This window comes from Peromyscus maniculatus, chromosome 20 (assembly GCF_049852395.1).
Source record: "Peromyscus maniculatus bairdii isolate BWxNUB_F1_BW_parent chromosome 20, HU_Pman_BW_mat_3.1, whole genome shotgun sequence".
Taxonomy (NCBI): Eukaryota; Metazoa; Chordata; class Mammalia; order Rodentia; family Cricetidae; genus Peromyscus; species Peromyscus maniculatus.
In genome coordinates this window covers 64,057,375-64,128,788 of record NC_134871.1, presented here as the reverse complement: position 1 = coordinate 64,128,788, position 71,414 = coordinate 64,057,375, and the positions used below count along the sequence as shown (strand labels likewise).

The 71,414-nt window shown below is 43.2% G+C and overlaps 2 protein-coding genes across 7 annotated transcripts; one reads left to right on the top strand and one right to left on the bottom strand.

Annotated features, from left to right (window-relative positions):
* Positions 1–22,712: 22,712 nt before the first annotated feature.
* On the bottom strand, positions 22,713–49,999 carry Irak4 (interleukin 1 receptor associated kinase 4). 3 transcript variants are annotated; one of them, XM_006974323.4, is made up of 12 exons: positions 49,862–49,999; positions 44,262–44,429; positions 41,333–41,478; positions 39,581–39,769; positions 38,137–38,297; positions 35,251–35,315; positions 32,880–32,994; positions 32,360–32,469; positions 28,143–28,326; positions 27,165–27,227; positions 23,648–23,806; positions 22,713–23,537 (listed from the first exon to the last, which is right to left on the bottom strand). In XM_006974323.4, the coding sequence occupies exons 2-12, from the start codon at positions 44,420–44,422 to the stop codon at positions 23,496–23,498; spliced, it is 1,395 nt and encodes a 464-aa protein (XP_006974385.1). In that variant the 5' UTR covers positions 44,423–44,429; positions 49,862–49,999; the 3' UTR covers positions 22,713–23,495. The 3 variants fall into 3 exon arrangements, with proteins under 3 accessions (XP_006974385.1, XP_042120523.1, XP_076412776.1); XM_042264589.2 differs by lacking the exon at positions 49,862–49,999 and adding an exon at positions 49,604–49,637; XM_076556661.1 differs by lacking the exon at positions 49,862–49,999 and adding an exon at positions 46,619–46,694.
* Pus7l (pseudouridine synthase 7 like) lies at positions 49,886–69,070 on the top strand. 4 transcript variants are annotated; one of them, XM_015993194.3, is made up of 9 exons: positions 49,886–49,983; positions 53,422–54,349; positions 55,373–55,532; positions 57,710–57,902; positions 61,529–61,627; positions 62,854–62,935; positions 64,044–64,321; positions 66,058–66,111; positions 68,601–69,070. In XM_015993194.3, exons 2-9 carry the CDS (start codon positions 53,434–53,436, stop codon positions 68,922–68,924), a joined length of 2,106 nt encoding a protein of 701 aa, XP_015848680.1. In that variant the 5' UTR covers positions 49,886–49,983; positions 53,422–53,433; the 3' UTR covers positions 68,925–69,070. The 4 variants fall into 4 exon arrangements, with proteins under 4 accessions (XP_015848680.1, XP_006974384.2, XP_042120522.1 ...); XM_006974322.4 differs by lacking the exon at positions 49,886–49,983 and adding an exon at positions 50,118–50,270; XM_042264588.2 differs by lacking the exon at positions 49,886–49,983 and adding an exon at positions 50,284–50,439.
* The last annotated feature ends 2,344 nt before the right edge of the window (positions 69,071–71,414 follow it).

The following is a 71,414-nucleotide window of genomic DNA, read 5'->3' as shown; positions in this document are numbered from 1 at the left end:
GAATGGCAACTTAGCAGTGGCTACATCACGAAAGATGTTTCTTCCCCTCCTAGAAATCATTAACTTGCTTGTAGATAGGAAGGGTGGGGCCTTGTCGCCCCTGATTGTAAGTTCTCAGGAGAGGTAGGACCCTGTGAGTCCATGTGTCTTCCATGACGATGTGGACAGGCCTGATCTTGTGGCAGGTCTTCTGTAGGTTAAGTACAGCTGCTGTGAGTTCAAGAGACTTCCTGGGCTAGGGGGGTGGGGGTGGGGGGTGGGGGAATGGGGGGGTGGGGTGGGGGGGAGATGGCTCAGCAGGCAAGGGCGCTCCAGCCACACAAGCCTGACATCTGAGTTCGATTGCCGGAACCCACTCAAAAAGGCAGATGGGGTAGCACCCATGATTCTGACTCTCCTGTGGCAAGGTGGGAGAAAGAGACAGGAGAATCACCCAGAAGCTCAAGGGCCAGTGCAGCATGAGAGGGAGAAGGAGGGGGAGGGGGAACAACTGAAGAGAGCTTGCCTCAATAAGGCTGAAGGCAAGAACAATTCCTGACATACCCTCTGACTTCCACACACACCATGGCATCCTCACACCTGCACACACACACACACACACACACACACACACACACACACACACACACACACACTGATTATTTTAAGTGCACACAAAGTAAGTGCAAGAGCTGTGTCCCTCTCTCATTCCTTCCATTCCTTGTGTGTTGTGTTCCCTGATCCGAGAAGGGGTGCCAGAGGTGTGCCATCTATGGTTGGCTGTGCATTCGACAGTCACTCTCGTCAGTTGGATGGGTTGTGGATCTCTGTAGTGACTGCTGACCCTTGAAAGGGAATCATCTCTGGCCAAGGCTGACGGCAGCAATAAATCATGGACATCAACATGATGCTTGGAAAGCAATTTAATGGGCACGTTGTGCCTATCAAACAAGTAACATCGGTAGCTTCCACAGGAGGGCCCTCCCAGCCACAGGCTTTTGTCTGCATTTATAGTGCCATCTATAAATCCCCTTCTGTTCAGCTGGCCTCAACTCCAATCAAAGTGGTTGATTGCTTGCATAGCATTCTCCTCCATGACTGAAACATTTCATCTCGCAGCAGAGTTCCTTAAGACAGAAGGCAACAACTCAAAATAACTTCAGGAAGTCCCTGAAACTGACCAGATTCACTAGGCCCCTCCCTCCCAAGAGTGAACACTAAAGACTGGTGACCAACTTAGCCACTTGAGGCAGTGCCTGTCAAGGCCTGAAGAGTGTCAGGTCCCTTGGAGCTAGAGCTACAGGCTGTTGTGAGCTGGCCAACATAGGTGCTGGCAATCGAACTCAGGTCTTCTGCAAGAGCATACTGCCCTCCCCTCCCCAACCTGAAATCCACATTCCTTGTTCTCTTGTGAATGGACCCCTGTCTAGCTTCCTGGGCTCTCTCCACATTCCCAAATAAACGAAAATATAGGAAAATTAGAAACTAGGACCCACCTAGGAGAGAAAATGTTGAATCTTTCTGAGCCAAAACTATCTCAATATACTTTCCACTCGGCCATTCTCCTACAGATTTCATTTTTCTTTATGTCTGAACCAAATGCCATGTTTTCATGATCCATTTATCTGTGGATGACGTCTAGTCTCATTACATTTCTTTGCTATTGTGAAGGAAGCTATGATAAGCACAAATATACAAGTATTTTTAAACCATTTAGGTATACACCCAGGATTGGCAAACCTGGATCACATGGTCACTCTATTTTTATTTCTGGTGACATCATCGTATTGATTTCCATGGTGACTGCACTAGTTTACTCTCCTACCAGCAACGAATGAGGGCCCCCTTTTCTCTGCTTCATTGCCAGCATCCTAACTGGCAAGAGACAGAATCTCAAGGAGTTTTACTTTGCATTTCACCGATGACTAAGAATATTGAATATGTTTTAAAAAATTATTAGCCATCTGTTTTCCTTTTGGGAGTACCTATTTAGTTACTTATCAGTTATTTTTTAGTGTGTGTGTGTGTGTGTGTGTGTGTGTGTGTGTGTGTGTGTGTGTGTGTGTGTGCACATGTGCCTTGGCATGTGTGTGGAGGTCAGAGGGCAACCTGAGGGAGTTGGTTCTCTCTTTCCACCATGTGGGGCCCAGGGTTCAAACCTAGACTCTTAGCCTCAGTTGTAAACACATTTTTTCAGCTGAGCCATCTCATTGACCCAGAGGATGGTGCATAATGTTGGTCAAGGAGATTCAACCTCAGCTGTAGCTTTTTGTTGTTGTTCCTTTATCTGATTTTGATATCAGAGCATTAGTGGCTCTATCACAAGATTTTAGAAGCACTCCATGCTTTGCTATTTCATGAAATAATTTTGGAAGGATTGATGCTGGTCTTTAAAGTCTGCAGTGAGTATGACTTGACTCTAGCTGCTTCAACATCATTGCCCGTTACAGATGTATTTTAACTATTTATCTCATTTTTCTTTAATTTTGATAGAGTATATGTGTGATGGTTTGAAAGAAAATGGGGCCCCCAAAAGGATTGGCACTATTAGGAGGTATGGCTTTGTTGGAGTAGGTGTGGTCTTGTATGACAGTGTATCACTGTGAAGGTGGACTTTGAGGTCTTGTATATGCTCAAGCCACACCCAGTAAGATAATTAAATTCATGTTGCCTTTGGATCAAGATATAGAATTCTCCAGCATCATGTCTGCCTGCATGCTGCCACACTCCCAGCCACCATGCTCCCCACCATGATGTTAATAGACTAAACCTCTGAAACTGAAAGCCACCACCTCAATGTTTTACTTTATAAATGTTGCCATGATTGGGGCTGGAGAAATGGCTTAGAGGTTAAGAGCACTGACTGCTCTTCCAGAGGTCCTGAGTTCAATTCCCAGCAACCACATGGTGGCTCACAACCATCTGTAATAAGGTCTGGTGCCCTCTTCTGGTCATATGTGCTATATACATTATAAATAAATTAATTAATTAAAAAAAAAAGTTGCCATGATCATGGTGTCTCTTCACAGCAATAGAAACCCTAACTGAGACAGAAGGTGGTACCAGGGACTGGGATATTGCTGTGATAGGCCTGACTATGTTTTTATTTGGAGAAATTTGGGCTTTGGGAGTTTGGGTTAGGAAAGCAGTGGAATGCCTGGATCTCCTTGGAGACCCGAAGATGTTGGAGATGCCAGAGTCATGGGATATCTGCCGAGGACAGCTGCTAACAGGGAGTAGAACCAGCCCAAGAAGAAGTGTGTTCCAGTCAACAAAGCTGAAAGGAGCTGGAGATCTGAACAGCGGTTTGACAATAGGCATGGATGATGCTGAGTTTGGAGTTTGCCCAGCTGGTTATCGGTCTTGTTTTGGTCATTTCCTCATTATACTCCCTTCCCTGTATTTTGGAATTGTAATGTATGTCCCGTGCCATTATATGTTGCAGGATATTTGATCACACTGTGAAAACGAGACTGTGTTAATAAAATATGCTCAAGCTACACCCAGTGAGACAGACCACTTCCTGTTGCTTTTGAGTTGAGATGTAGGACTCTCACTTATTTTTCCAGCACCATGTCTGCCTATATGCCACCATGTTGCTGGAAGATGATAGACTAAACCTCAGAAAATGTAACTCACCCCAATTAAATGTTTTACTTTTTAAGAGTTGCCATGATCATTGTGTCTCTTCACAGCAATGGAAACCCTAACTAATACAGCCACGATGGCAGACTTCTCTCTGAAGATCAAACAGATCTGGTCAGATCTGGGTGCCAGACACCTCCAGAGGATGATTTCTGTCTCCCTGTTACCTGCCTGTGTTTTGCCATGCCCAGGAATAGAAGATAATTGTTACAGAACATTTGTTTAACTATGCAAAGATGTGTTGCTGTTTTACCTTGCCTGTCTAAGGCACCTGATTGGTCTAATAAAAAGCTGAATGGCCAGTAGCTGGGCAGAAGAGGAATAGGCAGGGCTGGTGGGCAGAGAGAATAAGTAGGAGGAGGAATTTAGGCTCAGAGGAAGAAAGAAAAGAGATGCCAGGGAGATGTCAGGGGTCAACCAAACAGACACAGAGGAAGCAGGAGAGTAGGACATACAGAATGAAAGAAAGGTAAAAAGGCCCAAGGCAAAATGTAGATGAATAGAAACAGGCTAAATTGGGACTGGAGAGATGGTTCAGAGGTTAAGAGCATTGGCTGTTCTTCTAGAGGTCCTGAGTTCAATTCCCAGCAACCACCTGGTGGCTCACAACTCTCTATAATGAGATTGGGTACCCTCTTTGAAAGAATAATAAGTGGTGCAGGTTACCAGCGCTGGTTACCGCATGGAAAGGTCATGGTCATAACACAACCCAGTATCAGTATCAGAGCTTTATTAGGAGGAAGAGAACCAGGCCTGGGGAAGGAGCACATGCAGAGAGAGAAAGACAGTGGGGGAGAGAGAGAACAGAACAGAGAGAGGGTGGTGTCTGTGTCTGGCTTTTTAAGGGTTCCCGGTGAACATGTACAGGTGGGCTTACAGAGCTACACCACGCATGCGCTGATTGCGTGACCACACCACGAGTACATAGTCACCAGTGCACACTGATTATATAAGACGCAAGACCCTTTGCTTAACTCCTGAACTGCACGTGTTCCAGCTACTATCTACCTCTTTGGAAAGGACTTTTCCATGGCTTAAGAAGTCTTGGTAACATTTTAGCTTTTATATATATATATATGCCAGTTCCTGCAATGATTTTCTTGTATGCTTCCAAGAACTCCTAACAGTGCATTTACCTGAAATTCTTCTCTAGCATCCTAGGCAGCTTTGTTTCATGTGCAAATGAAGCTCAGACCCTCCTTTCTCTCACAGCCCTAATGGAATTCCAGAGCAACTGACTCAGAACAAAAGGGCTTTTTGCATACCAGGTGCAGCGTAGCTGTGAGGCAGACTTCCTAGCTCTGAACAGGGTTACCCTTCCTTGCCAGTGTATGGCGGCATAGGAAAACAGAGGCTGTTTTATTTTAGTGACCTATAGACTTGTTTACCTAACCACCTGTAAGACTGTAGTTTGAACACGTTTATGATAGACTCATAACATTTCACCTAACCACTTATAAGAATATATTTTGAGCACATAAATTCCCTTTCTGACTTATTCCAGGCCTTATCTGACCCCACCTCCTCTATTCACTCCCCTTTTGGGTTGCAGATGAAGCTGGCTATCTTGGCTTTGGTAGGGACCTTGGAAGCTTTGCTTTGTATTGTAAGAGAATAAAGACGAGGATGGGGAGGGAAGAGGGTTAGCATTATGAGAGGACAGGAGGAGAGGAGACAAAGAGGAGCTAAATATAAAAATAGAATTGAAACTGTGTAGATAGAATTTAATAGAATTTAATCTCAGAGGAACAAAGTAGACGGACACAAGAACCTGGTGTACTCGGATTATTTTCCTGCACAATACCCCCACCATTAGTAGTGTCTCTTCTGGGCTCCTGGGAAGGAAGCTAAGAGGTAGGCCCTCCAATGTTTCTGAAAGTGGGGCATCCACAGACAAATTAGCATGCCTCTGATAACAGTGTGCAGACTCCTAATCATCTTTAGTGCCTCTCTATGTCTTGTTAACTACTTGGCCATCTAGGAAATGATTTGTGGTCATTGGTGTTAGTTATTTAGCTGCATTGTGTTCTTACCCTGCAAGGAAGTGTCACGAAACACGACAGAATCCGCTTATAAGAGTTTATTAGAGATAAAGGGACAGAGAGTGCGCAGGCCTGTGGGAGAGACACGTGCGTGGAGAAGAGGAAGAGAAGAGAGAACCGGGAACATGGCGCTCTGCTTTAAAAAATGGCTGGGGGCGTGGCCAGGTCACGTCACTACTCCACGTGTGTGCGTAGATCGCATGGTCACGTTGCGCGCTTATGTGGCCATGTAATGTCACAGATCCTGGTTACACGAGACGCCTTGACCCGGAACTTGCTAGGTGGAGGTGTCCAGGTCCGCTGGGTATCCTGGTTACGAGAGACGCCCTGACCCGGAAATGCCTATCCTGACCTGGAATTGGCTAGGCGGAAGTGTCCGCCTGGTATATGCGACCGTGGGGGTGTGTTGTGAACTCTTCAATTGGTTTGTTACATTTTTTTCCATAGGTTTTTTTGTTTGATTGTTTTTTGTTTGTTTGTTTTTTTTTTTTTTTTTTTTTTGAGGAGTTTCAGAATAGAGAAGAAAGTAGAGTTCCCCCATATTCCCCTTAAGTGTCTTCTTTTAAAATCTTATTGTAGTTACAATAACAACAAAAAGATTAAAGCTGTGCCTTTAGCTCAGGTTCCCAGGTAAAGCTGATTACATGGGAAATCCAAGGCTGAATAAGGTTGGTTACATTGTTCCCTTAAAGGAAGGCTAAATTTAAACCGAGCACACAGTCTGACAACAGGCTAAGTGCTTGGTCTTAAATGATCTCAAGGCACTTTACAAACTTGATTGCAAGGTCTGGATTTTCAGAAAGAAAAAACTACACAAACACACACACACACACACACACACACACACACACACACACACACACACACACACACACACACGATCCATGCTCAGCTGGGTAGTTTTTTTTCTTAGTTTTCACTCCAAGGTTGAACTGTTGTGCCCAGATTGTGACCCCCAGAGAGACCACTGAGGACAAGCGTACCAGAATGCAAAAGCAAGGTTTATTTCTGTTAGGAAGTCGCAGCAACAGGGAACTCATCTCAAGCACTCACTGGCCACAGCTCAGTGAGGCAGGGAGGAATTACTCTTTCTTGGAAAAGTTAGTTTTTATAGGCAAAACCCACAAAATTTCTTAGAGGGGAGGGGGTTAGTACGGGTCCATCCTTGATTGGTCCAGTTTTTCCCGGGCCTGGACTTTGTCTTATTTCAGCTTATCTGTTTGCCCTGTCAGGAGTTTTACAACCCATCTCCTGGGTCTGGTCATGTTATCTCCAGAGAGGGCCATCTTGTGGTTAATTGGTCACCACCAGACATCCTGACCTTGTTCTTTTGAAAACACCTGACTTTACCCTCTCCAGGAAGGGGGAACTGACTCAGTTCTGTTTATTTTTAAGATATCTCTTCCCTCAGCTCGTTTGGGTTTCTGGGTCTTTTGGTGGGGGTCTTTCAGAACAGAGCTTTGAAGTCAGCCAGAAGTTAGAGCTTATGAGCCTTAGAGCTTATGAGCTGTTCATGTTTCTTCTGAGCACGCACATATCTTAGTAAATTCATGTGTGGATTTCCAAGTTGCTGGGAGTCTTGAGCTTTTCAAAACGCTAATAGCTCTATAGTTGCTAAAATTCTGCCCTCCCTCCAGCTGCATGACCGCACACGTGCAGTTCAGGAGTTAAGCAAAGGGTCTTGTGTCTTACGTCATCAGTGTGTGCTGGAGTGATTGCATGCACACTCCATGGTCATGCAATCAGCGCATCCATTAGTGTTGCTTTGTAAGCCCGCCGTCACAAGTTCACCGGGAACCCTTAAAAAGCCGGACACCAGATGCAGGGGGCTGGAGAGATGGCTGAGAGGTTAAGAGCACTGGCTGCTCTTCCTCAAGACCTGAGTTCAATTCCCAGCAAACACATGGTGGCTCACAGCCATCTATAATGAGATTTGGTGCCCTCTTCTGGCGAGTGTATACATAGTAAATAAATAAATAAATACATAAATAAATATTTTTTAAACAAGCGGGACGTAGACCCCTCTCTCTCTCTCTCTCTCTCTCTCTCTCTCTCTCTCTCTCTCTCTCTCTCTCTCTCTCTCTCTCTCCCTGTTCTGCTCCCTCTCTCCCCACCCCACCATCGTTCTGTTCTGTCCCCCCAGGCCTGGTTCTTCCCTCCCACTTCCACCTCTCTTCCTAATAAAGCTCTCTGTAACTAGGTAGTTGTGGCCGTGGCTCTTGACCTTTGCTTGCTGCAACCAGCACCATTTATCCATTTATCATTCATTTCAACAGGTCCTTATCTTGTCCTTTGACACTTTGGTTAGCCCATCACTGGCCCCAGCTGTCCTCCTCACTTCAGGCAGTTGTGATTTGACTCTCCCCAGCCCCAGGAGAGCTCTGGGCAGGTTCTGTAAAGATAAGCCTGGGCTGGGCCCTCAGGTAACCACCACACAAGTCAATGTGGTCCTTTCACGAGACTTTGAAAGGGCGCCGGCTATTTTGCTTCCTTTGGTACCAGGAGTGGAGACTGTAATTTTCAAACTTCTTGCTGAGCTGGGGACCCAGAGAAGGGATTAGGGACTGTTAAAAAACACCACAAAACTTGTCATTACTGAAATTCTGCCACCTTTCTTTTTTTTTTTTTAATTTTATTTATTTTATTTTACAATACTGTTCAGTTCTACATATCAGCCACGGGTTTCCCTATTCTCCCCCCTCCCACCCCCTCCCCTTACCCTCAGCCCACCCCCCATTCCCACCTCCTCCAGGGCAAACCCCCCCCTCCGTCCCCCCCTAGGACTGCTATCAACCTGGTAGACTCAGTCCAGGGAGGTTCAGTCCCTTCCTCCCAGCCTGAGCCAAGTGTCCCTGCATAAGCTCCAGGTTTCAAACAGCCAACTCATGCAGTTAGCACAGGACTTGGTCCCACTGCCTAGTTGCCTCCCAAACTGATCAAGCCAAAGAGCTGTCACACCTATTCAGAGGGCCTGATCCAGTTGGGGGCCCCTCAGCCTTTGGTTCATAGTTTATGTGTTTCCATTCATTTGGCTATTTTTTTTTCAATAATTGAGTAAAACTGAAATTTATTATAAGCCACAGTCATCCTAGGGACCTCCATGCTATATATATAGCCTTCATGGTTCTATAGGTTGTGGTCTGATTGTTCTTTATTTTATATCTAGAATCCACTTATGAGTAAGTACATACCATGACTGTCTTTCTGGGTTTGGGTTACCTCACTCAGGATGATTTTTTCTAGTTCCATCCATTTGCCTGCAAATTTCATGCTTTCATTGTTTTTCTCTGCTGAGTAGTACTCCATTGTGTATATGTACCACATTTTTTCCATCCATTCTTCCGTTGACGGGCATCTAGGTTGTTTCCAGGTTCTGGCTATTACAAATAGTGCTGCTATGAACATAGCTGAGCATGTATCTTTATGGTATGAATCAGCATTCCTTGGGTATATGCCCAAGAGTGGGATGGCTGGGTCTTGAGGTAGTTCGATTCCTAATTTTCTGAGAAACCGCCATACTGATTTCCACAGTGGTTGTACAAGTTTATATTCCCACCAACAGTGGAGGAGTTTTCCCTTTGCTCCACATCCTCTCCAACATTGGCTGTCATTGGTGTTTTTGATCATAGCCATTCTGACAGGTCATTTTGATTTGCATTTCTCTGATGATTAAGGATGTTGAGCATTTCTTTAAATGTCTTTCAGCCATTTGTATTTCTTGTTTTGTGAATTCTCTGTTTAGCTCTTTAGCCCATTTTTTAATTGGACTGTTCAGTATTTTGATGTCTAGTTTCTTGAGTTCTTTATATACTGTGGAGATCAATCCTCTGTCAGATGTGGGGTTGGTGAAGATCTTTTCCCATTCTGTTGGCTGTCTTTTTGTCTTATTGACTGTGTCTTTTGCTGTGCAAAAGCTTCTCAGTTTCGAGAGGTCCCATTTATTAATTGTTGTGCTCAGGGTCTGTGCTGTTGGTGTTTTATTTAGGAAATGGTCTCTGGTGCCAATGCGTTCAAGAGTGCTTCCTACTTTCTTTTCTATTAAGTTTAGTGTAACTGAATTTATGTTCAGGTCTTTGATCCACTTGGACTTGAGTTTTGTGCATGGTGACAGATATGGATCTATTTGTATTCTTTTACATATTGAGATCCAGTTATGCCAGCACCATTTGTTGAAGATACTTTCTTTTTTCCATTGTATAGTTTTGGCTCCTTTGTCAAAAACCAGGTGTTCATATGTGCATGGATTAATGTCAGGGTCTTCAATTCGATTCCATTGGTCTGTATGTTGGTTTTTATACCAGTACCAAGCTGTTTTTATTACTATAGCTCTATAGTAGATTTTGAGGTCAGGGATGGTGATTGTATAGGATTCTTTTAGCTATCCTGGGTCTTTTGTTTTTCCATATGAAGTTGAGTATTTTTCTTTCCAAGTCTTTGAAGAATTGTGTTGGGATTTTGATGGGGATTGCATTGAATCTGTAGATTGCTTTTGGTAAGATTGCCATTTTTACTATGTTAATCCTACCTATCCATAAGCATGGGAGATCCTTCCATTTTCTGATATCTTCTTCAATTTCTTTCTTTAGAGATTTAAGGTTCTTGTCAAAAAGGTCCTTCACTTGTTTAGTTAGTGTTATCCCAAGGTATTTTATATTATTTGTGGCTATTGTAAAGGGTGATGTTTCTCTGACTTCTTTCTCAGCCCTTTTATCATTTGTGTATAGGAGGGCTACTGATTTTTTTGAGTTGATCTTGTATCCTGCCACTTCACTGAAGGATTTTATCAACTGTAGGAGTTCCCTGGTAGAGTTTTTGGGGTCACTTATGTATACATCTGCAAATAGTGAAAGTTTGACTTCTTTCTTGCCAATTTGTATCCCCTTGATCTCCTTTTGTTGTCTTATTGCTCTAACTAGAACTTCTAGTACTATATTGAATAAATATGGGGAGAGTGGACAGCCTTGTCTTGTTCCTGAATTTAGTGGTATCGCTTTGAGTTTCTCTCCATTTAATTTAATATTTGCTGTTGGCTTGCTATAAATTGCTTTTATTATGTTTAGAAATGTTCCTTGTATTCCTGATCTTTCTAAGACCTTTATCATGAAGGGGTGTTGGATTTTGTTAAAGGCTTTTTCAGAATCTAATGAGATGATCAAGTGGTTTTTTTCTTTTAGTTTGTTTATATGGTGTATTACATTGACTGATTTTCATATGTTGAACCATCCTTGTATCCCTGGGATGAATCCTACTTGGTCATGATGGATAATTGTTTTGATGTATTCTTGGATTCGGTTTGCCAATATTTTGTTGAGTATTTTTGCATCAATGTTCATGAAGGAGATTGGTCTGTAGTTCTCTTTCTTTGTTGCATCTTTGTGTGGTTTGGGTATCAGGGTAATTGTAGCCTCATAAAAAGAGTTTGGTAGTGTTCCTTCTGTTTCTATTGTGTGGAACACTTTGAAGAGTATTGGTATTAGTTCTTCTTTGAAAGTCTGGTAGAATTCTGCACTGAAACCATCTGGTCCTGGGCTTTTTTTGGTTGGGAGACTTTTGATGACTGTTTCTATTTCTTTAGGGGTTATTGGTTTATTTAAATGGTTTATCTGGTCTTGATTTAATTTTGGTATGTGGTATTTATCCAGAAAATTGTCCATTTCTTCCTGGTTTTCCATTTTTGTGGAGTACAGGTTTTTGAAGTATGATCTGATGATTCTCTGGATTTCCTCGTTGTATGTTGTTATGTCTCCCTTTTCATTTCTGATTTTGGGAATTTGGTGCTCTCTCTTTGCCTTTTGGTTAATTTGGCTAGGGGTTTGTCTATCTTGTTGATTTTTTCAAAGAACCAACTCTTTGTTTCATTGATTTTTTTTGTATTGTTCTCTTGTTTTCTATTTCGTTGATTTCAGCCCTCAATTTGATTATTTCCTGGCGTCTATTTCTCCTGGGTGAGTTTGTTTCTTTTTGTTCTAGAGCTTTCAGTTGTGCTGTTAATTCATTGGTATGGGATTGCTCCATCTTCTTTATGTGTACATTTAGAGCTATGAATTTTCCTCTTAGCACTGCTTTCATAGTGTCCCATAAGTTTGGGTATGTTGTACTTTCATTTTCTTTGAATTCTAGGAAATCTTTGATTTCTTTCTTTATTTCTTCCTTGACCCATTGATGTTTCAGGTGGGCATTATTCAGTTTCCATGAGTTTGTGGGTTTTCTATAATTTTTGTTGTTGTTGAGGTCTAACTTTAAGGCATGGCGGTCTGACAAGATACAGGAGGTTATTCCAATTTTTTTCTGTGAGATTTGTTTTGTGGCCAAGCATGTGGTCAATTTTTGAGAAGGTTCCATGGGGTGCTGAGAAGAAGGTATATTCTTTTGTGTTAGGATGGAATGTTCTGTAGATATCTATTAGGTCCATTTGAGTCATAACATCTGTTAGGTCCTTTATTTCTTTATTTCTTTGTTAAGTTTCAGTCTGGTAGATCTATCTTTTGGTGAGAGTGGTGTGTTAAAATCTCCCACTACTAATGTGTGGGGTTTGATGTGCGTTTTAAACTTTAGTAGTTTCTTTTATGAATGTGGGTGCTTTTGTATTTGGAGCATAAATGTTTAGAATCGAGACTTCATCTTGGTGGATTTTTCCCGTGATAAATATGTAATGTCCATCCTGATCTCTTTTGATTGATTTTAGTTTGAAGTATATTTTATTAGATATTAGGATAGCTACACCAGCTTGTTTCTTAGGTCCATTTGCTTGGAAGGCCTTTTCCCAGCCCTTTACTCGGAGGTAGTGTCTGTCTTTGAAGTTAAGGTGTATTTCTTGTATGCAGCAGATGGATGGGTCCTGTTTTCTTATCCATTCTGTTAGCCTGTGTCTTTTTATAGGTGAGTTGAGACCATTGATATTGATGGATATTAATGACCAGTGATTGTTAATTCCTGTTATTTTTTTTGTGGTTATGTTGTGTTGTCCTTCTTTGGTGTATGTTGGTGTGGGATTATCTATTGCTTGATTTTTCATGGATGTGTTTAGCTTCTTTGGGTTGGATTTTCCCTTCTAGTGCTTTCTGTAGGGCTGGGTTTGTGGACAGGTATTGATTAAATCTGGTTTTATCCTGGAATATTTTGTTTACTCCACCTATGGTGATTGAGAGTTTTGCTGGGTATAATAGTCTGGGTTGGCATCCGTGGTCTCTTAGTGTCTGCATAAGATTTGTTCATGATCTTCTAGCTTCCATAGTCTCTATTGAGAAGTCTGGTGTTATTCTGATGGGTTTGCCTTTATATGTTACTTGGTCTTTTTCCTTTGCGGCTCTTAATATTTTTTCTTTGTTCTGTGTGTTTAGTGTTTTGATTATTATGTGGTGAGGGTTTTTTTTTTTTTTTTTTTTTTTGGATCCAGCCTATTCGGTGTTCTGTAAGCTTCTTGTATCTTCATAGGTATTTCTTTCTTTAGGTTAGGAAAGTTTTCTTCTATGATTTTGTTGAATATATTTTCTGTGCCTTTGAGTTGGTATTCTTCTCCTTCTTCTATCCCTATTATTCTTAGGTTTGTTCTTTTCATGGTGTCCCAAATTTCCTGGACATTTTGTGTTATGACTTTTTTGTCTTTAGTTTTTTCTATGACTGACGAATCTATTTTCTCTATTGTGTCTTCAGTGTCAGAGATTCTCTGTTCCATCTCTTGCAATCGGTTGGTTATGCTTGTTTCTGTAGTTCCTGTTCGTTTAGTCAGGATTTCTATTTCCAGCATTTGCTCAGTATGTGTTTTCTTTATTGTCTCAAATTCATTTTTCAGATCTTGGAATGTTTCTTTCATCTGTTTAATTGGTTTTTCTTGGCTTTCTTTGATTTCTTCCCATTTTTTGTTCGTTTTTTCTTCCATTTCTTTAAGGGAGTTTTTTATTTCCTCTTTAATGGAGTTTTTCATTACCTCTTTAAGGGGATTTTTTATTTCTTCTTTAAGGGAATGTTTTATTTCTTCTTTAAGGGCCTCTATCATCTTCTTAAAGTCGTTTTTTAGGGTTGATTTCTTCTGTTTCTTCTGTCTTGGTATGTTCAGGTCTTGCAAGTGTAGAATCACTAGGTTCTGATGTTGCCATATAGGTCTTTATGTTGTTGCCTGTATTTTTGCACTGGCGTCTACTCATCTCTTCCTCTGTGCAGTGCAGGTGGTGTCTGTGTCTGAGAGTGCCTCCCTTGTTCTAATTTTTAGTCTTGGTTCAGTAGGAGTTCTTGGTTAAATTGGTGCTATTGGGCTGTTTCTCCAGGGGCAGCTGATTTCAGTCGGTGAATTATATACTTATGATTCTGGTGATCTGGTTTGGTGGCTGGGCAGCGCCTTCTTCTGTGTTCCCAGGTCACGTTTTGTTCATTCATCAACTCCTCAGCTGATCTTGTTTCTTCAGACTTCAAACTGTAGGGATCTGAATCCTCTCCCGGATGGATAGTCTCACCAACACCTCCAAGTTGTTGGGTTTTGCAGGATCAGCAGCTGGGCCCTGGGTTGTCCTCAGACAGAGTGTTCAGATTCGTTCTGGTTCCGTCCCATGGAGATAGCTTCTTTCCTGGGTGTAGGGGTTAGAGGCATCCCTGCCTCTCCTTGTCGCTCCTGCCGGGTTTGTCTATGTCTGCAGGCCTCCGCCAGGCCTGTATGTTTCTGTTGGCTGCTGCTGCCGGGCCCGTCTACCTCTGCAGGCCGCCGCTGGGCCTGTATGTCTCTGCCAGCCGCCGCTGGGCCTGTATCTCTGCCACCTTTCTTAAGTAAAGTTCTCTTGGATTTGCCTTTAATTGACTTTTGGGTTTAGATCAATTTTGATTTTTAAATGTATTTATTTGTAAGTGCATGCACACACACACACACACTACACACACACACACACACCATGCCTGTGTGTGCATATGTACATGTGAATTCCACTGTTTGCTGAGCCAAGGGGTGGAGGATAATCCATGGGCTGGAGTGACAGGCAGTTGTGAATCTCCTGACATGGAAGCTGTGAAACAAAGAGAACAGTGAAATCTCTTAACCTCCTGAGCCAGCTCTCCAACCCTAAGCCTTTAATTTTAAAAGAGGGGGACACGCCATCTTGAGACACAGTTTTGTATGAGAATGATGGTAACAGGAGAAATGGTCATTCACAGCCTAGGGCAAATATTCTATATGCTATTTCCCCCAATTTTATCAAAGGAATGAAAACTTTCTTTTGGAAATCCATTGCTGTTGTCTCCACATTGACTGTTTTTGAGAACAGAATCTGAATGAGTAAAAGCCAACATTCTCATAGTTGAAGTGTTCAAACTTACCATGGATTATCGGGGCAGGCCACAGAAGTTTTGGGTCAGATGGATTTATTAAAGGATAAAATCGATAAGACACATTCACGAATACTTCTTCATCCACCAGGGAGAGATGGGGAAAACTGGACAAAGTCATCTAGTGGTGGCACCTTCCATTGTCCAAAAAGGGGCATATGATCCTCCTCCTCAGATTCTTAAGGGGTCACCGTATCTTCAGAGAAGACATGCCCATTGGACTAACCTGCTCCATTCCATTGGTCATTAGACCAAATGGTGGAATTCCCATAATAATGGACAGCTGAGATTGACTCCACTGCTGCAGGGCAGCCTAAGATGAGTCGCTGAAGAACTCCTACACCATGGACAGTGGTGTAAATCCAAATATGGTTTACTAGTCATAAAAGGGACTCTATAGTAGAAAAGTATTATATAACCCATTAGTCTCATCCTCTGTGTATTGTTTTCCAAAAGGCAAAAAACAGTAAGAAAAATAAAAGGCCCCAGCACTAGGGAGGCAGAGGCAGGCAGATCTCTGTGAGTTCAAGGTCAGCCTGGTACAAAGCCAGTTCCTGGAAAGGTACAAAGCTACACAGAGAAACCCTGTCTCAAAAAACAAAAACAAAACAAACAAACAAAAAAAAAAGAAAGAAAGAAAGAAAGAAAAAGAAAAGCCTATTGGATAAGGAGAGCTAGGACAAGGTGAGCAGGTGTTGTGTGATGCTGTTCTTGAGGGAGATATGAGCAGTCACTCATTCCAGATAGGGATCTGACAACAGACCCAAGCACAAATATCATCCAAGTCCAACTTGGTGAGCCAATGAGTCTTATTGGGGCTACAAACAGGAATATGGGTGAGGGTTTACTTATAGGAACAGAAATCACTCCACCCCAGGATGGGGAGAGTTGAGGAAAGCTGGAAACCTGGAACATACCTTCATGCAGCTCAGGAGGTTGAAGTAACTCCTTTGATCTGAGATTCCTCCAGCAGCTCTGCTGGTTTTTATTTCTTCTTGCCGCCTGGCTAGTCTGAGCCTCTCCTGGGTAGCTCAGTTTGTTCTCAGTTGGAGAGGCCCTAACGGGAATTAGGCCCCAGAATCAAATGAAGGCTGAAACTCTCTCCCAGCTTCTTTTGGCTGGCAGACTTCAGTTCTCCATGACTGTACAGCCGCATTCTCATCATCTACTTCCAGCTGAGTAACCGCTGGAGGGTAGCGTTCATCTTCTTGAGGCCACCCTTGGGTTTTTGACAATGTTGTCCCCTTACAACAGTGTACCCCTACACAGCCCACAGGAAAGCATCTCTGACTTATTGTCCTGGGTCTCCCGATTTGGCTAGGCTCCTTCCATAGTTTCCTGATTGATACTCAGAATCAGACAAGTAGGTCCCTTAACCACATCTGTAAAATCCCTTAAACTTTGCATGAAATGTAATCTAGTAGACTGACTTACTGTGGGAGTATAATCAAGGGACATTTTGTGTGTGGTGAATGATTGCTGAAATGAACACACTGTGAACAGACCTTACAAACGTTTCCCTGTAGATAGGGTTTTATAATTATATCCATAAACTTTAAACGATCTACCATTTTACTATTACAATGTCTTGGCATGTATTTTTAACTATTTGCTTTTCATGACCCCCTACACACACACACACACACACACACACACACACACACACACACACACACACACACACCTGGCAGAAGGAGGCACAGCAGATAGTCCAATGTTGGGGAAAGAAGTGTGTGAAGTCTTCGTGGGGGGATGACCAGACATCTCTTCAGTGAGACATGTCACAAATGACAGAACAAATAAGCATTTTCACTCATGTCTTACTTGGTGAATCAGTGAGTTTAATTAGGGATATTTTCAGGAGCAGAGTAAGGGGTTACAGAGTCATGGGCTTATAGCACCACTGAAGAAAATGTCTCTCCCCGCCACCTTAACTGCCTATATATCCTTCCAGGAAGTGAGGGACCTTGTGAACTCCCCCCTCCCTCCACAAATGGGCTCCATCTTGTGCATGGTTTGTGTAGATAATCACAGCTGCTGAGGGTCCAGGGGAGCAATGGCCGAGTCATGCCCAGAGGAAAGTGTTCCTCAAACTTGTATCCCTTCTTCTGGTTCTTATAATCTTTCCATCCTCTCTTCCGTGATGTTCCCTGTGGTAGTCTGAATGAGAATGTACCCCATAGGCTCTAAACACTTGCTTCCCAGTTGGCGGTGCCATTGAGGGTGTTTTGTGTGGTTGCAGCCTTGTGAGAGAAAGCACAATGTGGGTGGACTCTGAGGTCCGAGATCCTCACTCTGCCTCCTGTTCTCTTTCTCTGCTCTGTGTTTGAGCGTGAAGGTGTGAGCTCTCAACTGGCTGCTCCTGTTACCATGCCTGACCCTTGTTGCCATGCTCCCGTACCATCATGGACCCCTCATTTTCCTGGAACCATGAGTCCCAAACTCTTCATTCTATAAGTTGCTTTTGGACATGGTGTTTTTTTTTTTTTTTTTTTTTATCACAGCAACAAAAAGAGAAATAAACCATTCCCCGAGATTTAGAAGGAATAATAAAGATGTCCCATTTGGAGTTAAGCGTTCAACAGTCATTGTTCTCAGCACTTGGATCAGTTCTGAGTCCCTGTAGTAACTAACACTTATTGGCCAAGGCTGACAGCAGCAATCAATGAGACGTAAATATAAATGCTCAAAAGTCTATTGAATCTGGCAGGTCCATCATATCTATTCAGCCAAACAGTAACAGGAGATTTCCTAATAGGGCCTATGGCCTCATTATCCATGGGCTTTTGAACAGGCTTACAGTAGTTGATACGAATTTCTTCCCATGGAGTAGAGCTTACGCCCGCTCAGAAAGCAGTTGGTAGTACCCATAACGGTGGTGCCACTATTCCATTAGTGGTCACCTCTTGTCTGACAAGTCTGCAGTGTAACCTTCAGTGATCACAGCTGGGGAGGATACATCTGGTGATCTTTCCCCAGCAGCCTGCACAGCACCTTCCAGCACCGTGAAAGTTAGCTAGCAGGAAGCCTCTAGCCCAGTTCCAGCTTCATCTCTCCAAGTTCCCCAACCAAAGTGGGTGGTGTCTTCAGTATTAGGGTCTTATCATCTAGTTTTGGTGAGAAAACCAACAGCAGTGGAAGTTGCCTTATAGTTTGGAGAGCGTCCCTGGCCAACAACTCAGGAGGTGGCCTACCCCCACCACTGGAATTTCCACTAACCTTATGGCTTCTAGGAATATTTATTTCCAACCAAACAAGGTACTTTTGTTCAAACTCTGAGCTTTGACACTGACAGGCACAGGCTGTTGGACGATTTTCCCCCTTATCCTGTTGTCCGACCTCCATGCTTTATCCAACCACAAAGCTCCCAAGGATTTCAGAGTTGTGCGTGGCCCCTGAGCCTTGTGTGAACTGATTCCCCATGTGCTTGCATGTGTTTCAGGAACCAGCCTTTCTTTTCTTTTCTTTCAATCTGTTTTATTTTTAACTATGTGTGGGTGTGAGGGGTGGGTATGTGCAGGTGATGGCAGGTGCCCTCAGAGGCCAGAGGCATTGGAGTCCACTGGAGCTGGAGTTACAGGTGGTTGTTTGTCGACTCCATGACATGTGGGTGCTGGGAACTGAATTTGAGTCCTCTGCCAGGTGGCTGTAACCACTGAGCCATCTCTCCAGCTCTCAGATGCCTTTCTAAATCTCTTCAGACATCCAGAAGTTAGCATTACATCACTTGTGAGATGAAGGGGTTTTGCAAAGGGTGGCAGGGCCTCTGAAGGACCACCACCCACCATGCCAACCAATTGCCCGTCGATTTCAGAAGTCGGTAGCTTCAGGGACACTAAGGGAAAATGATAGTGTGGTCCAATGCAGCGTGAAAATTTTCCATTTCTTCTATCCGTTGTTTTCTCAAAAGTCTGACGTTGAGTGCAGCTGTGTGAATGGGAGCTACTTCCTCAGTTACCCGCCACTACCCACAACCATTTGCCATGTGTTGTTCCATTTCCTCATGCTGAAGCGCCACCACAGGGATGACAAGCCTTTTCCCACCTGTAACAGGCTCGGCGGGGCTTGGGCTGACTCTCGTTGCTTGGGCTGGCCCAGGGCCTAGAGGAAGCAGCCATGTCACACCGGCTATGGGGAACACTCTCCACAGATCTGACTGTCTCTGGGCTAAGCTTGTCTGGCTGCTGCCTCTCCATTGGCTACATCCGGCTACTGAGAGATCTCTAGGTTGGGCCAACACTTTCCAGTCCCAGTATACTTCCTCTCAGGAGAGGAGTCTGCATAGCGTATTCTGGTTGGGGGTGGGTGTTTAATTACCATCCTGGCGACAAACAGTCTTTTCCCCTTGTAGTGCTGACATTTATATATTAATTAAACTTTTGCTTCAGACCTACAAACCTTCCAGAGGTTCAATACCAGTGAATTTTGCTAACATTTTTTCCTTAGGAACTCTAGCTTGTCACTAATATTGCCTCAAATTTGCTTTCCAGTTCCCACACAGGTCCCTTTGTCTGATTTTTTTTTTTTTTAACATTCCCTCTTGATTGCTTTATTACTTTATGAAGTTGTTTACATATCAGTCCACACTGTTCAGACCTGCCAGGGTGCTTCCTCCTAATAAGGCCATGCATCACACATTAAAGCCTGTACTAGTCCCAAGGTAACTGTTGATTCAACCTCTCTTCAATCTCCCGGTCCTATCTGGTATAATGAACAGGGCATGAGACACTGCCTTTCTCATGCTTGATTACTTCCATGTTTATCCTTCCTCTATTGTACTCTAGTTCATAGTCGTCAGGGGACCCCCTTACTGGAGGACACTGAGCATCTGTGACAGTTCCTCTGAGTCACCCATCAGAAACTGATTTCCCTCATATTGTCTCAGATCATGTCTTAGTTAGGGTTTCTATTGCTGTGGAGAGACACCATGACCACGGCAACTCTTATAAAGGAAAACATTTAACTGGGGCTGGCTTACAGTTCAGAGGTTTAGTCCATTATCATCATGGCGAGAAGCATGATGACATGCAGGCAGACATGATGCTGTAGAAGGAGCTGAGAGTTTTACATCTAGGTCCTCAGGCAGCAGGAGATTATGTGCCACACTGGGCATAGCTTGAGCATATGAAACTTAAAGCCTGCCCCACAGTGACACATTTCCTCCAACAAGGCCACACCTACTTGAACAAGCCACACCTCCTAATAGTGCCACTCCTCATGAGCCAAGCATTCAAACACATGAGTCTATGGGGGCCATACCTATTCACATCACCACAGATCATATAGTTTTTGTCTTAAGCAGGGATGTGTGGTTCTGTTAGTTTTTCTGCTGCCACAGCACTAGGCTGATCCCATTTACTCCCTTGTCCTGCAGCTTTAAGAGCAAGGCTGTGACTAATTTCTCATGTAAAAGCCTCTCCCAATTCAAACAGCTCAATGGCACAGTACTCCATGGTTATCACACCAGGCCATTATTAAGACCCCTGTGCACCATGGGTGTTTTTCTTTCCTCTGTATTAAAGATCATGCATGAGGGATATCTTCCATTCCTTCCTCCTTCTCATTGCCAAATTCTCCCTATGGATCCCAGGATTGGGGATCACGGGGAGGACTATTTAGCATTCATATCATTTGTACTTTCTTCCTTTTAAGCCCTCCACCATGACATATGAAATGGCAAGCTAGCGGTCCATCATGCATCAGTTTGAGTGCACAAATAATACACTCAGTTACCAATAACGTGTCGGCGTTGCATTAAGGACAGAAATCAACACAGCATTTCCCTTTGGTGTCATTTAACCAACAGTGAGCCCAGATAGGAATTCCCCACTTTGTTCTCTGGTGTCTCCCATCATCCCTGCCCGTCTGCTGTATGAGTCTGAATCTGTGTCTGCCTGGATGCCATCTTTTGAATCTGTCTCTATTCTATGACTGTATATCCATGTGTGCTCACGTGGCTGTCCCTAACAAAGGGATGAAGAGCACAGAGTATCACACAGGGAAGGAATGAGGGACACTTAGCAGAATCCTTCAACATTTTATACTTCAAATGACCCCAACTGACCCAGATAACAAACAATATTATATTTATCATTGTTTATCAAACAATACCCCTACATGTTGTCTTCAATGATTATGGATACTCATTGTTATAAGATTGCTTTCAATATATGATTCCCACAACACAAACAAAGCATACATGCATTACTCCTGGGTCAGGGACATGGAAGAGTAGGTAACTCAAGATTACGGCTACTCATTAGCTTTGGTTGTAAAAGTTGACTATGTGGGAATCAAAGGCAAATAAGGTTGATTGTTAAGCACAGGTTAAACAAACAGGCTGACTACACAGTAGGCTATCAGTCTTAAGTGACTGCAAGGTGTATTATTAACTGACTGTGAGGTCCTACAAAGGTTCCAGTCTCTTGGAGTAAGAGATTTTTATCATGCTGCATTGCCATACCACTTTATTTTGAGAGAGAGAGAGAGAGAGAGAGAGAGAGAGAGAGAGAGAGAAGAGAAGAGAAGAGAAGAGAAGAGAAGAGAAGAGAAGAGAAGAGAAGAGAAGAGAAGAGAAGAGAAGAGAAGAGATACACAGAGACAGAGAGTGTCACACTATACCCCTTACCCCTTGTTGGCCTCTAACTGACAGCAACTGCCTGGCTCTACCTTCCAAGTTCTGAGATTAATGGGCATGTGCCCTGTTTTTTTTTTTTTTTCTTTCATTTCTGTCAATCCAGAGAATAATGCAGAGGACAGCATCTGCATCTTTTCCTCATAATTCCTTGCTTAAACAGGCAAATTCTTTCTGGACATCTCAGCTTCAGTGGCATGTCTTACTGATGCCGCACCATGTTTATGACGGCATCCCATATGTATGTGTCACTTTCAAGGATTGAGGTATCACATGGTCAATTCCATTCATCAAGGAGGCATGCCGTTGCATACCGATAGAGGAAGTTCCTTTCTGGAACTTTCCCCACAGACACTCCTCCTGCAGGTGGAGCACTGCGGTCTTGTTTATGTCTTTCCACTCAAGGCAGGAGCAAGGCAACCACCACTACAGCAAGTGTCTTAGTCAGGGTTTCTACTGCTGTGACGAAACACCATGACCAAAAATCAAGTTGGGGAGGAGAGGGTTTGTCTGGCTTACACTGCAGCATTGCTGTTCATCTCCGAAGGAAGTCAGGACAGGAGCTCAAACAGGGCAGGATCCCAGAGGCAGGAGCGGATGCAGAGGCCATGGAGGGGGGCTGCTTACTGGCTTGCTTCTCCTGGCTTGCTCAACTCACCTTTTTATAGAACCCAGGACCAGTAGGCCAGGGATGGCACCACCCACCCTGGGCTGGGCCCTTCCCCCCGTTGATCCACTAAATGAGAAAATGCCCTACAGCTGGATCTCATGGGTGGCATTTCCTCAGCTGAGGCTCTTCCTCTCCGACGACACTAGTTTGTGTCAAGTGGACACACAAAATCACCCAGTAGATTAGGAGAGCCTGCCATTCCTGCCGCGTGGGAAAGGATGACATCAAGATTGCTCCCTTTGCGTGCTCCACCTTCAGACAGCTTAGCCCCAGTCGCTCTCTTATTGCCCATAGCAGAGACAAGGCAGGTACCACCCCTAAGCCCATCACTGGGACCCCACACATAAAGTACCAAGTGTGTGAATTGTTCTTGCGGGAGACAAGCAAACATCGATTCACTCAGATTAGGACACCAATAACATGTCCACCCATGTCGACCCTGGGAACCCAGTGAGTTTAATGAGGGCTACAGGAGCAGTGGTGGGTGGTTACTTACAGGAGCATAGGAGGAGTATTTACAGGAGCATGGAGTTCATTAACAAAAAAGAAAAGCCAAAACCGAGGCTTAAGGTGGCTAAGAGCTGGACCAGAGCTTTACAGGGGATTAGTGGAATCTGCTGAACTTCACACTAGGGTCTCAGGCCGGATGGTGGTGATGCATGCTTTTAAACCCAGATCTCTGAGTTCGAGGCCAGCCTGGTCTACAAAGAGAGTGAGTTCCAGGACATCTAGGGCTACACTGTCTCAAAAAAAACTACCCCCTAAAAAAAAACCCAAACCCCAAACCCTAGGGTCTCTGCACCCTACAGTGCAGGGTTGTTTTCCTGAATCGCGAGGCTGCTGTAGTTTGGTGATGTTGTCATGGAAAATGATCAACACACAGAGTAGGTGGGGCCGAGTGCTGCCATGCTACTGTCAATTTTGTGGTGTGTCAACACATCCATTTATTCACCAGGACATTGCACTGCACCATGCCACCTTGTTAAAGAACATTTATGGAAACACACACACACACACACACACACAAAAAAAAAAGAAAGCAGGCTGGTGATGTAGCTCAGCGCCAAAGTGCTTCTTCAGTCTCCAGGACCACAAGAAGTTAGAAAAAAAAAAAAAGGTGTGTGTGTGTGTGTCTGTGTGTGTGTGTGTGTGTGTGTGTGTGTGAAGGGGTGAGTGCTCATAGAACTCGATATCCATATAAAAAATGAAGTCTGTTTCATTCGTTTTCAGCAGACATCTCTTGTAGCAGCTGTTGAACCTTTCAAGAAGAAAGAACAAAAGAACATGGCATGGAGGCCTTGGAATGGACACTCAGGAAAGGATCCCGGCCCCCAGAGCCCTCACTGTGTGTGGCTATAAAATGGATACCTTCGTAATGTCTGGCCTCTTGTTTTTCTTCTCGTGCAGACACTGGCTGGCCGCAGCGTACATGGCTTCGACGGAGGCAGGGTCAGCATCGTCCATCTTCTCATCCGTGTAGTCTTCAATCGTCTTCTCCTCATCCTCAATCTCGTCTTTAATATCCAGCTAGAAAGTGGGCATTAAGACGTGGTTAAAAGCGTCACAACGAAAGACATCAGAATGTGAATTTAGATCACTGAGCTTCGTCTATTTTTGTAATAACCTGAACTCTCATCTTACTACTTTTTATAACCTCCTTAGGGATTGAAGCCACACGGGACAAACGGTAGATAAGGAAATGTATACACATGCACACATTACTGACTTGCTAGTTTTTTCCCCCATTGACTCCTACCCATCAGCTTTACGACTCTCATCCTTCTGTGATGAGCTAACTGCATGCATTTCTGTTGGCAGCATTTGCCAGTTCAGGGTCATCAGCTTTTCGATCATTTCTGAAAATGCAATTCTACCTTCTGGATCCAGACTCCCCGTTTCTATCCACGGGGACTCGGACGGATGAATCAAAGCGAAAGGAGGACTGGGAGGCTGGGAGACGAATGAGGAGCAGATGGTGCTGTGGGTTGAACGGTCAGTTGAGTGATGGCCCCAGAAGCGTGTATCTGTGTCTGTCTACGTTCTGGTTCCTGGGGTCTGAAAATATGCCCTCATGTGGAAAAATGATCTCTCTAGATATCTGAAGTGTGTGGTCATCTTGGGTGCAGTGGTTTGGATGGAATGTCTGCCATCGGCTCATTTGGTCTTCTATGGGTGGTGCTGTCTGGGTAGGCTTGGGAGGTGTGGCCTCGCTGGAGGACCTGGGGGTGGGCTTTGAGAGCTTCAAGCCCCACTCTACTCCCAGTTCACTCTGTTTCAAGCTCGTGGTTTAAGATGTGAGCTGCCAGCCTCCTGCTCCTGTGGCCAGGCCAGCCACTTGTTACCATATCTCCCTATCAAAGACTTGGGAACCATAAGCCCCAATACACCCTTTCTCCTATATGTGTATGTGGGTCATGACATTTTACCACAGCAATAACACAGTAAGTAAGACACTGCGTTATCCAGGCAAGCTCTAACTTCAATGACAAGTGTATGTGTGTGTGTGTGTGATGTGTGTGTGTGGGTATATATACATATATATATGACAAAAAGAAATAGATACAGAAGAAAATGTGACCACTAGCAGCAGAGACTGTAGTGACAAGGGTATAAGCCAAAGCTACCAGAAGCCACCAGAACCTGTAAGAGGCTGGGAATAGTATCTCCTGGTCCCTCAAGAGGGATTCATGGTCTTAACAAACCTCGACTTCAGACTCCTGCCCTGTATTCTGTCACTTTAAGACATCTGGTTTATAGTATATTTTGTAGTAGCTCAAATAAATTTGTATCGAAAGGAAGGATTATGGGTGAGGAGTGGGATGTAGCATTCCAAAGCTCTTCCACAAGATGGATTGTGAAACTACACAGGCAGTGGGAGGAAGCCTCACTGACAGGTCACACTTGAGAACGCACATTACAGACTTAGGACTGACTTCGCGGCGGCCAGACCACACTCAAGAGGGTGCTGTTTCCTGACTTTCACACTTTCACTGTTAAACAACGCAGTGCAAACTTGTGACTCACGGAGATCCTATCTTTCATTCCTATTCGAACCACGGTGGTGACTTTTATACCTCCTGAAGGGGAGAAGGGTCTCACTAGGAGACCTAGGTAGGCCTTTGTGTAGGCAAGGCTGCCTGAAAAAGAAGCCAAAGCAGGTGAAGCTTGGGTCTCGCTCCTAACCCCATACCGTGTTCTTGGCCCTGTGAGGCTTCGTTTGTTTTGCTTTCCTATTGTTTTGTTTTGTTTTAGGGATCCAATTTAGGGCCTTGTGCAAGCTAGGCAAGAGTTCTCCCAACCAACCTGCATCTCTAAATCCCTCCTATAAGAAATCATTTTTATATTGATTTATATATTAGGGGGTAGGGTGGAGGTCATAGGACAGCTTGAAGAAGCCAGTTCTCAGGTCAAGAGACTGAACTCAGGTCGGGCTAGGTGACAGCACCTTTACATGCTGAGCATCTCACTGGCCTCTGTATGTCTAATGCTTATGTTTTTAATCCAACCTCCACCCTGAACTTTACCTATGTCCATATACTAACAGCGTAAGTGAAATGTGGCATCCCCAATTCAGGTTTCCCTCTTGACCTCACATAACTGATGAGACAGAGAACTTTATATTTCTGGTTAACATAAAATTTACCTTTTGATCTGTCATTATAAAAATGTGAATACCATTAGAATATTCTGACAGATGTCTTCCAGTGCAAATATATTACATATACTATTTTAATATTACATTTCCAACAGACCATGGACATTTTTGATTTATAGTAGTGGACATTTGTAACAATCTCACATACTACAGTTTACTCCAATTAGTATTGGCACTAAGACTTTTGTTGTCCTTATGAAGCCGTATTTTAACCATCCGAATGTATGTGTGTGTCTATATGTGGATATGTGTACAAGTTTGCAGGCGCCCGTGGAGGTCCAAGGCCTCAGACCTGGAGCTGGGGTTACAGGCAGTTGTAAAACACCTATCATGGGTGCTGGGAACTAAACTTGGGCCTCAGGAAAAGCAGTATGAGCTCTGGACTGCTGCACCGTCTCTCCAGCCCAGGCATCAAGACTGAATAAGCAAGTTACACCTTATGACCGTCTGATCCTAATTCTGAGACATGATCTAGTATATATCTATTGTCTGAATTGTTCATACCAGTTTGTGCTATTAGGGCATATACATAAATGAGGATAAAAGGAGTACAGTTGTTAATTTTGAGAAACATTTATATGATATATATCACATATATGTCTTCATATATATGAATATCACATATATATTTCTTTAGACACACACATATATATAAATATATATAAAAATATATGTAAAGACACAGGTATATGTATCATTAAAGATACATATATCTTTAAAGGATATGACATAATTTATCTAAAGTTTAGTTATCACTTAACTCATCTACTTCTAAACTATCAATCAGATGTTCAATGTAAAAATTAAAAGGGTAGGAATGGGAGTACAGGAGGGAAGTGTTAATGAAACACTCCACGATTAAATAGAGAGCTTTTACTGGCATTTATATTCTTATGCATATATGAATGAAAACTATGATTTTTTTTCCTATGGCCTCACCATCCAGGGTCTGCACACCCCAGAAAGTAACAAACCATGGGTAAACTAGTTTTCTTCTCACTTTGCTACAAAGACACTGGAACAAAGAATACAGAAATAACCTTTTCAGGCTTCACAAATACATCCCAGCAAAATCCAGGACGGTAAATACATCACACACTTTCACTATGCCATTACACATGGCCAGTCTTATGTCAGAAATGCTATTTCTATATGACACATTTACACACGTGAATTTAAAACCATACAGGCAAAAGAGGAAAAGACAGAAAAAAAAAATGAATTAGTTACGAGTAACTGAGGTTCACGGTTTTCATCCACAGCCGCAAGTCCGGTTATTAGCTCTAACAAAACCTAGGAAGATAAAGAGACCCATTAGCAAAACACTGAAGACATCAAGTAGACATTAAAAGGAGTATGGACTGGGCCCAGGGACTTGAACGCCCTAAGCAAGGCTTGCTTGTGCTAACCACTGGCCTGGATCATGGATGTTGACAGAAATCTCCCTAGTCATTTCCGTAGAAAGCCTATGGACACAGGTATCCAAAAGTTCTACTGAGCATGTGTTCTGGAAACTTCAGGTCCTTTCATTCTTACAGGGCACTCAGGAGAATCTTCTTTTCTAGCCAGTAGCCACAGTTTACAACTCCGTGCCTTAACGTTATGGTGGGGTGAAGTTCAGTTTCCATAGATGAAACATATTTGGAAAACTGAGATGGAGATGGAGCCCCGTTCATCTCACCCCTCGTTCTCCACTTCTGAGTGTTAGACAATAAAAATGACAAAAGAGACAAGAAAGGAAACGTACGTATTATGTGATGTGATTAACTTTGCGCTCTGACTCAATTGAAGCTTCCTTTGAATGCACGGTAAGAGAATCTTTCCTTGCAGTAATTAAAAAGAAATCAACTCAAAACTTTTACATACTGTGAATTGTTCATAAACTTTCTGGTGTAACTACAGGCTAATATAAACAGCTCATACATTTATGTAGGAGAGCTAAACCGGACACATGGACTCCAACATCCTAATGTAATTCACAGTTTAAAAGGAATGATCATGGGCTGGAGTGAGGTTTAGCAAGGGAAGGCACCTGCTACCAAGCCTGGCAACCTGAGTCTGATCTCCGGAACCAGCATGGCAGCAGGAGAGAACTGGCTCCCGCAAGCCACCCTCCGGCTCTTGGCATATGTACGCCGTGGCACGCGCATGCACACACACTGTACAGAAACACATGCAAAACAATAAAGGGAACGATCGACCACATACCACACCGAAGCTGTAGATGTCAGATTTGGGTGTTATTTCTCCTCGCAAAGCTTCGGGTGCCATATAAGCCGTTGTGCCCACGATGCGGCTGGTCATGACTGTCTGGGTAAACTTTGCAGAAGCCCGGGCGAGCCCAAAGTCAGATATTTTGGCAGTAAAGTCTTTGTCTAGTAAGATATTTGCACTGGGAAAAAAAAATTAAATTTGAAGGAAGAAAACATTTTTCTTGCCTCTGAGGTCAAATAGGTTCTTAGAAAGAGGTGTATGTGTATATATACATACATACACACACACACACACACTTGTAATATAGATGAATTAGTTACATTGTGTGTTGTTTTATAGATGCAGCATAGAAGACTGAAATGTGTTTAGGTCAGTCAGTTATTCAGATGACAGCAAGAGAGAAATGGCCATTTCCTTTTCTTTTCTGTATCTTGAAGAGAGATGTTTAAGGGAATGAAAGCATAATAACATTTCCCCTTAAGGGAGGGCACAGTTTTAGTACAGCCTTCCAAAGGAGCTTTCCTTAAAAAAAATGTTTTTTTAATGGTGCTGGTGAGTAACTCCAGAGCTTCACTCAGGGGGTGGAGGGGGAAAGGTAACAGCCTTCCTACTGGTCTATATCCTCAGGCCAAAAGCACTGTTCTTTGGAAGAAATTCGGATTTTCTAATGGGGTATATCTGCATACCTTCCGTGTAACAGGGCAGTTCAGTCTTGTCCGCGGTGTGTAGAGTCATACCACGCTCGGGGGCACGGCAGTCCCTACAGTCACCAGCCATTTCCATGTGCCGTGCTGACATTCTGTGTCCTTTCAGCCACACTGAGAGACCTCACGGGCTGTCTTAGCCTAAGCTCTACTGAGCTCAGGGGGACTCAGAAGCCACGGCTCAACCTTGTTTGGTAATGCCTCTGCCTCCGCTCCTGCTCCCCCTGTCCCTAGTGAGTACCCCTGCATCCCAAAGTTCTCTGGGATTAGTTTCTAGAAATGAGAACATGAGGTATTTGTCTTTCTGTGTCGGGGTTTGAAATGAGTCAAAGTCACTTTAGCTCCTTTCCTAACACGATTTAATACATTTAGAAAGAAATTTCCAACCAAACCTCAGCAATTTTTATTTCTTTCACCTGTCCTTCCTGGAAATATATATATATATGTATAATTTGAGACAGGGTCTGAGTATGTAGCTCTGGCTGTTCTGGAACTATGTAGACCAGGCTGACCTTGAACTCACAGAGAGTTTTGGATTAAAGGTGTGTGCTGCCCTGCAGGGCTGTACTCCTAGGAATCTTAAAGAAATATCATGCCCAGCTAAAAGATCTTCATCCATTTATCATATGCATTCATGTGTATGTATTTTCTTACTGAGAGCTCCTACAGTTTACGGTATTTAAGCTGAATGCTTAACCCAAGGGCCAAAAAACAAAAACAAAAACAAAAAACAATCACAGGTCTTATTTGTGACAAAGGCATATGAATAATTTTTAAAAACCAATGAGGATCACATGATGGTAATATTCGGTACGAAATGCTGAGAGAATAACTGTGTGTAGGTGAAAGGAGGGATCTCAAGAGCAGTTGAGAAGCATGCTTGGTCTTAAAGAGTGATTAGAAGTGGATAGTACTGAGAGGGAAGAAAGACATATGGCAGGCACATGGATGAACAAGGTGGTGAGAGCGTAAGGCGAATACAGTACACACGACCACTCGTGTCCATGGAACGCAGAGAGAATTTGGACTTGATCCTTGGGCACCAGGACACCATTCAGGTCTCAGAATGGGCGACTGATGTTATCAAACCTGCCTTTTTGGACCTTAGGCTGGCACTGTGGTAGTGAACAGCTGAGATCTAGTACAAACTGGTTTTTATGGAGTAGGAGGGCTTGAAATAAAGCTGATAGAAGTTAACACATGTTAGGTAGAAAGAAGACTGGGGGTAAGTGGGAAGTGCAAATTTTCAGGCACATCCAATAAACCTGTGCAAAGGCATGGCATAGAATACACAGGAAGAACAGAAGACAGCGAGCAAAATCCCAGCACATAAGACACAGAGACTGACCAGTCTCTGAACCAGCCCCCTCCTCCGTGTGGCTCGGTGCATTCCCCATGACTGTAGTTTAAGAACTGTCTTGTTTTTCTCTATTGCATCCTTTTCCTTTTAGGCCCTTTTCATAGTCTTGGTAATTTCAAGGGTTTCCTAAATGACATCTGTTTTCAGATGTCACACTTCAGTATCAAAATATCACAAACAGATTATTTCTATTCTATTCCCAGTTTTCTGGCTCCCACTCTCTCCTCTATACGACCTGACTTCTAACTCAATTCCTAGATGGAAATAGCTCCCCATAAAGTCGTAACTGACCTGGATGGTATTAATCCAATGGGTTAAGTTGACTTCTGACCACCCCTCTTGGCAAACTTTCTTTACTCGATTTTAAAGACATTACAATCCATGTATAGGCTTTCATCTACTTATGTGTTTCTATAGTTTACTAGATGTCTTTTGGGGACTGTCCCCTTTTGTTTGGCTATGTCTTAGGGATCCTTGGGATTTAATCCTGGGCCCTTATGCTATATATTTCCGTAATTAAATGATAACTCCTTAAGCATCATGTACATGCAAGTGCTATACACATTTATGTACTCAGCTGAGACTTCTACCTGTAAATCTATGTCATACTGCCTGCTTAGCCTCTCCACTTCCCTGTCTTAAAAGAATTTCAAACACATAACGTACACCTCTTCTAAGCCCACTCCAACCTGGACCTTTTCCAGTCCTTTTTATATAAGTGAGTCATGTCACAGTCATTCCCAGAGCGCAACTGTGAGTGTTGTAAGTTCAAAGGCTATTACTGATACTCCTTCTTTCTGAACCCTCTACAAGCTAAGATATAAACATATCTTGCCACCTTAATCACTTGTATCTGCTTGCTTCTGCTCATATGAACTATGTCTACCAAGATGTCTGCAGCAATCTATTAATTACCCCTGATTTTAAACTGCTCTCTATGCTAGACTCAAAGTGATTCACAAAACTTGAATATGATGCTGTAGTCCAGTAGTTCTCAACCTGTATGGTGCGACCCCTATGGGGTCAAACGACCCTTTTAGAGGAGCCGAATATCAGATATTCTACATATCAAATATTATAACTAATTATGAAGTAGCAACGAAAATAACTTTATAGTTGGGGTCACTACAACATGAGGTACTGTATTTATTAAAGGGTTGCAGCATTAGGAAGGCTGAGAGCGACTGGCATAGTTTTATAACTTTCAACAGCATCTTATTACATTTATGATCAAACCCTTGTCTTTACCGGGCCCCATAGGACTTGATTGCCTGCTCATCTATTTAATTTCTCTCATGTCTCCTACCCCTCACTTTCTACACATCAGTCACACTGTAATCATTTCACTTCCTGTAATTCATCATGATGTCATATTCCCTCTTTTTTTTTAAAAAAAGATTTATTTATTTTTTGCATGAGTGTTATCTGCATGTACACCTTTATGCCAGAAGAGGGCATCAGATCCCACTAGAGATGATTGTGAGCTACGTGTGGTTGCTGGAAATTGAACTCAGGTCCTCTGGAAGAGCAGCCCATGCTTTTAACCACTGAGCCATCTCTCCAGCCCCCTCATGTTCTCTCTTAACATTCACCTTATAGGCTTATGCTTTCTAGAATATTTTCCTCATCTTCTATACAGCTACCCTCAAACTGCTTCCTTATTTCCAGCTCATTGTTCAAGTCTCAGCTTAAACATTGTCTTTTAAAATCCTTTATAGTGATACTGACCACTATAATTAAACACTAAAACTCTGCTGTTTTGTGATTCTCTGACTGGTGTTGAGCTCTGCTTTTGAGCTACATCTGTCAACCACATCATGTACAATATCTAGCATATAGCAGGTAAATACTTAATGAGGTAAATAACACATGAGCGGAGAGGGCTGAAAACTATCCATGGAGGACGAAGGTGATTCAGGAGAGATCAGTGATCCAAAAACCAAGAACGAACCTAATCTCCCCAAGGAGAATAGGTCAGAAGGCTTGGCACAGTGGAGATTATAGGTGTGTGCAGTGCAGAGAGCGTTCCAGTGACAGGGACAGTCCGGCCACTGTCCGTTCAGACACACGGGCAGAGTCACTGAGAAGAGCGACAGAAAACTGTGCTTTAAAGATGGCTTTCAAAAGCTTCTTCAGAGGAGGCTTACCTTTTAATATCCCTATGAATATGGTGGTTTTCGTGTAGAAAACTGATGCCATCAGCTGCACCCTGAGCAATCTTGCATCGCATGTGCCAAGAAAGTGGCGGAGTGCCATCCTTATGAAGAGACAAACCGGATTTAAAACAATGGTTTAGGTGAAAACAAAAAAAAAATCCATAGAAAACCCGTAACAGTATTCTTTGTAGTCACGTTTGTGTCACTGACTGTATCACTAAGAATTTTGGGTTACAATTTCTAAAGCTCACAAAAAATAATCTCCAGTAAGATTAAGTGGACTCTGTACTCTTTACTTGAAAGTAAAAATATGTAAGAAGATCTTCAACGTTTACTTCACTGATGCCTTTGCATTCTGAATTTGTAATACCTGTCAACACATAAGCTGCATCGTTTTACAGAACGGGAAAACAGTAAGTTTAATGTGGTTTAAGTGATCCCGACCAAATGTGAACATCAGCAATCCACCGTAGACACGGGAAGGGAGACAGTCTGGTGACGGGTGTCTTACCAGGCAGGACAGTCTGTCCAGCAAGGAACCATTGGGCATGTAAGCATACACTAAGCACAGGTCATCACTGTCACTTGAGAAGCCAAGCAGCTCTACCAGGTTTTCGTGCTGACACCTGTGCAAGTGAGGGAGGGAACATGCAAAATTGTTATAATAAATCTTTCCCGGAGTTACTCCGTGTAGGAGTTCTAGCAGAAAGATCAAAGAGATAAACTGCATATGTAAATGTGTGTATGTAATATGTAATATACATAGCGTATGTAATATGACAGATGTTCCTAACATGCTAACATGCTCATTGAAATTGTTCATTCTTTTCTGTGAAAGGGTCTTCCGGTTTCAGTAATCCTGAGCCACAGCAGGAGCGAACCTCTCCCGAGTCTGTAGCCACATTTGATCAGATCAAAGGAACCCGAGACAGGTTAGTTCAGGGCGAGGCTGGTGCTCATCTTCATTCCGTGCATTTCCAAGATCTGGAAACTTAGAGCCGGGACAAATCCTCTAACATGACAAAACTCTAACCCACCCCAGGCTTTACAGGAACGACCTTCAGTCACATCTGACTTTCATATTTACGGTCCTTAACCGCATGCATGCTTGTCTACCATCTGAGCGTTGTGTACACTTGAGAGAAATGAGTACACTAGCCACAGACTAACAAAGGTGCGGGCCTCCACTGAAAGCGCAGTCCTGCCCCCTCCTGGACCGGTGACGCATGGCACATTGACAACCTCAGCCTCAGGGTTTCCCTGCAGACAGAACATGGTACTGACATCACAGTACCACACAATGTGGATGCTGTGATAATTTATAAATAGCTGTGAGATCCCGGAAGCACACACAGCACCTGAGAGATGCTCCGTTCAGGGTTTATTAATTTGTTCATTCCATGCCATCTAGAACTCTGCATTACCCTTGAGTAAAATCAGACTTCTGATGTCAGAAATACTCTGAGAAGTGTCAGTTGAATCGATAAATCCTCCATTTTCACCAAATTTGCATATTTTAGACACAAGTAGGTAATGTTGATCGAATTTCTACTATCTATAAAGCAGGTGGAGGCTCACCTGTTTTGTTTCATCAACCTTCACAACATGTTATCATTTTTTACTCCCTCATGGGTAGAGATAAGAAATTTGGACTAGGTCATTCTGGTAGTAAGGTCCAGAAACTGACACTTAAAAAATTATAACACTAGAGGCTGGGGATGTAGTGCAATCCACAAGTGTGTGACCACCACGTGTAGCTTTAGGTGGTGCTGGGGATAAACCCCAGAGCCTTGTTTGTGACGGACATTCCACTGCCTGGGCCACAAGTTACTTTTAGAACTGGACAATGGAGGTAGAGATGAGGAGGTCAAATCTGAGGAGCGCTTGGTCTGTTGTTTCCATGTGCATCGTTTTTACTGTACACGAGTTACTCTGGGTCTATTAGCTATTTTAGGAGGGTAAATAAGTGGAGTGGGTGATGGAAAGCAATGGCCTCATGGCGTTGGGTTAATGACTTCCTTAGGATTCAGATCAAAAGCTCTGGAATTAGCTACATCTGGACCAGAACCCATCCCTAATACTTGATGGCGATGTGACCTTGGGCAAATTATTTCACACTTCTAAATCTTGTGTTTTTTTTTTTTTTTTTTTTTTTTTTTTTAATAAAGGAGGTGGTACTCATTGTTCTCAGAATTAAATGAGTCCATGAACTGTAAGCAGATAATGTTGTGTATGGCATACTATATATACTCAAATACCAGTCACTGGAATTACCACATTTGCTGATTTGGTTCTCCTTCCCTTCCTTATGGAGCCCATCAATACAGTCTCAGTATCTTTGTATATAGTATTTCCTCACACTCCTCTGAATTTTAACTTCTCCGAGGGTCTGTTATTTTATAAATTGTTTTTGTTTTTATTATTTATTTAATTTTTTGAGACAGAGTCTTCCTTTATAGCTCAGGCTGTCTTGGACCTTGCGATGTAGCACAGGCTGCCCTTGAATTCACAACCTCCTACCTTGACCTCCCAAGTACTGGGATTACAGGAGTGTACCAACATCATGCTTGGATTTAGAAATTGTTTGTTTTATTTTGTTTTTTAAGTAGCTACTGCTGAACTGTCAGGAATTCTGGCAATAGAAAACCTGATCATGGAAAACACGTCGAATCCTCTGTAACGTTGCTGTGATGTAGAGTACTGACTACTTTTAATCTGCAGGCATGAGTGTATGTGATCATCTAGTTGGAGAACCGATGGTGCTAGTCTCAACCCTGTATCTTTACACCCCCGAATCTGCACACTTGGGTGTGAAACCAGGTCCCCTTCCTTGCCCTGTGCCATGTTCTCACCCCATGCCACACCGGCAGATCGACACTTACTTCGCCATTACTTTAATTTCCTGGTCAAACTGTTGCTTCAGATCTTCACTACTGATTTCAACCATCTGTGAAAATAAAAATACATATTGTGACATGATACAATTACCCTGTGGCTCCTGAAGCTGGCAGGGGACCCAGGGAAGAGTGCCCTGCTGATCTGCTTACTTTACAATCACATGGTAAGCCAGATCTGGTGATGCGGGGTTGTAGTCCCAGATAAGTGGGAGACTGAGGCTGGAGGACATCAAGTTCGAGGCCTGCCTGGCTTCCAGAGTGAGTTCAAGGGCGGCCAGTGCAGCTTGACCTTTGCTCCAGTGAGACATTAAGGGGGCAGGGATGTAGCTCGGTGGTAAAGTGCTGGCCTAACATAAGCAAGGCCCTGGGTTCACTAACAGTACAGTAAAATGAATTAAAAAATAATGTCTTGCTATCGTCTGCATGGCTGGGTCCTGGCAATCCGACAGGGAGCGACAGGAGATTAAGACAGACAGACAGAAAGACAAAAGTAACACAAAGCTGGGATCAAGTGAGATGGAGTCAGACCAGCCACCCAGAGACTCGGTGTGTTTATTGTGTACAGCATGTCCTAGCATGCCAGTGAGCTAATCTTGGTAGGGGGCTTCTCTGTAGGGGAGGAGCCTCAGGCTGGAGTCACCTGGGATGAGAAAACAGAGGTCGAGACCCTTTACACGTACCAGCTTTGGCTAAAGGCCAGCCATTTGTCAGCAGCCACACTCGGACCACAGGAGAGCCCGAGGCACTGAGGTCTTTGACATGGCCATTCTCAGGTCATGAATGCTCATTCACACAGGGGTACACATGCTCTCCACAAAGACCTTACTCTCTTTGTTTTATAGAATTAGTGACATCTAGAAATACATGTGATTGCCCTAGGTCCATGTTGTTTTGGAGAAAGGAAAAAAAAAATATATATATATATAAACCTTTCTGGGTTGTGGTAGGAACAAAATGAAATGTAGAACTTCACCACAGGGGAAACTTTAAAGAAGAATTCTGTGTAACAAAATGAAAGCAAATATGAATAGAAAAATAATCGAATCCTAGGAAAGCACCTGCAGCCTCCATGACAAGGGATGCCCCTGGTACATACATGCACAGGACATGCTCATCTGAAAGATTAATGATTGATATTATAATTAATCAATAGTTAAAGGTTAAAAAAAACCTATAGAAATAGGGGGAAAGGACAGGCAAGGAAACTTCTTTTTCATAAAGTGCATTTAAAAAAAAATATTGTTTTTGCTGGGCGTTGTGGCACACACCTTTAATCCCAGCACTTGGGAGGCAGAGGCAGGTGAGTTTGAGGCTAGCCTGGTCTACATAGTGAGATCCAGGATAGCCAGGACTACATAGAGAGTCCCCGTTTCCATATATATATATATAAAATATTATTTTTAAAATTACATTTATTGTGTGTGTGTGTGTGTGTGTGTGTGTGTGTGTGTGTGTGCGCGCGCGCCACAGTGAACATGTGGAGGTCAGAGGACAATGTGTAGGAGTCAGTTCTCTTCTTTACCAAGTGGGTCCCCGGAATTAAACTCAGATTATCAGGCTTGGTGGCAAGCACCTTTACCTACAGAGCCATCTCATTGGCACCTAAATGATACTTTTAAATGAGACAGGCCATACAAAAGTATCCAGATGACATTTTCTTAGTATTTTATCTGTTGAGGAATATTACTTTTAAGGTGTGTTATGTTTGTTTATGCTTTGGAATATTTGCTTAATGATGCAATGTGGTGATATACTGTTTGTAAAGAAATAAAGCTTGCCTGAAGATTGGAGGACAGAGCCAGCCAGAGTTCGCCATAGAGGTCAGGCAGTGGTGGCACACACCTTTAATCCCAGTACTTGGGAGTCACAGGCCTTTAATCCCAGCACTAGGAAGGCCGACACAGGAAGTGATATGGCTGGGCAGAGAAAGGAATATAAGGCAGAAGGAGACAGGAGTTTGGAGCCCTTTTGGCTGAGGACACAGAGGCTTTTGGCTTGAGGATTCAGTAGTGGTGAGAAGTTTCTCTAGTGGCTCGTTCCTTTGTCTCTCTGATCTTTCAGCTTCTACCCTGATATCTGGCTCTGGGTTTTTATTAGAAGACCATTTAGGATTTGTGTAACAATGCAAAGATGTGTTGCATTCATTTATGTTGCATTTGTTTAACCCTGTGAAGTTGTTTTACTGTGCCTGTCTAAAACACCTGATAGTTTAATAAAGAGCTGAATGGCCAATAGCAAGGCAAGAGAAAAGATAGGTGGGGTTGGCAGGCAGAGAGAATATATAGAAGGAGAAATCTGGGAGAGGAGGGATCTAGGAGAGAAAGAAGGAGGACATCAGGGGCCAGGCACCCAGCAATACAGCAAGCAATGGAGTAAGAAAGAAAGGTATACAGACACAGAGAAAGGTAAAAGCCCAGAGGCAAAAGGTAGATGGGATAACTTAAGAAAAGCTGGCTGCAAACAAGCCAAGCTAAGGCCAGGCATTTATAAATAAGAATAAGCCTCTGTGTATTTATTTGGGAGCTGGGTGGCAGGCCCCCAAAAAGCAAAGAGCCAAAAGAGAAAAAGAATAAAAAAAAAAAAAGCAACTAACCACACTTATCTTTAATCTAAATTATGTAAGCGGCGTTGTGGTGCAAGGCTTCTTAACTTTATCTTGTGAATCTACCACCATTACAAACATGATTCTATTATATCTGTGTCCGTAAACGCTTTTCTAGAGAGAGTTCTTCACAGCCCTCAGTAGGTTCTTACATGATAAGAGAGGCGAAGTTAGGATGGGGTCCACTTAAAGGGAGCAGGTGCTGAGATGATAAATCCGTGAATGTTAACTGACAGCCTGTTCCAACAGGAGGAAGGGGGACAGCTTACCGCTCCAAGCTTCTTCACCGCCACGGTCCTGTTGTTCACGCAGCCTTTGTACACCACTCCGAAGCCTCCCTCTCCCATTCTGCTGCCGCCGAGAGAAACAGGCCGTTCGTCAAAGTTATTTGTGATACTTTTCAGTTCATAAAATGAAAAACTGTGAAAACCTATCACGTCGACAAAACAAGGAAGAGGCGCTTACACAAAGGAATGTGGCTTTAGTAACTGATACTTTCTCAATTTGAAGATCACACACACACACACACACACACACACACACACACACACACACACAATCTTTTTTATGACAATTAGACTAGGTGATTCTGTACCAAACACTCTACCTCCACCCAAAATACTTATTTGGCTAAGTTCTGTCTACTCCTCCAAAACTCTAGTCACATTTAAAAATTATTATTTTTTATACGGTTAGTTTTGAGACAGGATATCATGCAGATCAGGCTACCCTTGTATTTGTTATTCAGCTGAAGCTGGCCTCAAACTCCTGACCATCCTGCCTCTGCCTTCCAAGTATCGGGAGCATAGGTGTACAGCACCACCCTGACTTGCTTTCTTTCTTGGTTTTTGTGACTGTTTGCATGTCCCAATTACTTCAATATGGTGATATTTCATTTGTGCTGAAATGTGATTTTATTTGTAGATTAATAAAGTTGCCTGGGGGTCAGTGCTAATAGCAAGCCATAGCAGAAGCCGGCGGTGGTGGCACATACCCTTAATCTAATCACATGGCAGGCAGAGTCTGTGTGTTCAAGGACATAGGCAGCTTGGAGACACACGCCTTTAATCTCAATAATAACCATGGAGACCTGGAGGTATAGACAGGCAGTGACGAGGAGGTCATGTGGTTGGGTTTACAACCAATGAGAAGGCAGAACAGAAAGTCAATAAAAAGACAGGCACACAGGAAGTAGGTCTCTTTCTCAGGGGAAGGGCGGCAGCGGCAGCGTGTGATAAGAAGGCAGTTTTAGTCTCAGCTCTTAGCTATTGCTCTGACCTCTTGAACTTTTAACTCTACATTTGGCTCTGTGTTTATTTAATAAGACCATTACATCTACACTTCAAGTCACCAAGAGAACTGGTAACTGATGCCACGACGATGGTACCTTTTATTTATGTATTTTTAAAAAAATGTGCATTGGTGTTTTGCCTGCGTGCATCTGTGTGAAGGAATGGGATCCCCAGGAACTGGAGTTACAGACAGTTGTGAGCTGTCATGTGGGTGCTGGGAATTGAACTTGGGTCCTCTGGAAGAGCAGCCAGTGCTCTTAACCGCTGAGCCATCCCTCCAGCCCCATGACGATGGTACTTAATAAATTTAAAGGAAAACCAATGTCCAAGCGCTCTGCCCACAGCACAAGCAGGAGAGGTTTCCTTTCCATCACCACAATGGCAAACCCACCAGTGGGAAAGAGTAGGCGGCGTTACTTACGAGTATCCGTATCGCTGAATTCCAGACTCTTCTCGGCGGGGCTGGAGGAGTCGGGCTGCCCACAGCTCTGTTCTAGCCTCGGCACAGGCATTACAGGTGTGCTGTCTTTTTCACAGCAAGGCCTGTGTGTCTGTTCCACTGTTGCTGTTTCTCTAGGAGGTACACAGCTGACAGTTTGGGGGACAGCATCTGCCGAACAAGAAGACAAAGTTAGTCTCCGTGTAAGAGAAAGGTCTTTGTGTAAAAAATCAGTGGGGTGGTTTCAATGAAAATGACCCCCCCTAGGATCATAAGGAGTGGGACGATTAGGAGGTGCAGCCTTGTTGGGGGAAGCGTGTCACTGGGAGAGGGCTTTAAGGTTCTCAGATGCTCAAACCAGGCCCAGTGTCTCTCTCTTCCTGGTGCCTGGCGATTGGGATGTAGGACTCTCAGCTCCCTCTCCAGCACCACGTCTGCCTGTGTGTTGCCATGCTTCCCACCATGAGGATAACGGACTAAACCTCTGAACTGTAAGCCAGCCCCAGTAAAATGTTAAATGTTTTTCTTTATAAGAGTTGCCGTACTCATGGTGTCTCTTCACAGCAACAGTAACCCTAACCAAGACAACCAGAAACTCACATGCAGCTTCTAGATGTTGGCCCTACATCCTCACCAAACACAGGAAGACACCCGGTAAGATGCTGTCCGTTGTGATAAAGATGAATAGACCGAGTGATAAGTGTTTACGAAAGTGGTTCAGAACCATTAGGAAATTAGGAAACACTGCAGTTATTTAAGAATAAAGAACCAGCTGGCATGGTGGTGCCCACCAGTAATCCCAGCACTTTGAAGGTGGAGGCAGGAGGACCAAGTTCAACTCTGGTCTTGACTACATAGTAAGTTCAAGGTCAGTCTGGGCTACATGAGATTCTACCTCAAAAACAAACAACTGAACACACACACACACACACACACACACACACACACACACACACACACGGAGTATGTATGGGGAAACAGGACCAAAAACATTTTAGACATTGAACTCAGTGTTATGAGTCCTTTTAAGGTGTGGTGCTGGGCGGTGGTGGCACACACTTTAATCCCAGCACCCAGGAGGAAGAGGCAGGCGGATCTTTGTTGAGTTCGAGGCGAGTCTGCTGTACAGAGTGAGTTCCAGGACAGCCAGGGCTACATAGAAAAACCCTTGACAAACCAAAACCAAAACCAATAAACACCCCCAAAAGAAGGCGTGGCATGGAGTCCAGGAATCTACGTGTTCAACGAGATCTTTCTGAGATTCTTTACACAGTAAAGGTTGAGACCCCCTAGTGTATGAAAGGGAGAAGGGAAGTGGGTTAATGAGGAGACAGAACAATAGTAACAATAGTAACACAGGGGAATGCAGAGTAACGAAGCCATGATGAGTCCCGTCAAGGTGAAGCCAAATGGGGGTCTAGAGGGAGACATCACTCAAGAGAATAAATTCGTACAGGATACATTCTTCATTCCTCTAAATAAACCCCCCTGGCACAAAACTACCTGACTCTGAGGGGGGGCTAGACTCCATCCCCAAGCTTATAGCAATTTAGCAGCAGAGTCCAGAGCACTAGGCATCTAGAGTGGATGAAAGCTGGGGAGAGCTGAAAGAATGCAGGACTCAAATGTCAGGTTCGTTCATTCCACCGGAGAGTAAAAAGAAGAATAAACACTGGTATTCCTGCCATGCGTCACTTCAGCCAGCTGCTGACGCTCTGGCCACGCCCACTTTACCCGGCAGCAGGAGAGTAGCGGGGGCAAAGAGTTCAATCTGGACCAGAAGATCCACAAGGTCCCCGACTGTGCAGTTGGTGGTACCCCAGTCAAACAGCAGCTCACAAGTGGGGCTTTTTCCAGTCTGGAGTAACGCCTCGAATCTCCTGAAAAGCAAGAAACAAACCAGTACACAAGGAGAGTTCATAGGAAAATAGGCACTGATCTCCACCCCACTCCCGCATCCCCTTCTGTCCGGATCTCTGGACCTGAGGACAGAAAAGCAATGGGGGTGTGAGGGAACCTGTAAGGACCCCGACTAGGAGAAAGACACTCAGCAGAAAGGGGACCAAAGAGGATGATAAGTTAACCACTGGGGCGGGAGAGATGCTCAGTGGTTGAGAACACTGGCTGCCCTTCCAGAGGACCAGGGTTTGGTTCCCAGCATCCTCAGGGCAGTTCACAACCACCTGTATTTCCAGTTCTCTTGGTTCTAAAACAATCTTCTGCCCTCTACTGGCATGGGCATGCATGTGGTGAAAATACATACATGTAGGCAAAACATGCACACACAACAGGATAAAATGAAGAACTCTTAAAAAATGTAAGCTGACTTTTGGGGCAGAGGAGACAGCTCAGTCGTGAAGTGCTCGCTGTTGCGAGTGTGAAGACTGATGACCCTGAGATCAGATTCCCCAGCATCCCGGCAAAGGGCCAGTGCAGGGCACCTGCTCTAATACTGGGCTGGATAGGCAGGGATGGGTGGATCCCTCATGCCCACTGTTTACTTAGTCTAGATGAATCTGCAAGCTCCAGGCTCTGTGAGATACCCTGTCTCAAAAAACAAGATGGAGCGAGAGTGAGCAAGGCACCTCATGTTGACCTCTGGCCTCCACAAGCACGCTCACTTAACACGCACACACAAACACATACACGCATATACTGCTCAAACCCACCCAGTTAATATTAGTTATTAAATATACCCTGAATGTTTAATCAGAGAGCTACAGGACATCTCTAGAGAGACAACTGAGAATGTTAGCATGAGACTGCTAGACCGTACTGGGTGGAGTAGCTAGCTGTGACCACACAGCACACTCAAAATGTACCCAAGTTTAGATCCAAATTCTGAGCTCTTCTGACCAAAGCGTACACTTTTAAATCACTTAGCTATATCGCAAGGTCTACCTACACCTTGCATGACACATTCAGTCTTCTAGCTATATACTTTTAAATGAATAAGGGCTGCTTCATGAAGCAGAATGCACCTAGGCTGTGATCTTAGCTATATTTAGTCAAATAGAAAGGAAAACATCTTTTTCTTCATTTCATTTCTTTAAAATTAAAAATTAGCTTTAGAAAGTAATACTGAAAACTTAACCAAAACAGCCCATTCTGTTTTTCTTCCAAAGGTTTTCTTCGGAAACATTTCAAACTTAACAAAAACTTTGAAAGAATAACATAGTGAACAACAACTTAACCTCCATCTAGATTTATCAGTTGGCCAACTGGCAGCCTCTGCCCACATCTGTGCTCTTCTGAATGCTCTTTCCTGCTGTGGGATAATGCTCTTGTACACTGGTTTAATAAACACTGATTGGCCAGTAGCCGGGCAGGAAGTATAGGTGGGGCGAGCAGACTAAAGGAGTGCTGGGAAGAGGAAGAGCAGAGTCAGGAGTCTCCAGCCAGACACAGAGGAGGCAAGATGACAAAGCAGAACTGAGAAAAGGTACCAAGCCATGTGGCTAAACATAGATAAGAATTATGGGTTAATTTAAATGTAAGAGCTAGTCAGTAACAAGCCTAAGCTAATGGCTGAGCAGTTATAAATAATATTAAGCCTCTGTGTGATTATTTTATAATAGGCTGTGGGTGAGAGATTTGTCCTGACTGCGGGCCAGGCGGGACACAGGAAATCTTCTGGCTACATTTTCCACCTCTCTCTCTGTGGCGTACCTACAGTGTAGGTCAGGTATCTTGTCTGTGTCTCACTGTCTCCATTTACAGGACTACTTTTTAATGAGTAATTTCAATCACGAGTAACAGTTCTGGTAAGAACCACACAGGAGGTAATGTGTTCTTTTTGCTACATCATATCCAGAGGCACAAAATGCAGTTTTGTGCCATGACTGGTGGCACTGTCTGATCATTTGGATAGGGGGATGTGGCTTCAGATTTCCTCACAACACAAGTACCCCTCTCTTGCTGGTGCGTACCTGTCATCCTGGCACTTAGCGGGTAGAGACGGGAGGATCAGGAGTCCAAGGCTAGCCTTACAAGTTTGAGGCCAGCCTTGGCTACACAAGACCGGGTCAGTAGAAAAAGTTAGTTTTCTCTTTCTTAATGCACAGAAAATTTGTGGACAAAACTCTTATGCTTTTGGGCCCCGATGAGCCTTGTGGGAACCAGTCTTCACTGGCGGCTGTACATTGCTAACATCATACATTTTTTTATTCTGACAGCTGGTGGCACTGTTTGGTAGGGAAGACCCCCTTCTCTCTGGAATGACAGCTGCAATAACCCCCTCCCATTTTTAATGGAAATATCAACAAACTATCCTTGGGAATTTGGTTTCCAAGTTTGAAAGCTGAGCTTCTCCCTCGTACTTTATGATGTTGGCCTTCACGTGAGCAGACATTTGCAGGAAGAATAATTTGGGAGCCTAGCTTTAGAGTCTTTACCAGATTGATTAAAAACAAACTAAACAAACAAACAAAAAAAACCCAATAATTTATTTTCTTCCTTCTTACAAAATTACAAAATTTGTAAGACAAATTTTGACATTAAGTTTTTAACTTCAAAATACAGCACAAAATTTAAGCCTGTATTTGTATTTTCTACTAAATCAAGCAGAGATGAGAAGAGAGAGGCAAATATGTTAGACGGTGTGTATGCCTGTATCCTTCTTGTGATGGGAAGGATTTAAAAAGAAAAATAAACGCCATACTACCTTATATGAAATTGATTGTATCTATCATCCCCAGATGGCTTTTTAATAGCCACTGCTAATTTCTTCCATCCTTCCTGAGGATCGATAAAATCCGACAGCTTCCGAATGATTCCGACATTGAGGCTGCGAACGTACGTGGATGGTGTCAGAGGCTTGTTCATCTTCTACCTGAAATATGAAAAATTCTCATTAGAACTTTACAGCAGGTCGGCTGGACGGTGGTGTCTCACACCTTCAGTCCCAGCATTTGGGAGGCAGAGGCAGGCAGATCTCTGAGTTCAAGGCCAGCCTGGTCTACAGAGTGAGTTCTAGGACAGCCAGGGACATACAGAGAAACCCTGTCATGAAAAACAAAAACAAAAACCAAACAAACAAATTTGAAAACCCCCACAACTTTACAACAGTTTCAGAGACAGCTTCTAGAAGCTGCATGCCATGCATTGCTATCCTGCATGAGATGCTGGCAAGTGACCATCTGAACACAGAGCAACTCTCATGGCAACCCATCTCCTACTGAAAGGTGTTTGTCTAATCACCCTCTAGGATTATTCTCCCCACTCCCCAAACCAACACTGGAAAACTTCATTCTGACACTGGAATTTTCCAGGTGAAACTTATAAAAAGCAAGTTGTTTACTAGAAAGAGACCTGGGAGCATGTTCAGGAATCAAATCTATAAAATGAATAGAAGAGACTTAGCTCTGAATTTAAAGTATTTTTTTTCAATTAGTACCTACTTACTAGTAATTTGTTTTTGTTTTTGTGAGACAGGATTTCTCTGTGTAGCTTTGGAGCCTTTCCTGGAACTCACTCCGTAGCCCAGGCTGGCCTCGACCTCACAGAGATCCGCCTGCCTCTGCCTCCCGAGTGCTGGGACTAAAGGCGTGCGCCGCCGCCGCCGCCGCCGCCGCCGCCGCCGCCGCCACCACCACCACCACCACCACCCGGCTACTTACTATTAAATGTTTAAAAAGATTTACTTATTTTATTGTTGTCTGTGTATGGGTATTTTGCCTGCATGTATGCATGTGCCCCATGTCCTGTCTGGTGCCTGCGGAGGTCAGAAGAGGGCACCAGATCTTCTGGATGTGGGGTTATTGATGACTGTGAGCCACCATGTGGGTGCTGAGAACTGAACCTGGGTCCCCTGCAAAAGCAGCAAGGGCTCTTAACAACTGAGCCACCACTGTTAAAATTACTGAGATCTACTGTTATAAGTTTTTATGCAACCATCTTTGGTAAAGGTTAAAAAAAAGCAAACTAATTTATACAGCATTAAAGACATATCCCGTCCACCTATTTTTCACGAAGTATACAAGAACCTCGAACAGTTTGGAGCCTGTGAGATCTGCATGACTTCTGTTTTCTGTATGGTGGCATCCATGGCCCCTCTCTGTGGCTACTCGCTTGATAGGGCCTTTATTTGATCGATCCTTGTTTCCCAGTGTTCCACCTCAGAGGCTGCAGCTAAGAGATACCTCACAGTGTTACTTGCCCTTGGAGCTGCTGAGCAAAGCCTTAGATTACTGAACAGACTGACGAGAACGTGCCTTTCCCTGGGGCCCCTCCAGCACTTACTTAAACCTTGACTTTTCTCTCCTTGTCTTTCATGGCCATTTCCTACTTTCACCTCTCTCTGTGGTTTCTCTGTCCCTCGTTCTCAACAAACAAAAATCCTTCCTTCCAATTCATCAAGAGAAATAGACTCATACTACTCTTTCAAGGATTTTCTTCCGTATGTTTTCATTTTTAAATGCAATTAGCCTTGGGAGTAAATAATATATTCAAATGGTGCAAAATATAAAAGCTATAAAACAGTAAAAAGTACATTTGTCTGATTGTAAGCTTCCATGCTAGTATTCATATCTCTCTGTATGGTAGGGGTTGGGGTTGAAATATCTCCCCAAAGCTCTTATTTTGAAAGCTTTGTCCCTAACATAGTAGTGTTCTGTGTTGGGAGGGGCGTGCATTTGGCAGGTGTTTGGATTGTGAAGGCTCTCCTATTATCAACCAATGTATTCATCCACTGATGGATTCATAGCTTTAATGGTATATTGGGAACTGGTGGTAACTTTACGAGGTAGGGCCTACCTAAATGTGCCCCTGATGAGCATGGACCCTATTCCCCTTCCTATCTCTTTTCTTTCCTCCCTCCTTCTCTCTGCCCCTCCCTACACCATGAGGTAGGCAGATTTGTTCCACTATGTGCTCTCTGCCATGATGTTCGCCCTCACCACAGACCTAGAAACAACTGATCACTTAACCTTACTAAACAATTGCTTACGATAATCTTGATCTGAAACATTTTCCTCTTTAACTTTGCCTCTTAATGTTCCCACAAGGTTGCAAAGTTATTACCTCCCAACTTATGTTTCCGATCTTTCTGATCTGTTGTGTTATTGCGGCTCCTTGGATGGATCATCCTCTGAGGCACCCTAACTGTGGTCCCTTCTACATCACTCATTTTTGTCGGCTTGAAGCAGTTGGAATCAGTGCTCCCAAACCCCCCAAACCAGTTTGGATTACCTCCAAAAAGGGAACTAATGGACCATTCAACTTATCCCTCTTTTTGCTACAATAGATATTGTTTCCAGGACTCGGAACTAAAACAGGTGGACTGCTGTGGAATAATCCTTTTGAACACTGTAAAAAATGTGTCGCACTCATTGTAAATATAAAGTTGAAAGGCTGATGGCTAGGCAGGATTTTTGGGGCAGAGAGAATGCTGGGGAGAAGAAGGGTAGAGTCAGAGGAGATGCCATGAGATGCACAGCAAGCAGGATGGGAAGTACACAGATGAGGTAAATGAGCCTCGGAGCAGCACATAGATTAATACAAATGGGTTACTTTAAGTTATAAGAACTAGCTAAAAACAAGCCTGAGCTATTGACCAAACATTTATAATTAATATTAAGCCTCTGTGTGGTTATTTGGGAGCAGCTGGCAGGATAGAAAAGCTACCCTACACTGGACTACATACAGCCCTCTTTGCATCAATTAACCTCTCTGTCCCACCCGATCTCAGAAAAACTTCAATAAATTTCAGATCAGCTTAACATCCTTCAGGACCAGATCGATTCCTTGGCTACTGAAATACTCCCAAATTAAAAAAGACCAGATCTGATTGCTAAGGATGGGATGTGTTTGTGCCTTCCCCTACGAGCAATGCTGCTTAGGCACAAACAAACCCTAACTGGTTTGAGATGGGGCCCAAAGACACTGGATCCAGACAAAAAACCAGCTACAAGTCTCCTCCTATGTAGAGGTTTTGGTTCCCTTCCACTCTGGCTCCTCTTCTCCATCACTCCTTTCCTCCTTATTATCCTCATACTCACATTTTTGCCCTGTTTTTTTTTTTTAATGTTTTACTTACTGAACATCACCTTATACCCAAACGAAAATGTTCCACATAAGCTCTCCCAATGACTCTCACCCTACAACAGCTCCCTTTGTCCCAGATACATCTGCAGAAAGACCTTTTAGATGCCATGGGCAACATCCATGTTTCTTATACACTGATTTACTTCAGTGGCAACTTAAAATGCTTTGGATATACTAAAATATATACTGTCATCCATTCACCAAAAAGGTGTCCTATTTGTGATTGATACTAATCCAGATGCCTGGAAATAAACCATTAAGAAAATTAGAGGGAAAAGGAGACAAGGACACACAGGAGTTTTATTCTAATGGAGGAAGAAGGTAGCAAGCGAAGAATGCGTTTCACAGTATGTTAAATGGTGTCTATGGTGGGTTGAATGAGAAGGCCCCCCTGAGTTTCCCTCATTTGAATACTTGGTTCCCCGGTGATGGCTGTTTGGGAGGATGAGGAAGTGTGACTGGAGGCAGGCTTTGAGGTTTCAAGACTTGGGCCATTTCCAGTGTGCTCTCTCTGCTTCCTGCTTGTGGTTCAAGATATGAGCTCTGAGCTGCTGCTCCATCCCATCCTGTCTGTCTGCCTGCAGGCTGCCATTCCCACTCTCCCACTGTGCTTGGGGTCGGCTCCATCCCTCCAAGCTAAGCTCAGCCTTGCCTTGGTCATGGTGTTTTGTCAAGCAGATAAGGCAGTGCCAGATGGAGAAGCAAGGGGCTGTGACTTTAAAAGGGTTAGTCACTAAGGGCCTCACGAGATCGTGATGGAAGACAGGGATGGGAACACTAATTAGCTGGGTGCCTGTTTGGATCGTTTCTGGGGAATATGAGTAGAAGGCACAGACGTTGAAGGTGCTTCTGAATGAAGAAAAGAAATAACAGGGAGGACATGACTGCGCCCAAAGGGTTGAGGAGAAAGGTTTATTACAGATATGAGGGAGAGCATAGGCAGAGGCAGAGACATCTGGGAGTGTCCAGAGTGAACATGGCCAAACTGAGCCTGGCCATGTGAGGAGAGATGGGGAGGGAGAGCAAGAGAGGAGCTGCCTACCAAAAGTGGCAGCCTGGGCTAGGAGACTGGCATAGCCCAAATGGCTGAGTTACATAGAGGCCAGAGAAGCTGGGGGGGCAGGAAGCTGCGTGGCTGGGTTGGTACCCAGTACCCACAGTTCAGGGTAGTGGACAAGGTATGCCAGGTACGGGAGGACCCTGTAAGAGCTGGGGACTGAAGGATGCTGGGAGAACCTGGTGGACAGCATCCACTTTGATACATTCTAGGCACCTCAGTTAGCTTTTTTGTTCTGGGTGTGAGACTTAACAGCTTCCACAGACATAAAGCAAGGAGCAGGTGAGATTATAGATGAGGGATTAGATTCCCAGGGCTTTGAATTGACTTGATTATCTTCTGAGTTGAGAGAAGAGACAGTCAGTGGAAGTTCCCAGAGGAGTGCAGATATTTCTATATTCATGCCGAAAGCGGAGGTTCCCCGGACAATTTGGTGTGCAGAGCAAGGACAAAGAAATAGGAAGAGGCGTCTGGAAGAGAACACCAAACATTTACGTGGGAGGTTCGAAAGGGCGCTAGTGTCCTGGTGCTGGATGTATTCTGCAGGGCAATCCACAGAAGTCGGCCGATGTAGAAAGGGAGAAGAGGGCACCAAGGTTTTCTGCTTGGGCCGGAAACAAGACTGAGACAAGACTGTAAGGTGCAAGTTTAGCCTGGGAAATCAGATCAGTCCGGAACATGTAGGTAGCAAAAACGTTTAGCATGAAAATAGAATAAAAGAAACCTGAGGTCTTTGACGCATATCTTGAAGGATTACTTTCAGACACGGAAAAGTCGGATTTTAAAAAATCTTCTGTTTGGGGGGCACTGTGTCCATTCCGAAAGTGACTAGAGCTTTCTCGCTCTCTTGGGCTTTGCTTTTTCTTGCTCATCTCCGGCTTCCAAGCTGTGCTGCGCTTACTTACCCACCTGTGGACGGACTGCCTGACAGCTTCCTACACTCCCCACCTCCAGCAAGCGAGACATCGGCGGACCATCAGCGCAGAGGCTACCTGCGGGGCTCCCCCACGCCTCTGCGGGGGGGGGGGTGCACCCACTTCCCGGTTCTGGGGTGAAGCGAGCCGGTCGCAAACCCGGCCCAGGATAAGAGGACTGCAGCGCGGTCCTGGCCTGAGATCAGCCTTCCTCGCGCGCGCGCTCGCTCCCTCGCTCGCACAACCTACTTCCTCTCTGACGTTCCTCGCTTCCTGAACCAGGCGACCGGCGCCTCGCCACGGTCCCGCGAGGACTCGGGAGGGGAGGACGCGCGGGGACACGAGGCGACTTGAGACCGTCTTGCGACCAGGTGATGAGGCTTCCCGGAGCGCCAGATCCGTGCGGGACAGCAGCTCCGGCTGTCCTGGGAGGCTGGGAGTGGAGGGGCGGGGCCAACCCGGAAGGCCCCGCCCTCATCGCCCCGCCCCGCCCCCTATTCCTCTAGCTGGCTCGGGGCGGCTCTCCACTCGGGGCAGGAACTCCACCAGTGGGAGCCTGTCCCTTTAAATGTCCCTGGAGGAGGCTGGGCCGGCGGAGGCTTCCGGGAATGCGCAGTGTGTCACCCGGGAGGGCCGCTTTCTTCCTCTGGGAAGCGAGGTAGAACCGGCTGAGTCTAGTGGGAGGCTGGGTTGCGCGTGGGTTTTGAGAGTGGCGGACCTGGGCGATCCGAAGCCCGTGGCCCCGACAGGGGCGACACGGACGGGGGTGGCGCGGGGCCCGGAGGGAGGAGGAAGGCGTGGCGGGCGCCGCGGGAGCTGGGTGCAGGGTGAGGATCTCCAGGGAGCCTCCCGCCCTTCTGCGGGGCCGGGTCCCTCCGCAGCCTGGGCTCGCCCGGAGGAACAGCCTGGGTTTGACCCAGGAACAGCCAGGGTTCGCCCTGCCAGCCTAGCCCACGCGCCGCGGTCCGCCGGCCTTTGCATTCCACCGCTTTACCAGCTGCTTGACTGGGGTGTCTTCGTCGCCGCGACGACCCCACGGCTACCCCAGAAAGCCTTCCTTTGATCTTTCCTTCCCTAGAATCCCTAGGGCTCCGGAGGGCTGTGGACTTGGTCACAGCTGACTGCTGAGTTTCATCAGTCACTTTAGAAACACCTCCACAAGGCAGATTCCAGCCTTTGACGGGCGCGTTCGGTATCATTACTTCAGTTGCATTCTCCAAAACGACCACCCTCCTCCCTCTCCCCACTGCTCTGTGTCCGGGCTTTCGCCCTCCCACATATTGCCTGTTTCATTGGTTCTTGCTTGTGGTATTTCTGCCCTATTTCTGTCTCTTGAACTATTTTCAGAGACGTAAATAGCAATTTATTATACCATTCTTGATCATCACAAACAGAAGTTAATCCTTCTTCCTCATCACTAGCTTTTACTGCGTTCTAGTTGTTTTTGTCCAATAACCAATATTGATTGCAGATCTGCTATGGTCACTTACTATGTGCTTGGTGTTCTTAATGTGGGCTAATCAGTTTTGAATAAGGTAGAATTCCTACTCATGTGGAATTGACACTAAGTTGAAGAAGATGGACAGAAAATAATAAAAGAATTTGCTATACAGAAAATTAAATTTGTGTGTTTGTGTGTGTGTGTGTGTGTGTGTGTGTGAAGGAAAATGGACTGCAGGTTGTGTGTGTGTGTGTGTGTGTGTGTGTGTGTGAAGGAAAATGGACTGCAGGTTATGTGTGTGTGTGTGTGTGTGTGTGTGTGTGTGTGTGTGTGTGTGAAGGAAAATGGACTGCAGGTTCCCATAGATGAGATTATTGGTCAGTGAAAACCTCTAAGAACGTGAATCCTAAAAGACTGACTAGAAAGTTACCACAAAGGTAATGAGGAGAGCCAGTGTAACCGTGGTTAGAGGGTAATGGTATAAAGGCACATCACACGGCACAATAGACAGGGTGCAGAATCTCAGGGTAGATAGTTTAGACTTTGTTGTAAGTGTAACAATAGGGTTTTAAACACTTGTACAGTTTACTGTTTACTACAGTATTTTGGGTGTTTACCTTTTAATGCAGTATTTTGGGTGTTTACCTTTTAATACAGTATTTTGGGTGTTACACATAGTAGATAATAGTTGGCTAGACAGAAATAGTCAAAAGGCTGCCACCATGCCTGAGAATTTGGGAATTAGCCCTGTTGAAGAATGGTAAGATAGCAAATCAGATTTCTAAAGGCGGTAAAGTTTTTGGTGATGAGAAAGTAAGAATGATCATAGGAGTAGGTGGCCGAAATGGAGTGGGGCCAGACAGAGGCTGAGGAGAAGATTGATGGAATGTGGGATCGAGCTAGAAACATGGTCCACATGGGTGACCGACAAGAGGTTCTGCTCAAGAGGACGGAAGCCAGAAGTCTCAGTGAAGGAAGAGTTATCAGAGAGGATGTAGGAAGATAGTAGAGCCCGGGACAAGATCTGCAGAGGAACCAAGGTACAAGGGAAAAGAACTTTGGAAAGATCAGTGGCAACAAACAGGTAGCGTTTCTAATCTCCAGATTCTAAGACACAGGGGTTGAAAGAAAAGAATGTCCCCCTCACCCCAAGAAGATGACGGAGGAAGGGAAATCCGTGTGTGTGTGTGTGTGTGTGTGTGTGTGTGTAGGGATGGGGATGCAGGGGATTGCAGGGACCTTAAAAATGAAGGAAAATAAATGTGAAAATGGTGATACAGAGAATTGGATGTGATTTGTACATGGCCCAGTGGAAAGGACTGAGAAGGGCGAGGTTTAGATCACGGTGACAACTTGTAAAGTATGGCAAGTACAAGAGCCAAGTGGCGAAGCCGTTTTCCCACTGCTCCATGTGAGATGGTGGTAGCTGTATGGGGTGACTGTGGGGTTCTTTGTAGAATTGCTCTGGTGTCACCTCTCCGGGAACACTCTATCCAGGGTTCTTTTCTCTGATGCCAGTGATTGGGTAGAAACTTCCTCTCATCGGCTTGAGAATTTTGTATGTTTCCTATAGGGAATTTAGACAAAGCTGAAGGACCAGGACTGACTTAAATACACCTACCTCTAAGTTTATGGAGAACTTCTCTCGTCTATTTACAGTAGACCTTTCTGTCTTATTCTTCCTCATGATCTAACTTCCAGTGTATAAAAACACCACCACAGTGGCTCTGGAATTAGCTCCAGGGGATCTTGAGGCTCCTGGGATGACAATCATTGTAAAAACATTGTAAAACCCTCTTCTCTCTTCTGTGTGGGCCTAAAGCCACCACTTTTCAGATGAACTTGAAATTGACCCATTTGTTGTTTTTTTTTTTTTAATTTAAACATTTTTAATAGGTTTATTTTGTTATATGTGTTTGTGTATAGGTATGCATGTTCACCATAGGTGTGCCTGGTGTGGCGCAGAGGTCAGAAAAGGGCAACAGGGTCCCCCGGAACTGGAGTTACAGATGTTGTGAGCTGCCGTGTGGGTGCTGGGAACTGAACTGGAGTCCTCTGCAAGAACAAGTTTGACTGACTGCTGAGCCATTTTTCTAGCTCAGCATCGACCCATTTTAATTCTGGATAATAGAAGCATAGATTGACTGGGAAAGCAAGATACAAGCCACTACTTATGCCACAGATAGTGGGACTGGTAACTCTTCTTGCTCTCTGAAAGTAGGATACACACATATATCCATAACATAAGTTATTAATTTTTTTTAGGGGACATAGAATTAAGAGGAAGGCAACTCAGTGGGTCTTGCAAACCAATTTCATTCTTCTCTGTAAATGTTTCTGGTAGCTGACTGTTTTGTCTCTTTTGTAGGCACTGTTAAGAATGGAAGAGGAGGACACGGATGGTGGAATCAGGTTTAGTTCCCTATGTTTCGTTAATGATCATGTTGGATTTCAGGGCACTATAAAAACCTCCCCAAGTGACTTCATCGTTACTGAGATCGACGAACAGGGGCAATTAGTCAGTAAGGCCATTGATGAATCCGTTTATGAAATTAGTGAAACACAGTCTGAGCCAAGTCATTTTGTCAAAAAGCCAAAGCTAAATATTCAAGATGTACCCTCAGACCGTGAAGGTAACGAAGACGCTACTAACCTGCCTGGGCACTCGGACGGTGACCGGAGTCATCCGTCTGCCTCGGATAAGGAAGACGGTGTCAACGGTGTGACTTCTAAGTGTGAGAAGGAGAATGTTGACTTACTGAGTTCACTTCTAGGTGAGAAAACTCGTACATTGCTGGAGCAGTTTGCCCGTGACATCAAAGGGATGTGGGATTCAAAAACCGAGTTAACTGAACCATCCCGGGAATTCTCACTAGGTAGGATCCCTGACAAAAACCTAAGGGCTCTTCTACACAGTGCCGTCAGGCAGACGTTTCCCTTTTTAATAACCGTAGGGAAAAACAGTGAAGTCTTTGTAAAACCAAACCCCGAGTATAAAGAGCTCTGCCGTCTGGTGTCTGAAGAAGAAGCGCTTGGTTTTTTCAAATATTTGGATGCAAAGAAAGAAGATTCCAAGTTTACCTTTAAGCCGGATACAAACAAAGGCCACAGGAAAGCCGTGCACCATTTCCTCAACAAGAAGTTTGGAACCCTTGTGGAAACCAAATCTTTCCCTGAGCAGAACCCCAGTGCTGGGAATCCAAACACAGCCATAACCGTGAGGTTCCGGGAAAAGGCTCGGACACATGGAAAGAGGGCTCGTCTTGAGCGTGAGGGAAGAAAAGCTGTCTATACAGGTAATTCTGTCAATCCTCGTTTACTTGTGTAAAATTTGTGAAAGATAAGTGATTTGGATTAAATAGGCCTGGTCATAGAGCTGTTGTAAAGAATGGGTGAACTGTTTATTTGGAGAAAGATGAAGCCTTGCAAATGATGCTAAATGTGAAAATTAACTAAGTATGGATCATAAAGACATTTACAGCTAACAGTCACAAAGGTATAAAGTTGAAGCAATTGTTTTGTATTTGATTGGTTTTGAGAGTCTTCATTTTTCTGTTTTCAGAATAGTCTCACCTACAGTTAAGCATTTGGGGGTAAGGTGGATGTATTGTCATCCTGGGAAGGGAAAGGAATGCTCTGTAGTGTAAGGTGGGGGCCTGCACACGTGGTTCACCAGGCTTCCCGGGGATGCTCAGGCTTTCACCGGCATTGTAGTCACTCAGCAGTGTTGTAAACATGGTTACATACCAACCACAGTTCCCCCTCCCTCCCGGCTCCCATCTCCCTTCTCCCTCACCTTCCAGCCCCCCTCCCCACTACTCCCCATCCTCTCCTCATAGTCGATAAAGCCTCCCTTGGGGAGTCAACACAGGCTGGCATACCAAGATGGGGCAGGACCAGTCCGCTCCCCGCTGCATCAAGGCTGAGCAAGGTATATCCATCCATCCCACCGTAGGGAATGTGCTCCAGTTCATGTACCCGGAATAAGTCCTGGTCCCACTGCCAGGGGCCCCACAAACAGATCAAGCCACACAACCGTCACCCACATTCAGAGGGCCTAGTTCAGCCCCATGCGGATTCCCCAGCTGTCAGTCCAGAGTCCATGAGCTCCCACTAGCTTGGGTCAGTAATGCGCACCTCTGACAAGCCAACGAATGCTATTAAATGGCATCTGAGATCTGTGATGCTGGTTTTAGGGTTTCATTAAAGCACAGTTTCCTTTAGATTTCTTATCCTAACCTGTTAGTTTGTGAAGAATGTAATTATGGATGACGCCTTCTTCTTCTTCTTTTTTTTAATCTAGGATTATTTTGTTTCAGCTTTTACCCTACAAAAGGAAAACCTGGAGATGTTTGAAGCAATTGGTTTTTTAGCCATCAAACTTGGTGTTATTCCTTCAGATTTTAGTTACGCGGGCCTCAAAGACAAGAAAGCGATCACCTATCAGTCCATGGTTGTTAAAAAAGTGACTCCAGAGAGGTAATATGCTATTGCTTTCTAGTACATACAGGGTTAAAATTCAAAATATCGGAACCAGTTTATCCTTACTATCAGTATTAACTAACTGGTTACATGCGACACACACATTGTACATCAGTAAAATAATTGTCTTCCACGTATGTGTAAATGTGCCTTGAATACATATGAAGTTTGGGGCTGGTGACATGGCTGGGGTTAAAGCACTTCCTGTTCTTCCACATGACCCAGGTTCGGTTCCCAGCGCCCATGATGCGAAGCTCACTACTGCCTGCGGTCTGCCCCAAGGGATCCCTGTCCTCTTTGGGCCTCTCCTGACCCCCTGTACAAGGCATATGTTCACACAAACACACACATAAATCAAAGAAAGAAAAACCTTACAGAAAATAGGAAATTTTGGGATGGAAACTGACAAGTATTAGAAGTGTCCAAATTGTTTATAAACATCTGATACATTGTTCAAACACGTGCTTGCATTCAGAAAAGTGTAACTGAAGACATATAGCATTTATAACTCTTTCTTCTTAATTATTATAGTGCTTTTATCATAAGCCCTTATGTTTAAAATACATTCTTATTAAATAGAATGTAGAGGACTCAAATTTTACCTCTCAGGGCGGTGAAGTTTTAGCAGTGATTTTGCCATTTTAAAAGAAATAACGTATTCATATTTAGAAAATGGAAAAAAAGGAACAGCTCATGAATGTCTGGACTGCTGAAAAATAACTACAATAAATATTGTTTTCAAGGTGTTTTCCAGAGTGCACACATCACAGAAATGAAAATCATACTACCTGTGTAACTTAGATATTTATAATAAAATAATAGAGTTTTTGCCGAGTTTCAAAATTATTTTTATAAATGATCTAGTAGGTCCCTGTTTTTAAAAATGGATTTTGTCCAGTTTCTTTTACTGTAAATGATACTGTGGTTAATGTTCCTGTACTTTAGTCTGCAAGTTCTGGATGCTTTCCTTAACCTTACGCAAGCTGAGTCATGCATCAGAATTCCTCCTAATTAGATATGCTAGTCACATTTTAGTACTTAGTTACAAACTATTTAAGCATGCATTATTTGCAAGGGGATTCTTTTAAGGCCTGTTTTTGTGGTCTGAATTATAGGAATTCAGATATCACACTGTTAAAACCAAGGCTAATTTTTAACAACCAAAGGCCATACATGTTATTTGTTCCTAGGAAGAGAAGAGAGATAACCTTGCTTTGGTCCATGGGTGTGAGATTTCAAGTACCCTTAAGTAATAGGACCTAGTGGAACTAGAAATCAGAGGGACAACAAGCAGTCTACCAAATAAAATAGGCAATTTTTATAAGAGCTAAAAAATATATATAATATATATATTTTACATGCTCCTGGAATATGATTTTTAAAAGTTGGCAGAGAACTGATCAATTGAGTACGGAAGTGTTCAGGGCAGCCTCTCTGATGCTGGTGGGTTCTGTTTTTCAGTAATGTTGGGACAGACCCTGAGGAGGAAAGGGACAAGTTAGGACTGGAGGACCAGGGCCATTAGGAGGCTCTGCCACTTGAGCTCAGGAGACACCTGCTCATGTCGCCAGAGTAACCCTCTCAGTCTAGTCCTATGAGTAACCTTCTTAGTCTAGTCCTATGAGTAACCCTCTCAGTCTAGTCCTATAAGTAACCCTCCTAGTCTAGTCCTATGAGTAACCCTCCTAGTCTAGTCCTATGAGTAACCCTCTCAGTCTAGTCCTATAAGTAACCCTCCTAGTCTAGTCCTATGAGTAACCCTCTTAGTCTAGTCCTTTTAGTCTAGTCCTACAATGGTGAGTATTTAGTGTATATTTACTAACATTAATTTAGAATTTCACTGAAACATTTTACATATTAATGCGTATGGGTGTTTTGCCTGCATACATGTCCATATGTCACTTGGTGCCTGTAGAGGCCAGAAGAGGGTGTTGGAACCCCTGGAACTGGAGTTACAGGTGGTTGTGAGCTGCCATGTGGGTGCTGGGAATCAAGCTATGTCCTCTGAGAGAGCAGCCAGTATTCTTAACAGCTGAGCCGTCTCTCCAGCCTCCCGTGGTACTTACATTTTGATAGGCGTTGCCTGGTAACTATCGTTTTAAAGCTTGTGTTAAATACAATAATTTTATTTTTAGACTTAGATTTAACTGATTATATTGACTTGTCACTTATAGGTTGAAAAATATTGAAAAAGAAGTTAAGAAGAAGAGAATGAATGTATTTAATATTCGGTCTGTAGGTGATCCTCTCAGACTTGGTCAGCTCAAAGGAAATCACTTTGAAATTGTCATCAGAAATCTAAACAATCAAATAAATGATTCTGCAAGCCTGACTGAGAGGATTGTGGAGGCAATAGAAAATGTTAAGGTAAGAAAACACAATTTTGAAATTGTATTATAGGAAAATTTCTATAATCCTCTCAGATTAAAAAAAAGATTATTTTTTTGTAACGTGTGCATATTAATTTCTAAAATGATATTAAGTGTTGGCTTATTTTTTTTCTTGATATCTTTTATATTAAAACAAAAACAAAAGAGTGTGTCAGGGACTATTGCTTTAACTATGTCAAGATGTGTTAACATTTGTTTATCCTGCATTTGTTTAACGATGTAAAGATGTGTCACATTTGTTTATCCTGCATTTGTTTAACTATGTCAAGATGTGTTAACATTTGTTTATCCTGCATTTGTTTAATGATGTAAAGATGTGTCACATTTGTTTATCCTGCATTTGTTTAACAGTGTAAAGATGTGTCACATTTGTTTATCCTGCATTTGTTTAACTATGTAAAGATGTGTCACATTTGTTTCGCCTTGCCTGCCTAAGGCACCTGAGTAGTTTAATAAAGAGCTGAATGGCCAACAGCTAGGCAGAAGAGGGACAGGCGGGGCTGGTGGGCAGAGAGAGTAAATAGGAGGAGGAATCTAGGCTCGGGAGAAGAGAAGAGAGAGAGAACTAGGGAGAAAGAGTGGAAGATGTCCGGGGTCAGCCAGCGAGGCAGCCTCCAGCCAGTCAGTCACAGAGGAAGCAGGAAAAGTAGGACATACAGAATGAAAGAAAGGTAAAAACCCCGAGGCAAAACATAGATGAAGATGCTTTCATTTTTCCATTGTACACTTTTGAAACCAAGGTTGGATAAAGCACAGGGACAAATAGCCAAACGAATGGAAACACATAAACTATGAACCAAAGGCTGAGGGGCCCCCAACTGGTTCAGGCCCCCTGAATAGGTGAGACAGTTGATTGGCTTGATCTGTTTGGGAGGCATCTAGGCAGTGGTACCAGGTCCTGGGCTCATTGCATGAGTTGGCTGTTTGAAACCTGGGACTTATGCAGGGACGCTTGGCTCAGTCTGGGAGGAGGGGACTGGACCTGCCTGGACTGGGTCTACCAGGTCGATCTCAGTCCCCGGGGGAGGCTTTGCCCTGGAGGAGGTGGGAATAGGGGGTGGGCTGGGGGGAAGGGGAGGGGGGCAGGAAGGGGGAGAATAAGGGAATCTGTGGCTGTTATGTAGAACTGAATGGTACTGTAAAATAAAATTAAATTAAATTTTAAAAAAAGTTATAAGAGCTGGTGGGACAAGCCTAAGCTAAGGTCAAGCATTCCTAATAATAAGTCTCCGTGTCTTGATTGGGGGCTGGGTGGTGGTCCCAGAGAAAGCCTGCAGTAACCGTGTGTGCCCATCCCCAGAAGAGGTTCCCTGAAACAGGCTTTCTCTAGCGTCTTCCTCGGGAGCGCGTGATAGTTTCGACGGGTTCACGCTGTGGCGTGGCCACTTTGTTCAGTAATTTTCTCCAGAAATCTCGGGTACATAGTTACCTCACTTTTTAGACTTGTACAGGTCCTTTTCCATTCTAACCTAATGTTGGGTTTTCTTTAATGTGTATGAATTATAAATCATAAACTTTTTATTTTTTTTACTTAATTTTTTTTTTTATTCTTTAAAATTAAAGCATAATCACATTGTTTTCCTCCTTCCCTTTCCTCCCTCCAGCCCTTCTGGTTTTTACCAGCCCCTACTTGCTCTCTCTCAAATTCACGGCCTGTGTTTCCTTAATTGTCGTTAGGTATGTTTGTACAGACGGAGTAGGACATATATCCGTAACCTGCGCAGCCAGCAGACAGCGTTTGCTAAGTTTTAAGTCACACCTGTTCGGCATTTGAAGGTGCACACATAACTCTAACTTTCAGTGTTATTTCTCCGTAGGGCTCCATAGTAACTGTCCTTGGCTTTGTGGGCCTATGGTTCCTGTTGTGGTCAGTTAGCTGCCCGTGTGTCGAAGTAGCCATAGGTGACAATACATAGGCAAGAGAGCATGAAAGATCTTTAAATTCAGCACTGTGACCTGTACGTAATACTTCTCAGAGTGTATACTCTGTGTTGCGATCTGTTTTTTATGACTGACCTACCTAAAAATTCTATTTTTTTCCTTCTGAAAACTTACTAAAATAATGTCTTAAAAAATGGAAGGGATTTCTGTGAATGAATTTATGACCAGGTCTGCTTTGGTGTTTATGAAAATACACTGCCTGTTGAGAAGTTCCCATTAGAAATAGTCTTAGCTTTAGACAGCGTTCTCTTTTAAATTTTTATTTATTTAGTAGTTTTTTTTTTTTTGTGTGTGTGTGTGTACATGTATATATGTGTGAATGCATGTGTGTCTGTGTGTGTGTGTCTGTGCATGCACACAAAGGGCAGCTTTTAGGAGGCAGTTTCCCCTTCTACTGTGGCTTCCAGGGACCCAGATCAGGTCATCAGGCCTGCATGGGGAGTTCCATGCCTGCCATACCATTTTGCCAGCCAATAGACTTTAAAAGTCTGTTTTTGAGAAATGAAGTCGAGTAGCTTGACAATAAGGATTCCTTGAAGTTTTCTTTAGAGAGTTATAGCTCTGGTTATAAATTTTTGGTTATATTTAATAATTTGGAGGGATAATTATTCCAGTTACCCTAAACTTTCCAACACTTTTATTACCAATTTGAAACAACTTTTAAAAATCTGAGATTCGATATAGGGAGTACTCACTTTATCTGCAGTTGATTTTTGTGCTCTACTGATAAAAAATTGCCTTAACATCCTTTATTGACAAGCCTTGAGTTGGTGCTCAGTTGTGATTATTGGTTGAAACTGTAGAGGACTCTTAATTTTCAAGAACTTCCCCTGGACCTCTTGGCCACGCATGTGCGTTCTCTGTCTGTTTCACACAGACCGATTATAATCACATACTTCTTCTGAGTAATATGACAGTTTTGAAGCATGACATCTAGAGGCGACTCCATCCCTCCTTGGGAAATGACAGAGAGAAATCGGGGTGAACGAAAAGATAAATGAATAACATCAAGGAGCAGAGCTTGTTGGGTGGGAAAAGAAGTCTGCACCTTGTTCTGCTCTCCTCCAACATCAGAAGAATCCCAAACCAAAGCACTCGAGAGGGGCTGAGCCACAGGTTTAATAGGCGGCTTATGACAGCGTACCTCATCTCTCTTGGCTTAGCACTTCGGGTCATGTGCACCAGGGACCCCTCACTGTTGTGAACAGAAAACTATTTCAAAGCTTTGGTCTTCATTGGTCTTTTGTGGTAAAGTTTTGGTTAGTTTGGTTTTCTTCACACACTGCCCCCACTGAGGGTTTACAGGCTGATTTATATCTATCTGCCTCATTCTCCTTCTGGTGTGTAACTGTTTAGCATTTCTCAGACCATTTGGCCCCTCTGTATTATTGGTGATTACTGAATTTCTTAATTAAATATGAAGCAAAATGTTTGATTGTACTTTGATGTACTGTATATATGAAGTTCTAATCTATTATATTCTTTTTTTTTTGAGACAGGGTTTCTCTGTGTAGCTTTGCGCCTTTCCTGGAACTCACTTGGTAGCCCAGGCTGGCCTCGAACTCACAGAGATCCGCCTGCTTCTGCCTCTCAAGTGCTGGGATTAAAGGCGTGTGCCACCACCGCCCAGCTCTAATCTATTATATTCTGTTATATTCATAGAATAAAGGTTTTGTGAATTACTACGGACCACAGAGATTTGGGAAAGGAAGGAAGATTCAAACAGACCAAATTGGATTGGCTTTACTGAAGAATGAAATGGTATGAATTTTCAAAAATATAATCTTTTTTTTTTTGTTTTGTTTTGTTTTTGTTTTTTTTGAGACAGGGTTTCGCTGTGTAGTTTTGGTGCCTATCCTAGACTTGCTCTGTAAACCAGCCTGGCTCACAGAACTCACAGAAATCCGCCTAGCTCTGCTTCATGAGTGCTGGGATTATCAAAAATATAATCTTAACTCTAGCCATTTGTACTTATTACATACGCTCATCACATACCAAACTGTGGCATATAACTGCATGTGTGTGCATGTGTGTACACTCTGACACACATGTCATGCATGTTTGATATCATTGGAGATCTATGAGGCAGTCTGATGGGGACATTTTCTTGGCCAAGACTCCCTCTTCCCAGATGACCTTGGCCTGTGTCAAGTTGACAGAAAATCAACCACCACAGATATATTAGCTTTTTTATGAATATATGTTTGGATAAATACTGTAGAAGATAGAATGGAAATTGGGATGAATGAATTATTTTAAGTTGCTTTCATTCTATGAGCTACATACTCCAGTAAATCCCATAGATAAAATAACAGGAATTAAGTAGACACCTTTTTTAAATAAAAAAGAAACATCATATATGTGTGTGTGTATATATATATATATATATATATATATATAATAAACTATTAAAATATTAAGTAAAATATTGAAGTTGACACTTTATTGTATTTTGCCAGTGTGGCGGTCAGAGGACAACTTGCCAAAGTCAGTTCCCTCCTTCCACCATATGGGTCCTGGGGACTGAACTCAGGTCATCAGGCTTGGTGCCAAGCACCTCTGTCTAACTGAGTCATTGTGCCAGCCCTAACTTAATTTTTAAGAACCAAGATTTCAAAGAACTTGCGAATATAAGTGAAACTAGTGCTTGGTATTCCTGATTCCTTCACTTTTTTATTTATCATGTGTTGACCAAGTCTGAGCATTTAAGTTGTCTCTTTACCCTTCTGTTTATGTCTCGGCTGAATAAAGACTGATAGAAATGAAATGCCCGAGGAGGGGGCTTTTCCAGTATATGGTTTTGTAGTTGCTTTTAGTCTGTATGGAAGGATTGTCTCTACGAGTGAAACGGCGGAGTAAGCGTTGAGAGCTTAAGGAAGAAATCGCAGCAACACTTTCCGCCCTTCCGGGATGCCCAAGAATTTGCATCTTTTTTCAAAAGCGATTTGCCATTTTTTAAAGCCTGTTCACTTGGTTAATTTTTCAAGGTGAAGGCCATAAAGTTATTTCTTACACCAGAAGATGGGGATGATCCTTTAAACAAGGCGAAGAGATACTTTCTTCAGACTGGTATGTAAGTTTCTCTACTGATCTGTAGTAATACAGACACAGATAACGATACCCTGCATGGGCCTGTCCTTGAAACGCACACACTGAGAAATAGCAGAAGTAGCCGAGCTGGGAGGCTGTTAGATTGGAGGAACAAATGGGTAAATAGTTTGCGTTTTGAATCACATGACTGACTGACACGGGCACTCAGTCTGCCCGGCTTGCTTGGACTTTTGTCCATCCTAACTGTGCTTTGGGGGGAAGGAGAGGCGGGAAGTGCTTTTTTGGTTTTCCTTCACTGAAGTCCGACCCATAGGACGAGGAGTTGTACTCCACACTACAGCTGATGGTAGCAGGTCCACGGCAACCGGCGGAGCCTCTGGCTGGGTGAAGTCCATCTGTGATAGCGAGTCCTTTAGGAATTGTTTCCGGGGGCTGTCCTGTATTCCCGCCTCCTCTTTGAAACCTGAGTTTGATCTGCATACATAGCATTGTTCGCAGGCGCACTAAAGAAACGCGATTCTGAATGCGGCGGCAGGTCAGCGATGGCTTCGCTGTCCGTGTGTGATTTGCTTCTCTTGTAGAGTCTGAGGGGATGAGCCCCATGTCAGTGATTCCGAAGCTTTAGTGCACCTAAGAAGCATCCAGTACCTTTATTAAATACCAGTTACAAGGCCCTCCATGAATAAGCATCTTTGGAGCTCAGCAAAAAAACCCCACTACCTAGGATACAGATTGCCACAATTTACCCATACATTCTATTGTATGTCTATAACAGTTCTTCAGAAACCCCTAGACCCCTCCAGTTTACCAGCTTATTTAATCCCTGGTGACGGGTTCTTTTTGTTGGGCAGTCTTCTGAATTAGATTATTTCTGTTCTAAGGGAAGGGTTCTGGCCAGCCATCCCTAATGTTAGGCTCACTTGCTCTTTCTTAATTTTCAAAGAAAATAAAAGTTTAGAAAAATAGCACAAGCTTTTATATAATTTAAGTATAATTGGGTTTAACCAGCAGTACTGTTCAGCGTCTCCACAAAATGATTGCCTCTCATTTAGACTGCTTGCAGAAGGCATCCCTCAGGTAACTTTGCAGTGGAGATGCCTACCAGCTGATCTATTCTCCATTTCAGAGGACGCTAAAGGCACGCTTTCACTGATGCCTGAGTTCCGAGTTCGAGAGCGGGCTCTGCTGGAGTCCTTGCATCGCTTTGGCATGACAGAGGCAGGCTGTGTCCAGGCCTGGCTCTCTTTCCCTCACTCCATGCGCATCTTCTACGCCCACGCGTACAGCAGCAGGATTTGGAACGAGGCGGCATCATACAGACTTGAAGCCTATGGAACCAAAGTGGTGGCGGGGGACCTGATCTGCTTGGATGAAGATGCTGAGGAGCATTTCCCAGGCAGTAGAGTGAGTACCCATCCATCAAGGGGGTGACTTGCCACCCCCCCTCCCCCCGACAGTAATTGCAAGAAGCCTGGGTTTTGAAACACTTCCATTTACTCATCTCCAGCTTTACTTTTCTGACGGCTGAGAATCAACACACGTTGCTAAGTGGAGAAATAGTGTTGTAGAATGCAAGGTGATAAAGCATCCTTTAAAGCGTGCTGTCTCAAAACCAAACCTGTATGCGTGATGCACCCGGACATGTTAAGCTGTCCTCTTGAAAACAAGAATCAATCTGTCCAGAGCTGGCATGTCTGCACACCCCAACTAATTGCTTTCCCTTGCTCCCTTGTTGTCCAGCATGTGCCCTTCAGCTTCCTCTCTGCTGTCCCCTAAGTGTCCACAGAAAATGGCTTTTATTTGTATAAAACACTGAGAAAAGACAGGTGTAAGAGATGTACAGCTTACAAGAAAAAAAAAAAAGGAAAGTTGCATAGTTTTAGAAGGATATGGGATGCTATGTTGCTTTCTTATACATGTGGTTTTATGTAAATGTGATTTCATGACATTAATATTAATGAAGTTATGTCATGACTATTTTATAAAACTTGCCTTTTCTATTTCTTCCCTGTCCACCTGGCATTTTTCATCTCTATAGGTTTGAACTAATTAATGAAGCTGAATTCCATGAGTCTTTGTGAGAGTTCACATAATAGTGTAAAACAAAAGGAACAAAGAATTTTCCTCTCACATTATCTTGTCATTTTTAACCTGGTTAAAACCAAGGACAAGACCCTGAGCGGTGCTTCATGCTACACATTGCAAAACTGTTGGATTTGGGGGAGTAAAGGATTTCAGAGGTCCCGTCCTTGAACTCCTCCCATTTTATAGGAATGAGAACCAAGGCCCAGACGGGAAAGGAAAAATTCAGAATCATCTATCGAGTGCATCTGAAAAGACCCAGGGGTCTAAGTGGGTCTCCTCTGGAGGAACCTGGAGGTAGACCTAGGAATCAGTAGAGGGACATCATGGCCCAACCCTTCAAAACTAGAGGAAAGTTAAACTCTAAGCTCTGCATTAACAAGTCTTTACCCAGATCAATGATGTACTGCACATGTATGAATTAAGGCTATTTGGTTTTAGGTAATAGGAATCTCCCTCAAACTAATTAAAAAAAAATCCAGCAGGAGTTTATCGGCCCTGTGCCTGAAAACTCACGATTTATTCGGGCACAGCTGCATCTCCAATCCCATCTTCTGCAAGAGCCGTGCTCCTAACAGCTAAGCATCTCTCCAGCCAAGAAATTGTGTATTCTGTGATGCTGTGGAGCAAAGTTTCTCAAACTTAATTTATCACACACCTCTTGATTTCCCTTTTGGCTTCAGATGCCTGCTACTGTCCTCTAAAACAGATACCACAAACACCATGGCTGAATAAACTATTGCTGAGTTTCCTGGGGACAGGCGCGGTTGAAGGGAGGGGCCGGCTTTTCAGAAGCAGACATTCAGTTCTGCCTCATTCGCTCGGGACCGAGGAGAGTGTCACCTCTGGGCAGTCATGGTTGGTGCTATCCAGCTTCAGTAGTGTAAGGCAGAAAGAGCTGGTCTGTGTTTTATGTAGTGGGCTCCTCTGGAGACAAGTTATTATAAAAGATTGTGTTTGAACATATAAATATTCAGTGTATGAATCGGAGTTAGGACACACTGAGGTAATTTGAGCATTTGGAAACCACTCTTTTCCATCTTATTTTATGAAACTAGGTTCATCTGGTGACGGAAGAAGAGGAGTCAGCTAACACATACACAATACACCAGGTAAGTTTGGTTAAAAGTTACCGTCACTTAGATTTCAATAAGTATTGTCCCCTAAGACAAATCTGACTCTCCCTTCTTAGGAACTTTTAAATTGTTATAATTTATATCCTAGTAATTTATTCTTCTTTAATACATTTATGCTTATAGTAAACTTACTATGCTGTAATCTATGCCCTAATAATTTAATTTATGCTTGCTTTTGATGAATATATATAATGTGGACACTGAAAAATTCGACATTAAGTAAGAATAGTTTCATGTCTCTCTCAGATTTCCCTATGTTCATGTCTCCCTCTAATGTTTCCCAATGTTTGACACCCATATTAATCCTATTTCCAGGACTGCATTAATCCTATTTCATGGGAGCCATTGACTTAATTTTTATCACTGTGGTTTTACGTTTGAAAAAAATGTTATGCAAATAGAATATATATATATATATAGTGTGTGTGTGTGTGTGTGTGTGTATGTGTATCTTTCTATATTCCAGCTTCTTAGACTGTGGGTTGTGATCCCATGACTGAATGTGGGGTTTATGTAAAATTTTGTAGCAATACAAGGTTTCTGAATGCATAGTGACAGAAAATTAATTGAAAATCAAATACATAGTGAATCCAAGGTATTTCTAGAAGCACTCACAAGTGTTGAGTCATGTGGCTTCACTGCAGACTGCAGACTTGGTTCTGTGTAGCAACATGTACACTTTGCCCTGTGTGTGTGTACCATTCTGCCCATTACAGATGATGATGATGAGTGATGGTGATTGATGATGGTGATGATGATTGATGATGACTGATAATGGTGATGATGATGATGGGCATGATGAATGATGATGATGATGAAGATGGTTGATGATGGTGATGATGGTGATTGATGATGGTGATGATTGATGATGGTGATGATGGTGATTGATGATGGTGATGATTGATGATGGTGATGATGGTGATGATGATTGATGATGAATGATGGTGATTGATGATGATTGATGATGGTGATGATGACTGATAATGGTGATGATGATGATGGGGATGATGATTGATGATGATTGATGATGATGAAGATGATTGATGATGGTAATGATGGTGATACCTGAAACACCTCAGCTCAGATTTCAGACTATTACATATTAGCAATTGTAGGTTTTATTGTACATGCAAAGTTTTCTATTCTTAAAAAAACATAATGGCTTACGTTGGAAAACAAAGACAATATTTTTCTACCGTTTATCAGCATGTGCATATTAACTTAATATATGCTTGGGCTGTATTTTGTTAGAATGCTTGCTTTTTAAAATTGCTGTTTTGATTGCTGACCTGGGTGTCATAAAAAAGAATGTTAAATGTTAAATTAGGACAGAATCTCCAACATTTCATAAAATGGCTCCGAATATACTTCTGCCATTTTGTGCTGTGTGTTTATGTGAAATGGTACTTTTAGCACCAAGGATTACAAAATCCAAACATCTGTCAATGCTGGAAAACATTGAAAATGCTTTACATCCTATGGTTTCAAATGTTCAGGCAATATTTAATGCTTTATATGAAAATAAACAGCATATCATCTCCTTGGTATGAAAGTTTGCTTTAATAATTTAATAATAATTAAATGGTCTTTAATAAATGGTAGAATTATATGTATAACAAAGAATCATCTTGACATAAATCTTTTATGATTTATTATCAATAAACGTTTGGCTTTTATACCAGTTTTATAGAGTTATATACTTAGGATCATATACAATTTTCTTAGATAATATGGGTCACAAGTGAATCAAATTTCTGAAGCCTAGCTAAAGCCCAGGCTGGATTCCAACACCTACCCCTGCCTCAGCCTAGCTATAGTTCAGGCTAGATTCTAACTTCTACCCTTGCCTCAGCCTTCTGTGTGCTGGCTTAAACCCTAAAGTGTTTGGTTTCTTTGAGATTCATTTATATATTTGAGGATTTGCCCATTTTTCTAAATACCTTTTTGTATTCAGACATACTGTCTAGCAGTCAGCAAAGGAAAAAAACCTCTACAGATCACAGATGTACTCATATGCATGCAGCTGACAAAATAAAAATATTTGCTGTTGGTTGATTACTTGGTTGTTTTTTAATAAAAAGAATTACAGATTGTTACCGAAAATAGCAGGGGCCAGCAGTAGAGACAGTTCTGTGTGTCACAGAAGACTCTGATTTAGGATCGTAGGAGATGGAGTCCTTACTGAATAATTAGATGAATCTTTATTTTTGAATTTTGGTTTGCCCAGTGTTACCTGATAAAAGCTGATGACCTCCTCTTTCCCGAGTCTTTGGTTTTAGTTAGCTCTTTTCTTTACCAGATAATGTTAAAAGTATCCTAGGTACTAAAAGTCTTTGGCCATCTGTCATATTTATAGCCTGACACAGTTTTTACAAATCTTGGCCATCGTCATAAAGGTAAAATATGATGGGCATATCTTTCTGAGGGCTAACGCATGTGTTGTGGTTTCTCCCTGCCCTCCCCAGGTGGTTCTGCCAGTACTTGGATACAACGCTCAGTACCCAGAGAACAAAGTGGGCCAGTGGTACCGTGGGGTCCTCAGCAGGGACGGACTGCAGGCCTGTAGGTTTAGAGTGCCTGCCCTGAAGCTGAATGTACCAGGATGCTACAGGCACATCTTGAAACACCCCCACAATGTGTCATACCAGCTAGTCCATCCTGACTCTGACGTTAACGTGGAAGGTTCTCACGCCAATGATGTGACCTCATCACTGTCCATCTCCTTTGATCTTGATGCTTCGTGTTATGCTACCGTTAGTCTGAGGGAAATGATGAAAGGCGATGTTTAAACCAGCGCCCGTGATGTAGGGGTGTGTTTGCCATTCTGAAGAAAGGGCACCTGCCTTGAGCTTCATGATGACTGTCCTCTTCAATTTTTACAGTATCCCAAGAGGTTGGAATTTGATGAATTAAAGTGTCAGTGTCTCAGTTTAAACTTTTCTACTAAAGTCCTGTGTTCACTTACAACAGTTGAAGAAGCGAAGGTCTAAGGCAGTGGTTCTCAACCTGTGGGTTGTGACCCCTTTGGTAACCGTCCATCTCAAAAGATATTTACATTGTGATTCATAACAGTAGCAGAATTACAGTTATGAAGTAGCAACAAAAATAATTTTATGGTTGCGGGGGCGGGGGGGTCACCACATGAGGAACTGTACTCAAGGGTCACAGCATCAGGAAGGTTGAGAACCCCCGGTTTAAAGCTACGAGTCTACAGTCTTTCCACATGCTTCAGGGATAGAACACGACTCTAAGCCCTGGCTGCTGCAGATCACACTTAGGAGCGACTAGAGAGAGAACACCCTCTACTCTGTTTAGAGAGAGAAAGCAAGGGGACAGGACAAGTGAAGCGCTGTCCTTTCCGCTTTGAAGTGGCTGGTCACAAAAACGCGCCAGGCATTATCATTTGTTCTTATCACAACTGACGTATGGCATCATCTTTGAGGAAGAGTCATGTTAAACTTTTTTCATTAAACTTTTTCATACAAGTTTTTTACCTGACCCCCTAACTTTTCGTTATGTTTTCTAGTTCCTAAAACTCAGATTTTAGACTCAGATCTACTCACATTCCACCTCTCACACATTGGATATGCTATTGACTCTTTTTGGAAATAAAGACCTTATCGGTTTCCTAAGCCACCACAGAATGGTCTCTGTGGGACAAAGAGAAAACATTTTGTCCGTTTGGAAATCTTAATGTTCGTTGGTTTAATTGTCCCACACCATAAATTAACCTTAACAGCACTGTATCATTTAAATTTGGGAAAAGAGGGAGGGGTGACATATTTATTAGGAAGACTTCCTTCCAATGTAATTTCATTTCTGATAACATTGTGGTGAAATTTCAAAGGCCGTATGGGATATTAGAGACCAACAATGAGGTGTTTTTGTATGTCTATGTTAGTCTACCCATTTACAGGATATCAGCACCAGGAAATAAAATCCAAAAGAAGGAAAAGTGCTAAATGGAATGTAAAATGTCTTTTTTTAAATAACATGTTCATCCGTATATTATGGAGCAAATCAGAAGTCAGTTCAGAGTTCATCCATGGATGAATCAAATGGATAGCAAATGTGTAGTTACTAAAAATGTTGATGGAAATTTAGTAGTGTTAGAAAATGTTTTTCAGGAGCAAAACGTGCATTTTACAAATGCCGGGCAATGAGATGCATATTTGCATGCTGATTAAAAACTGCAGCTACTGGGGACTAACTCCCCCAGTTTGAGCCCTGGCTGCGAATTCCAGGTCCCGTGCTTCCCTCTCAGCATCCATAGAAGGGGGACATTCATACTCATATCACTCAAGGACTAATGTGAGGGTGTCATCACTTAGCATAAGTACGGTATGTTGAAGAAGGGCCTGACACTCCACACTGTTACATGTTTGCAGGTACAAATTTGGAAGAGAAGATAATGACATTCAGTTAAGATGATGAGTAGTCAATTAAAAATATCTATTTGCATCTATATCTATATATATTTTGTCATCTGTATGTATATATATATGTATATATATACATTTTGTCATTACACATCACCTTAGTTACCTTTCTGTTCCTGTGATTTAAAAAAATTTGCAAAAGCAACTTAAAGGTGAGAAGGTTTATTTTGGCTCCCAGGTCCAAGGTACAGTCTGTCATGGCAAGGACATCATGGTGACAGGAGCCTTGAGGGCACTGGTCCCCTCGTGAAGATAGGAAGCAGAGAACAGTGGATGCTTGTCAACTCACCTTCTTTTTATACAGTTCAGGATCCAAGCCCTGGGGATGGAACCACTTGTAGTGGGTGAGGCTTCCCAATCACGAGACAATAATTCCTACATAGGTGTCTAGGGTGATTGTCACACAGGTGATTCTCATCTCATCAAGTTGACCACTGAGACTGCCCATCACACATACTTTCTGCAGTCTCAAAGTACACAAGAAGTTGGATATTGATTTTTTTTTTTAAACTACCTCCACAGTCTTAGTGTTTATTGGAAATAAAGTGATATTCTATTAGGTAGTGAAAATTGAGAGGGGGGAGGAATATTTTAACTTCATGACAGAAATTGTATTTCGTGAGTTAAATATGAAAATAAATTATAAAAATTTTTTCTTTTAAATAAGTGTCTATTAGAAAACATTCAAGTGTTTTATAGAATGTGCTGTCGTTAATATTCTTGGCCTGTAGATGGCACTGTAAGTTTAGATATCTCTTATAGTAAACACTTGGAGCCTGTGTAAAAGATTACTAAGTTACTCTCATCACTATAAATTATTGGGATGTTATTTACTCATGT

Bases quoted from the DNA above. Each gene is read 5' to 3' on its own strand.
- Irak4 (XM_006974323.4), bottom strand. From the start codon at position 44,422: ATGAACAAGCCTCTGACACCATCCACGTACGTTCGCAGCCTCAATGTC. The intron at 38,298-39,580 runs GTAAGTAACGCC...TCGACGTGATAG, and splicing joins ATTCAGCGATACGGATACTC to GTTTTCACAGTTTTTCATTT. The intron at 28,327-32,359 runs GTAAGCCTCCTC...TTTTTTTCCCAG, and splicing joins ATTCATAGGGATATTAAAAG to TGCAAATATCTTACTAGACA.
- Pus7l (XM_006974322.4), top strand. From the start codon at position 50,181: ATGTCCCTGGAGGAGGCTGGGCCGGCGGAGGCTTCCGGGAATGCGCAG. The intron at 55,533-57,709 runs GTAATATGCTAT...TGTCACTTATAG, and splicing joins AAAAAAGTGACTCCAGAGAG to GTTGAAAAATATTGAAAAAG. The intron at 66,112-68,600 runs GTAAGTTTGGTT...TGCCCTCCCCAG, and splicing joins ACACATACACAATACACCAG to GTGGTTCTGCCAGTACTTGG.